General features: G+C 34.1%; 1 protein-coding gene across 1 annotated transcript; it reads left to right on the plus strand.

Moving 5' to 3' along the window:
- Positions 1-27796: 27796 nt before the first annotated feature.
- LOC147070089 (kinesin-like protein KIF19) lies at positions 27797-60729 on the plus strand. Its single transcript, XM_085949909.1, has 12 exons — positions 27797-27840; positions 28842-28998; positions 43467-43729; positions 45637-45828; positions 46687-46852; positions 47721-47836; positions 49453-49713; positions 51394-51550; positions 51712-51925; positions 54847-54976; positions 57309-57473; positions 60612-60729. Exons 1-12 carry the CDS (start codon positions 27797-27799, stop codon positions 60727-60729), a joined length of 1983 nt encoding a protein of 660 aa, XP_085806035.1.
- The last annotated feature ends 219 nt before the right edge of the window (positions 60730-60948 follow it).

The raw sequence follows: 60948 nt of genomic DNA on the forward strand, positions 1-60948 counted from the left end.
AATATATCAACACCCGAGGCAATTTGGTTGAACATAGTTATCGCCCTCCCAATTGGCATTACCAGTGGCAGGTTGGTTCTGCACCTTGGGAGAATAAACAACTGATGCTTTCTATTTCTTCTTCTCTCTTCTAATTTCGTATATACAATGCATTTTTTTCTAATAATTAAAACAATCTCTAATATATCATCATCATCAGCCGGGGTCGATCCACTGCTGGGTGAAGGTTTACCAATAGATTTCTCTACTCATCTCGGTCCTTAGTTCGATGCTAACACGTAGATACATCCAATTATGTTATAATATATCTAGTTTACAGAGCAACATGTCCGGCCCATTGCATTTTCATCTGCATATCGACCTCTATCACATCGAGTACTATTGTTTGCTTTATTATCCATTGGTTTCTTTTGTGGTATTTTTGCGTTATGCCCAACATGCACCTTTACATGCCACGTTGCGCTACTCGTAATCTTTGGACTTATCTTATATTTAAGAGTCCATGTTCCAGATCCATACGTGGGCGCTGGTAATACATATTGACTGAGGTAATATATAATTAGATGCTAAACTAACGATAAGTCCATAGTAGACACGTCATCGTCATATACGAGAATATTTTTGTTGCGCCCTAAATTTATGTTGCCCTTATGAAGAATTTTTTATAAAGCCCTCAACAAACCATTATTATGGTTAATAATTATTATTAATTATCAATTACTAAATTAGATAAACAAGCACGTAACTCGTCATACACATATCATTTGTAATATTCCAATTTAAAAAAATATTTCCATGAACGCTGAGAAACATAATTCGCAAAGATACAACAATCCAAACGGAAATAGAGATTTATCGAGCTAACTGTGGATATTGACTCCAAATTCAAAATGTTGACAACTCTAAGTTCAGAAAATGAGGCTTTGTGCACAGAATTGTTTTTCAATCCTATTGAATTTTCTTCTACTGTTATTGTCAAGTGTATACCATCGTATCTCGCAATAAGATAGATGGATCACTCGTATATGGAACATACTTATAATATAGAAGTTTTCTACTGTTTTGTCTACTTCTGACGAAATTCTAATTTTGTTTTAGAAAGCGTCTACGTATGGGCAGCAATTTCTGGTACACAAATCTCTCTTGTGATTCATAGAGTTCTTCTTTTGCTGCATATCTGGAACGTTTCACGACACACAGTTTGGCAGACAATGATCTAAATTCTAAGCAATAGTTTGGATCAAGAATTTATCGGTTTCGTTATATATTTCACTAATTCAATTTCACATCAAAAAATAGTTGTGACTTTATTTATCACGGAATTTCTTTACGGAAAAAGTTCTTGTTGACACACTTTGGGACACTGAAAATAGTACAATGGCAAAGATGCTACATTTGCAATCTCGATATTGTGTAGTTGTCAAAATGCCTTACCTACAGTGACGTCCCTAGATAAAATGCCGCCCCTACGCAGCGCCAAAAAGCTGCCTCATTTTTTATACAGTATTTTATCATCATTTCACAAGTTCAATATCTAAGAAATGTTTTGTATGGATACATTACTAACACAATATCAGACTAATTATTCGCAAATCCGCACGTGTTGTTTCTGGTCACCAAGGAGTCGTCGAAGGGCAACGGAAGCAAACTAGATATCGCGAACCCGATAAAACCAGTGAGCTGATTTTTTGAATGGAGAGATATTTTCGTTATTACTAAGTTTAGGTAGCTATTTCTATATATTCCAAATAATTCTCCTCGTTTTGCCGCCCTTCGAGTAACTGCCGCACCCCACGGGACGTCACTGCTTACCTACTTTTAATCCCAAAATAAATCAAACTAGGAAAATTCTCTATTTATTTTCTTGGTGTTCATTAAAGACGAAATCTTGTATAATAAATTATTCATTTAAAATATAATTAGTTTATAAAATAATTAAAAATTAAATGTATTGTGAAGTAATCAATATTATGTATTTCCTATTTTTTCAGGAACAAATTTATGAAGCAACAACCAGCGCGCTAGTTCGCGATGTCCTCGCAGGATACAATGGCGCTGTGTTCGCGTACGGAGCCACGGGTGCGGGAAAAACCCACACGATGGCAGGAGGAGGAAAAGAACCAGGGCTTATGGAGAGAGCACTGATGGGACTGTTCCAGGCCGTGGATGCGTCACCTAATGCTGAAGGATTCTCGGTAAGTCTTATCAATCCCGATTGATATATAATAGGTCTAGCTGCTTTTCCATTGTCCGTGATATAATGTAGTTTCTTATCTTTTCTATAATTATTTTGATTGATTCAAAACGAAGAAATTTCGTGTCCTGTTTTTTTCAAAAATAATACAGATCTTTATTGTACACATTTGTACTATAATCAGGATATTATTGTACAGCGATACTGGTTAGTTGGTAGCACTGCTATACAGAATATAACCCTCTTTTGTTTATTCTATCTTCTCTTTCTTGCTAGCTGATTGATACACTTACGTCATGTAACAAATTAATGGACCCTCGTCTAATAAAAACATAATATAATATCAGTAAAACTCAATAAATACGTGCATAATAATGTCAGATTGAATTAAAAAAATATTATGATACAGTATGAATGACAAAAAACGATTAACATATTCATCGCAAATATATAAAGGATTATCTATGGTAATTGTCTCAGTGTTGACATAACTTGATTGTAAGGTGGTCACATTTTTATTAAATTCTGACGTAATCAATATATAGACAAAGCGAGGTTAATATAGTATTAATAAAACAAGGTATGGGTTGACCACCCTCAATAATAATATACTTTATAGCTAGCAGGTATCATTTAAGATAGTAGGTAGGTATTCTTAATATTATAAAATATTACAAATTTAATGACGTAAAGCAACATTAATACAATATTTTTTATACTGTTCTAGAAATAACAATTTACCATAGACAAACAATCTAAGAAAATATTAGTCGTGAGAGACGTAATTTACCTACCTAAATAATATGTTCTGAATATTTGAACATGCCAGTTAGTAATATTTTGGCCAAAGTTCAACGAACCGTTTTTCTCTGTGTTTTTTTTCCACGATTTTTCCTTCGATAAAATAATAAATAATGTTTACATCGTGTTGTTTTAATATTAAAAATGGCTATCGCGCCGTTAATATCTTATTTGAGATATAATTTGTCTTATCTGATTAATGACGGTTGATGTATTTGAAGGGCAGACGGTTGCATTAAAGTACCCACCTAACTGTTTTTCGGTATATAAATAAAAGTAAAGGGTTTGCTGATTTTTTCAGTAATTGCTGATAAGGGAAGCATACTATTATGATTACCTTGAAAACAATAGAAATCACATTTAAACTGAATAATGTCAACGCTCTATTATGGTACCTACCTACCTATTTTATTATAATTGATGGATAATGGACTTTAAGCCGCGTTGACACGATCCGAGGACACTCGGACCGAGCGCACTCGTACGAGATAGCTTCATACAAATTACTCCTATACGAGCTACTCGGACCGCGTCCTACTCTTCCACGCTAGCTCGTATAGGAGTAATTAGTATGAAGCTGTCTAGAACGAGTGTGCTCCGGTGTGCTCGGTCCGTGTGTACTTGGATCGTGTCAACTAATATAAAGCATAACACGTGTACTTACAAATAGTAGGTACTGACATCCTCCTAGTTAGCTCATATTTCTACACTATCATTTTGAGATAGACTTTAAAATGCAGAATAATTAGGCAATATCTAATTTTGACCATTCATTGTTATTTCCGAGTTTTTTTTTTAAATCCTATCCTATTTGGATACTAAATCGTTTGATTGTGTGAACTGAAATCAACTTTTGAAAGTTTTGAAGGATATGTGAGTACCAGTGCATCTCATACTTTTAACCAAGGTGTTGGATTATGAGAGTTCAACTGTGGTTAGATTTGATGATCAAATTTCCGATGACTTTGGGATTCACCATTCTCAGGAACAAGGCAATGAATATAAAGAGACTTAAAATATTTTATACTTTGTATATGTATATCAATACGTTAGAGGATAAACCACGGAAGTCACGTTTAGGCTTTTGTTCAGGAGAGTGATTTTAGTGTAGATTAAATGTTTGAACTTGAATAACTTTTTTAATAATTATAATAATTAGGGTCTGTAAACGGTATCATTCATAATTAAATTTATTTTTGACCATAGTATGGATAGAAAAACTAAATCATTTAGAATTAATAAATTAATGGACTTCCGTGTTTTATGTTCTAACACATAATGTAGAAGTACCACTAAGCAATACTTCACCTATAGATAATACACGGAAGTCCATATAGGTATAAATTATTTTTATTTCCTGTGCATCATTATTAATAATTATTTTATTATGAATACACAAAATATTTCAGTAAGTCTACATATGAAAAGGAATTATATTTTTTTTTTACATAAGTACAACATTATTTGAAATTTATTACTGATCTAGAAAAAAATTAACGCAATGAGAGTTATTCCTGGTCATTCTCTAGGACATCAGCTGATGAGGAATTATGTGGAATTCTACCATAAAATTCTTGAAATTCCCGAGATATCCATTGTTTCATAGTTTGCAGATCTTAACCGGACACGGTGGTTTTGCCTCCAAGATCTGTCAGCTTGGCCTAATAGAATTTCCGACTTGCTTATGTGCCGAATTGCAGGATGCCGATCACATCCTCTGGGAGTGTTCCCATACGTCGGTTGAAAGGAAAGAGTTTCTCAAGTCAGTTCAACCCTCAGTCGGACCGGTCGGCCATTGCGACTAGGTATCTACGAGGGAAAATTTGTCAGCTTTTAAAAAGTTTGCGGCATTTTACTGCGAGCGAGAAGGTCTTTTCTCATCGAGAATTGACCGCAATACATTATACCAAATAAGGCATCACGCACACTCTAGTGCACGCCAACGAAGGTCTTGGGAAGTTGCTCCTGGGACACTTTCCCTACAAACTGAGCCCAATCTCATGGAATAACAATTATCTACATACCGTTCAGCATCTTTTTTGACGTTCAGTTATAGAGTAGTCAGTGTCGATCTCCATGTGTGTATGGTGGCCTCGTAATAGGAATTTGTGATTTATGATTTTCAGCGTAGGAATGGTTTTCAGAAACCAGGTATATGAAAAAACAATCATGATATTCCTATTTTGGCCAGGGCAATTAATTTATCATACCAAATCTTCAGCTCTTCAATATTTGCTAAAACATTTCTATATGCCCATTTCATCAAGCGGCAGCCGATCTTATTGCCACCCCTTCCACTTTTTATTTCATCCACCTCAGTGTTGTGTCTCACCACTTGCATCATCGTAAATTGTAAAATTCAGAGTCCACAATTTTCTCAGTTGGAAACTATATGGAGTAGGTAAACACTTCTCCAAGTCAACCATTATTACTTTCATACTGGTAATTTTTCTTTTGCGAGAGTTTTATCAGTCTTATTTAATTGCAGTTGCTTCCTGCATGTGATCTTCTAAAAGGTGTCTTTGAATTTCTTTTTCTTCAACAGAAATATTAAAATCTTTAAGACTCATCTTAGGGTTATCGCAGGCGTCACAGGTATCATTGCTTGGTAAATGAAACCCGAATTAAATTTTTATTTTATTTAATCGAAAATCCATTTGAATAGGTATATGGCGATAGAGCAACGATTTTGGGTACATTCATATGGTTATATTCTTTGAAGAATAAATCAAACATTTTTGTAATACTTATTTATGTTGAACTAGCTGTATCACCCGGCGCTGCCCGGGAGTTACGTAGAGTGCAAAGGATTGGATTTAAAAAAGTAAAAAAATATATTTTAGATTTTTATTTTTTTTTACATTAAATTTATTGCATTAAATATCTTAAAAAGTAGTACAAATTCAATTTATTATTGTAAAACTGTCCCCGGGGTGCAACGGGTTAAAACTGAAATTCGAGACCCCGACCACTCACTCCGGCGCTGTTGCCTCCCCGAGGTGCAACGGGTTAAAACTGAAATTTGAGACCCCGACCACGCACTCCGGCTTTGATGCCACTACATACAATTATTGTCCGTGAGTGAAGTATTCCGATCTACGCGTAACACGTCATTTGCATTTAACTTTGCCATTTGACCTCCGATCAAGCTGAAATAAACGCCAATATTTTTTAAATGTGCACAATCTAGCGACATTTTCAATAAAACATGGGGGTTGCAGCATTAATTTCCGCGTTTCAAGGCCTTGTACGTGGTGACATTTTTTCCGCAAAAACCGTAAAACTGTCCCCGGGGTGCAGCGGGTTAAATCTGAAATTCGAGACCCCAACCACGCATTGCAGCTTGTCGGCCTCCGTCTACTGTCCAAATTTTGTGGAAATCCGATTCCGCGTGTGGATTTTCACAAAGAAAAACGAAAATTATAGTACAGATAATCATATGTACCTACCTAACGTTTGTTGGACTTCCGTGTTTATGGAATTATTATAATGGTTTATTACATTTTTATCAGAGCATAAACATTGTAAAAAGGACATCCGTTGTTTATCCACTAAAGTGAATTGGACTTCAGTGATTTTTTTAATTATTGGTTAATTTACTACTTATGGACTTCAGTGTTTCATACATTTGTGTAATGAAATAAAATAAAATTTTCTGCATATTTAACTCAAAAACGGTAAAAACTGGACTTCCGTGGTTAATCCTCTAACTTACAGAATTATATTTTGTTATAAGCACAATGTAGATATGAGGTGATGTGAAACTGCTCCCATTTATTTTCTCACTTAGGTACATATTATTATACCTATATAACTATCACCTTTTTAATTCTCAGTATGTCAATAATTATTCTAAATACGAATACTGACAAAGAATAATTACCAGTAAATAAAAATAATAATCTCATTATAGTCAATGATAATGCAATAACGTTAGTATTGTTGATGCGCCTAATAGTAATATGGCGTGCCGACTCGAAGGCATTATTACAATTTTGTATGCAAATGTATTGCCATTACATAAAATAAAACATGGCAGGAAAGCATTTTTTAATGCAGGATGTTTAATTAGCTTCGAAGATTGTGAATTGCTGTATTAGCTATGTAAATAAATTCATTACAATTTTAATAGCAGGCATTCTGCAATAATGACTTTATAGTATTTTTATTATCATCATCAATATTGAAATTAATGCCCCTACCAAATCAAACACTCTCCGCACCATTCCCGATTCTTAATCGGGCTTATCACGGGGCCCTACTAAAGGAAGAAGGAGTATAGTTATATAACTACTCGAATATAGGGAAATATTTGAAAATGTTTTCTCATTCCGTATTATAATTAATGTAACAATGATATTTGTTATAAACGGTTCATACAGATTTAGCTATCAAGTGTTTTAGTACAAGCGACCATTTTTTTGTCATAAAGTTAATTTAATTTAATCGAATAACGTATGATATTAGATTCCTCCCACCCTGTTGTTTTGCATCCTTAATAGTTTGGTGAGCTCCTGAATCCGACCTCTTTAGACTTTTATACCCCGGATAGACTTGCTTGCGCGTTATAGACTTTTACAGCGCTTTTCGGTTTGCGCGAGCTTCAGTTTTCCCGTCCATACACACGGGATTCCTGATACTAACCGATTTGTGCAGGTAAGCTTGTCGTAAAGCATGAGCGTCTAGCCGGTGCTTTAACCAAAGCTCTGAATACTTCGTATTATTTCTAATACGTAATATTATCTGGATCCGGCATTTGATTGGATCTTAGTAAACAGTTTGAACGTGGAAGAAATACATTATACTGCAAAAAAACTGGGTCTAGAAAAAATTCGGCGCCGGGACAACTGGGCGCCACTCAATCGAATGAAATTCGAAAATAAAGAGATGCTCGTGATTTATAGGTCGGTACTCTTAAAATACATATTTATTATTATTACTTATATTTAAATGATTATATTATTATTTAATAGAATTTGGTGAGAATTTAAATATGCAAACGTTAAGAATATGCACATATTCACAATTATTGTGCATAATATGTTTAAGTTGCAACGAAAAAAGAGTTCTTCTATTTTTATATAAAGCCTCAGGGATGATAATTCTCAATCTACAAAAAACATTATATTTAAGAGCAAAATTAATTAAAACTACTGAGTAGTAGATATAAGTTGATTAAGTCGTAACGAACGTCTATTTTTTCATTCAATAGTGCGGCACCCAATTGTCTTAGCGGCCAGTTATCCCATTCAAAAAAAAACGTATGAAGATACTCTATGTATTTTTAATGGAACCGACTTTATCAATTTATCATTCTCCAAAGGGTGTTAAACTTCGGTTGGAAAGTAATCGATATACGAGTAACAATGCAAAGTTTTCTCCGTAATCTGACACCATAATGGAAAGGCTCATGAATAGCTGTGAAAACTATATTTATCTCTAAAATAGTTTGCGGGAAAGAAAATAGGTTTCCCGAGGTAATTGTTTCATTAGTCGAAGGTTTTGTTAGAGTTTCCGCAAAGGTGTATGCACCGATATTGTCTGATAAGATAGTAATGCTTGGTTGATGGCGATATTTTGTGATTATTTATTTATATTAGAGAAATATGCTGAGTATTTTCAACCAAGAGTATTTTGTTAGACAATGTCAATACTGTTTACCTTGATGTTTAGAATGATATGGCAATGTGGATCAATTAGAACACTGCACAATTGTGTGTTTATGCAAAAGGCACAGCTATTAAGAATCGATACATTGATGTTAATCTCCATTCGTCCCACACTACACCCTGTCTTCATCTGGCTTCACAGGGGCCCTACGTTTGATATAAACCATTGGTATTTTTTATGATTGGAAATTTCTCAGGAGAAGTTACCCAAGACTTAGGTCGCCATGCAGACAAGTGTGTTTTGACTGAATTTACATGACTTAAAGCTAAAACTGCCCAACAGAAAGAAGGGCTCATAGAGGCAAAATTAAAATAAATGTGGTAGATAACAAAATGTAATACAAAACTACCGACCAGTCTAAGTAAATAAATCTTCACGTTGACTGTATGACGCCGCAAATTTTCTAAATGCAACAAACTTGGTCTTTGTGGTGACCAGGTCAGAAGGTCCGACGGGCTCAAGGTTTGCATCCTGTATTTCTCCGCCATATGAACATGTTAAACGGGTAACGAGCCCAAGCTCATAGAAGCTCATTAAATCAAGCCATGAAATAGTGAATAGTGTAGAGTAGTAGTAGAGATCACTATCATCAACTTCAGCCTGAATCTATCCACTGCTGGATGAAGGCCTCTTCAAGCTGCTTCCACTTCTCTCGGTCCTGTGAATTGCGTTGCCACGTACTTCCACAGAACTTTATCATTTCATCGATCCAGCGACCTCTAGGTCTACCTTGCGGATGTTTTGTACGTCTTGGATACCACTGGATGATTAGATTTGTCCAAAGATTGTCTCTTCTTCAAGCTATGTATCCAGCCCATCTCCATTTAAGGCTTTGTAAGCTATTACATCGCATATCCTTGTCTGCTTCCTTATCCACTCATTCCTCTTTTTGTCCTTTCGCGTTATGCCCAGCATGCACCTCTCCATACTACGTTGTGCTACTCTAAGTTTCTGGTTACTGATCTAAGTAACTGATTTAACAGTCTGACATAATATATTGCTTGAGGCTTTTACGGCAGGTTTTTTTATCGTAATAGATTTTTGGGTTTCCACCGTGTGTACTTCTTTCTTCTTTCCTCGACGTTTTGGGCTCGCTGCAGAGTCCATTATTATTATTATCCGGGCGAGTGCTCTTACCCTTTTAGCTACCAATCCGTCTATGATTCATGCGAATTAATTCTAATTATTACGTTACGCGAGATAGGTATTTTAATTTCCGCTGATGGAAGGCAACATGATTTATAATTAAATCAAGGTGATGGTATTAACATGATGATGCTAAAGTGTACCTTTGTTAAGGACCGATGACCATAACTTGAGATGTAGCAGTTTGTGGAACAATTGCGGATAAATCACGACTATAGCGCCTAGCTCGCGCCTCAAGTTATAGCTGTCGATACTGGAAAGTAAATTAATATTCATGTTACCGCCAATTTCACTTGTAATTCGACGGGTGTGATGTTTCATGATATTGTGTATCATGTGACTAACCTATTTTATTGCACCATAAAGGTTAATTTTTTTAACAATATAATTGTTTTTATTAATTTTAATATTTATATAAGAATTTAGTTTTTCTTTTTCTTTCTTGTTTGATATTGGTTGTTATTAATAATTAAGTCTTTTTATTCATTTCATGACTATTTAAAATTTCAGACTACTTATAACAGCTCTTCATTATATTATTTTATTAAGAGCGTACTTCAGTGAAACGGCAAATAATTTTCAACAGTAGATGCGACGAAATTTCTCACTCGTCGCCAATCAGAGACCGCACGCAGAGGTGTGCGCACGTCGATTTGTTTTTTCATGGCGTTGGATGAAAATATTCTTAAATCGTGTAAAGATGACTAAAAAACTTTACTATGTACTTAAAAAAGAAAACATGTCAATGAATATACTATTATTATTAGTAATATAACAATAAACATAACATTAAAAGACGCATGTTGGATTTTTGTGACAAATTATATTTCGTTCGGCACGCGTCATTTGCACAATCCGCGCATCGCCTAGCCACGATCTATTTAGACCATGCCTCAACTGAAGTATTATAACACATTGGCCAATAGCTGTATTGCCATAATACTCTTTTCAAATAAATAAATTACTCATCTATAGTCATGTGAGTTTGAATCCCTCCGGTGTAACCTTTTTAAAATAATATTTTCAAAAATAATTATGTATATTTCTGAGGTTTTTCAAAATTAGTATTAGTTTATTTATTTAAATTCAATAAACGAAAAAAACATATTGGTATCATAGAAATATGTGGAAAACTATGAAAAATTATAAGTACTTAGATATACTATTAAATTATTAAAAATTTGTTAGGGGTTGGAAATATACCCCAGGTTCTGCACTGGTAATTTATAGATCTACGAAAGAAAAACAATGTCCTTAAAGGTTAAGTATGTTTGTAGATTAAAGGCTTAATACTCTTTGTTTAATCAAATGATCAATTTTGTGTGAAAGCATTAAAATTTAAAAGTCGGCCTCAAATATAACTGCCTTCATAAAGCTTTCAACATGTAAAGCCAAATGAGCTTTTAATAGCTATTGATTGGAAATATCGTTTAGTTTCCATACAATATTTATACGGAGAGAGAAAATGAAATATTTTAGTCTTGTTTAACAACATATATGTTCAAAAATTTCAGATTGTACTAATAAAGGTAGGTACACCATTTTTTAATAATTTTACCATTAAATGCCAGAAGTTATTTGCATGGTGGTAGCCAACGGGCCGCGAATTTACATGAAAAAATTAAACCTTAGGCATAAAGCCCACCAAAAAAGCGCTCGGTGCGCTCACTACTGAGTAGACCCCCTCCCACCCGCGCATTACCCTTCACCTATGTAATAAGGGGCCCAAGAAGCACAAAATAATTATTATTATCAGCGTCTCTCATAACAAAGCAATAAAAATATTATATTATTTCGAGGCTTGTAATTAATATTCACGATGACATTATTCTACAAGCGAAATATCGGACACGCAATAAAATTAAACAATGAGTTCTCTGTTATTAAATAATGGTTTCTCGCCCGTCTATCGGCGACGCTTCCAGAGCGTGATTTTGCTCGCCGTGTTCAATGAATGGACTACGTTGTAAAAGCAAGCCTGCTTTAGTGGACTTTATGCCTTATAAACATATATTTTTGGCGGTAGATGAAGGTAGAGAAGATAGGATATCATGGTTGCTTGGTTGTTGAGATGAGAGTTTATTGATACAATAATATACTGGATACAATAAGAATGATGATAACGTGTGATTATAATCTCGGATAATGATGGACTGGTCACATTGGTATGATCAAGAGATTAATTCTATTAATGAACTGAGAAACTTAATTCGAGTGGAATAACGGATGTGCTATGTTGAGTGAAGAACTCGTGACAATAGTAGTACGTCTCGTGACGAACACGATGGGTTGAGTGAGGATTCATAGATTGTCCTTCTTATTTATACTAATGCAGTATATATATTACAAGAGACCCTACTGATTTAGTTATGATAGAGGAAACGCTGATAATTATTATTGCTCTATTGTTTTGTTTTAAAAACTACATATTAAAGTGTGTCACTTGTTTAATGCTGAGTGATATGATTGCAACATATTTTTTGAATCATATTAAAAGTATATCACGAAGACTTGTATTTGTAATATTTCACCATGATTTCAAGAGATGACAGTATATATACAATATATTAAATTATTAAAAATAATCGTACATGGCTAGTATTGTAAACCACAGCGTGTATACATGCTCATTTTCTATAGCCGGCCTTGTGGCATACGGAATTGGAGAGCGCGTAAAAGCACTTGTGGCATACATCCAACATGCAATCGTTCTGAATTGGAATTCAATTTACTAGATAATTTTATTACGATGCCTTTTCAATCACCAAATTTTTCAATTATTTAAAAACTAGCAAATATTACCAGGTAGCATTACCACCTCCCAATATTCTCATGTCTTCCCCCTGTCTACCCCTCTCTCATACGTTTACATCTTGTTATGTCTTTGTTCTAGTGTTTCCAACTCAATTATGTGTCTGTCAGCTACTTCAACAGTCTGGCGGAATCTTTGTATGATTTAATTAATGATTCTTTCTCATTGATAATGTTTCTATTTTTTTTTGATTGATTTTGTATGTATGTATGTTACGTAAGGTTACAGTAGGTTACAGCATCCTGTCCCTATTATAATTACCCTTAAATCTCTTGGATAACACACACATTTTTCGATATTCTAATCGCTCGCTCGAACTTTGTTTTCTCGCACGACCCGATTAAAATAAACGATTTTCGGATTTTTCAAATTTAGAGTATGCGTTCATACGTGTATGTTTAATTTATCTTCTCCCTGTCTTGTTCTTTGTTACACATTGTCATATAATTTCTCTCATGAGTTACATATTATGATTTAAAACTAATATGAAGCATATTGTACCTAGCAACTTTCATAAAAGGTTTTTATCTTTATTATGTTGTCTTTTTCGTCATCTTGCTTTCCCTTACCTAAACAGTATTCAGTCAATGACTTACATTTTTAATGTATGGTGGCATATGATTAATTTACCATTTCGCTATCGTTTATAGAGGCACCCATATGCACACGTATCATGCTTTGACCACTGTTAGCTTAGTCATACATGAATTAAACTACACACCGCTCCATACGAATGGGCTGTATTTAAGTATTAACATCACTCGGACATTATTATTATTATGTATGCAAGCGTAATAGTATGTTAAATGGCAACATAATCGCTCAAAATGAAAATTGTTATCGTACCAAGCAAACTTAGTGGTAATAAAACACATTTGTAATAATTTAAAACCAGTTTACAAACAAAACACGAAACAAATTCAATTACCTGTCAGAATAAACTATTTTCTGACCTTTTACGTATGTACCTACCTATATATTTTTATATCCAGGTACATTGTAAGTAATGGTGCTTGTTTATTTTTTCTTTCGATTTTAATTAAAGAGATACAATCACAATAATTAAAAACAATAGTACACAACAAGGCGTGTTGTAGAAGACATAGGTAGGAAATATCAAAAATGGCTGTCATCGGAGTGAAGTTGTTACGTAAAATCATTTAAAATCTATTCGAACGTTTCTTCTTGTTCTCACTATGTAAAAATAGGTAGTAACATATCCCTATAACCTGGGGGAAGACACGGGCCATCGAGAAGGTGATGCAGTAAGGAAATCAGTATTGCAAAGAACAGGCGTTAATTGTAGAAAAAGAGATAACAGTCAGCTTTAAAGGGTATAGAGTAACGGCGTTGAACGTTTTAAAGGAAGAACGATAAAATTAGTTTTTCTACTAAGTAAATAAAACCTAAGAAATCCGTTAAGAAAAACTCCTTCCCGAATATTGTCGTGATGGGTACAAGAGACAAAAGTTAATTTTATATTTGGATGTTCAGAGTGTAAATGTGATCTTACTGGGGTCAGTTAAAACGTCAAAGAGATTTGGCCACTTCCTATCGAATTTTCCTCTTTGGAGTAAGATTCTTGCTTCGGAGACCAAGTAAATTCTCTTTAAGGGATTTAAAACAAGCTTTAATTTTATCCATAAAGTTAATGTGCTACCCCCGCATCCTCCCTAAAGGGAATATGGATCAGCACTCAACAGGGATGGCAGGATTGGTAGGTTCATTTGCCTTTTTCGTGTTGAATTAGTGGACTTTGATGGCAAAAAATGTTGGATTCAGTATCTCTCAATTTCTTCAAGAACGTGTATTTCTCTTCTTGTGGTGCCTGATACTGCAGCTGTTCTTCAAACCGGCGACGATTTACAGTTTACACGAAGAATTCATTCGCGAGAGTAGGAAGCATGTATGAACTATTACATTACAAGATTACATCATTTTTATAGATGTTTGATCCTAATTTGCCACGAAATTATAAACTGACACGTTACAGCTCGGCGTCACGCGCAAGCTATAATCGATCCAAAATGTTCATTTTTATAAATTAGAATCACGAAATTATATAGAAAAATGTGTTACTTAAAACTACGTATAAAATTATATCTTCAGTGGCGGCAATTCATCGCCTCATGTAAGTGAGAGACATCGTGCGAAAGGAATGGAATACAGGACTTACATACTAACAGGCAAAATAAATTCACTGCAGTTATAATTCGACTGTGTTTAAGAAAAAGGGCATAACCCTCGATTTTTCGAAAAGTGCTTTTAATATTTTTTTTTTTTTTTTATTTTATTTATTAAGGAAAACAAACAGTTACATATTGATTACAGAAATTTATAATATAATAATAAAAAGTTAATGCAACCAGCAAAGTTTCCATATATACATTATAATATAGTTAAGCCTAACAAGATAGAGAGTAAAATAACATAAATATAAAGAAATTACATAAAAAGATTACATGAGAAAAATGAGAAAAATGAGGTAGAATAATGAATAATTAAATAATATACAAAAGATAAAAAAGAAAAATAAAAAATAAAAAATTAACATAAAAAATAAAAGAATTAATATATATGTATAAGTAAATACATTATATATCTATTTATACAAAATTTTTGAGATAGCATGTTTAAATGAAACAGGTGAATTATTAAAAGGGTCAACGGTGGAGAAATACATATTATAATTTAAACAAGAGCGCCGAATAAAGGAGTTTTGTGCATAATTAGAACCGCTACGACTGATATGGTACAAAGTTTGGTTTCGCGTAAATCTTGATGGACAATGGAAACCCACCCTTTCGAGTAGGTTTGGCGAGTCAACAAAACCATTGATAATTTTAAAAAGAAAATATTGATCAGATATAGAACGTCGACTTTCCAAAGATGGTACCATAAAAGTTGCAGCGGTCGAAGTAGAATTAGATAAATCATAACAGTAGGCTTTAAAATTAACATGCTTGCGAAATCGCTTTTGCACCGCTTCGAGCCGATTTATATAAGTAACGTACTGTGGATTCCATACGACAGAGGCATACTCAACTAAGGATCTAACATAAGAGAAGTAAAGAACCTTCAGAACATCAGGTGATCTGAATGGTTTAGAGATCCGAAGGATAAAACCTAGTAATTTTAATGCTTTATTGATGGTTTCATTGATATGAGCGTTAAAATTCATTTTATTATCCATTATAACACCCAGGTCACGTATTTTTGAGCTGCGTTTCAAGTGTTCGACTCCTAGTTTGTATGTTGTGATGACGGGGCTCATACTTCTGGAGAATGTTATTGACGAGCATTTGTTGACGTTTAGATAAAGGTGATTCAGTTGACAGTATCTATACAGTCTATCTAAGTCGGATTGTAACTCAATACAATCATCGACTGAAGAGATATTTTTATATATTTTTGTGTCATCTGCATAGATGGAAAATTGTGAGTTAAGAAAACAGGTGCTCATATCATTAATATATAAGATGAATAATAAGGGACCAAGGTGGGATCCCTGCGGTACTCCAGATGGAATGTGTATAAAACTGGAGACGAATCCTTTAATTGCAACAGCTTGCGACCGATTTGAGATGTATGAAGAAATCCAACGGAATAAATCCCCGTGAATCCCCAGGGCCCTGAGTTTTTTAAGTAAGATGCAGTGATTGATTTTGTCGAAAGCTTTACAAAAGTCCGTATATATAGCGTCCACTTGTGTTTTACTGCCCATTGAATTAAGTATGAAATCAGTGAATTCGAGTAGGTTAGTTTCTACGGAGCGTCTCCTAAAAAAACCATGTTGATTTGGTGTGATGAAGTTACGTAGAGCTGCAAAAATATGGTCGGAAATGATCTTTTCTAACAATTTTCCGAAAATAGGAAGTTTGGATATCGGCCTGTAATTAGTAATGACGCTTTTGTCCCCACTTTTAAATATTGGAGTAATTAATGCTTTCTTCCATACATCAGGAAAACATCCGCTTTTAACAGAAAAGTTAAATAAAATTGATAATGGGGAGGCCAATTCTTCTCCACAAGAAGCAATCAAAATGGGAGGAATACGATCAGAACCGGCGCCTTTATTTATGTCTATGTTTTTGATGTATGAAAGAACTGATGACGGAGTGAATATTATTGAATTAATTATCATAGTGCTAACATCTTGCAAAACAGGTGTTTGTAAGGATGACGGAATAAATACAGATTTAAAATAGTCGTTGAATAAATTACATATAGATTTGCCATCCGAAACAATTTTTTCATCAAGGAGCATTTCACCGGGAATATTGGACCCATTGGATTTGGATTTAACGAATGACCAAAAAGATTTTGAGTTTCGCTTAATGGATTTTTCTGCCCGTAAGATGAAGTCTTCATAACATTTTTTAGCAAGGCGTTTTTGCCTTTTTCTTAAAATGACAAATGTATCGTAATCTATGGGGCTACTGTACTTTTTCCATTTCTTATGATACTTTAGTTTTTCATTTATAACTTTTATTAGGGGTTTGGAAAACCAGGGAGGATAACGATGAATTGGAGTTATGCATTTTTTCGGTACGTTAGTATCAATTAACTCCCAAAGTTTAGCATAGAAACAAGCCGATGCCTCTTCCATATTCATGTTTGGTAACATAATAGTTTCCCAAGTTACTGCAGAGAGATCCTTTTTGAGTTTGGTATAATCGCAATTTTTAAATAAATATGTCTCACGAACAGCCGCTTGTAACGTTTTCTTTTTGGTTATACTAAAATTAATAATAAGGGATTTATGATGTGCGTCTTCTGGAGTAAGGGGTGTAATACACGAGGTAACCACGCAGTTACTAATGTCAGAAATTACAAGATCAAGAATACGATTATTAATATTACAATTAGAGTTAAATTGATGCATGTTCGTGAAGGATAAAAAATCAGTTAAACTGGTACAGAACGGATCAATGTTGTAATCAGGGTTGAGATAGTTGACGTCATCAGATGATGTCCAGTCTAAATTTGGAAGATTGTAATCTCCTACCATAATAAAAACTTCATCAGTATGAGAATGATATATGGTAGAGCTTTTTTCCAAGTGCGCGCTAAGATTGGTTTTAAAATCGGTTCCGCGTGGATGGTAGGAACAACATAGATTTATAATTTTAGCGAGACTTTCAGTCTTCAGGGTGACCCAAAGATCCTCAGCACTACTATTCCATTGAGGCTGAAGGGATGCACTGAATTCCAATTTCACTGCGATTAATACACCACCACCCATTTTTTTCCCAACTGATTTATAATCGCGATCTCGGCGAAAAATGTTATACCTAAAGTCAATTAGCTCGTGATCCCTAATTTTGTCCAAAAGCCAAGTTTCAGTAAGACAAATTATATCATAGTCGCAGTTAAGGACACTATTTAAAAAGTCGTGCGTCTTCGTGCGGACTCCACGTACGTTTTGATAATAAATTTGGATATCAGAGCCTGAGATAACTTAAGTAATAAATAGTTAAATAAAAATATATCGTTGCACCAATAAAGTTAATTACACAAAATAATATGATATTCCTCAGTATCTCAAGATTAATAAAAAGTGAAGTGCTCACGAAGGTGAGTTTCATTGTATAGTTTATTTCATTTTCCCTAATTCTTCTTCTTTTGCTATACAAATAGCCGGGGAGGTATCGTTTTTCCAGATTTTAGTAAGTTTCAGCAGTATTTTGTTTTGTTTAGTCAGATGTTCGTTAATGTACACTGGGAGTGATGATCCTGGAATGCCGATATCGGCAGAATGTAGCATTTTTCCACCGGATTTAGATTTTCGCGCTCCCGATATTATTTCAGCTTTCATATCTCTACGGCAAAGCCTTAATATAATTGGGTTGGGTCTGTTTGGAACGGGCGTGAATTGCTTAATTCTTGAGACATAATCGACATCGTTGGGAGGAATGGCTACTCCGATTTTGGCCCCTAGCATAGAGACAATTTTACGGAGGTCTTCGTCTTTTCTTTCTGGAATTCCAATTATCTCCACATTAAGGAGACGATCCCACTGAGCATTTTTGTTATTTTCTTCTTGAAGGTAATTTAATTTAATTTTGACCGCTTCTAAATGGGTTTCTAAATTGTTTATTTTGTTAATTTTGTTTTCAAGTTCTTTAAACTTCTTGTCGAAGGACAAGAATTTTTCGTCCATAAAATTTAAGTATTTTTTTATGTCTAAAATTTCTTTTTTTAGATCTTTAAATTCCAAGATATCAATTTGAATGCCCTTAACTACATTAAATATGTCAGTCAAACTGGGATTATCATGTGATTTCTGTGAACCGACGACAGATTTAGCAGGGGTATTAGTGGCGTCACACTTACTGCAGCTAGCGCACTTCCATTTTGATCGGGTGCTGGAGGTCATTTTTTTGAATGTTGAAGCAGGTAATCCGATACACTGATGATGGAAGGATAATTTGCAAGTACTGCATTCCAAGTCAGCTGCAGCTCCGGTCGTCAACGCGCAGTTTAAAATAGCACACGGCATCGCGAGTATTATTAATTATGGTAAAATATAGGTACTAACAATGTATATTAACAATGTATACACAATACACGTTATATAAAAAGGAAGTAAGCCGCAAATGCTGAATTATTATCTAAATTCAGGTTTTAATTGAGATTAATTATTTTTTTAATTTATGGAAAAAAGCATTTATCCTCAATTTTAATGATTTTTCTGCAATAACTTCTTTAATTATTATTAGATCGAAAATATCGAGGGTATACTGACTGAACGCATTATTTCAGTTTTTGCTGTTTTTCTGTTTTAAATGCCAAAATGTATAAAATTTTACGCTCTACGTCCTGGTAGAACGCACAAAGGCATAAGATATAATGGTGAGAAAATAGAAACATTATTAAATCATATTGTTATTTTTTTATTCTGATAGAAAGCACGATAATGACCTGATGCGTTCTGCTTATACAAAATACAGGACTTGTAACATGTTGTATATTGTGTTTGCCATAAAGGTTAGTTTTTATAATGTAGAAAAAATGTTTTTAAATCATAAAACAATCCATGTGAGAGAACGCTTTGAAAAAAAAATTAAAGTCCTTTTTGCGATTATCTCAGAACCTGTTTTAATGAGATAATGCTTTCTGTCAGTATACCCTCGATATATTACTCCAAATCATCAATCGTCATGCACCCAATGTCTATGCACCCAATGTCTATGCACCAAATATATTAAACTAAAATTTCTCAAAAAACGTTTTTTTGCCTCTCCTGTAAAATTTGTTCTGTGAGGGTTACGCCCTTTTTCCTAAACTCGGTCGAATATATTAGTGATTATATGCAAAGCATTAGTGATTTTACTAGGTCTTATTTTATAATGTCGAAAGGTCATTTAAGCCGCGTCGCACATACAAACTCCACGAACTACAACACGTCAAATTTGTCGTCAATCAAAAACACACACGTATTGTAATTTACTATCGCACTCTCTCTCTCTGACATTCTTGGTAGTACTGACGAGCGTCTTTGCTAGTAAGTTATCTTAGAGCATCCGTTGTTTATATATAGGTGCAGAACTAACCTGTCATTAGTAATTCCAATTTAGTAGGCAATAAATAATCAATTAAATCGCTTCGGATATTGATATGTTCCACTTACGTGAGGTGAGTTTAGTTGGACGTTGTTTTATATGTTTTTAAGACACGGTCTATTTACCTAGTTTACTCGGTGTGCTTCCGTGTACTTTTATTTTTATTATTTACTCAAATTATTTTAAGTTCAATGTTTTAACATATTTTTTATCTCATGTGGTGAATGCTTTGTATTTATAATTTGTCATGTTCATTATAAAATAAATAATTTGAATCTGATTTGAAATAGCACCGCATTTTGAATAGCAAAATTTTGCATCGGCGCATACGAAAATACTGCTCTTTGCCGCGTATCGTCACTGTTCCGGCATAGTGCTGCCTGTGTGCGCAGAATAATATAGTTAAAAATTATCGGCCGTTTTGATTTATCTTCGCGTCGTAGTCGAACTGACTTTATATGTGCGATAGGGCTAAAGGTTTAAGAGAGGTTCAACTTATAGTATGGGGGATGGCAAGTTATGAACATATCAGTGGGTAAATAAAAAAATATTATCTAGATTATGGCGCGCGATGTAGATTTTAAAGATTTCTTATTGTAAAGAAAATATAATAAAACATATTTTTTTCATTTTATTTCGCTTCGTCACTTTGTTTCCATGGGTACTTTATTTTGGCATCGCGTGCGCAACCCCCGAAGCACCAAGGACCGGAAAAATAAATTTCCGAAAAAAAATACTTCGCAAGTCATTACGTATTATCTTTCGATGAAAGATTTTAAAATTGATAAAACGCTTAATAAAGATTTTTTTAGTTGCGATAATTTAAGTTTTCCGCTGATATTTTTATGCTACGGATTGAAAAAGAAATATTGCTTTAAAAATACACCCAAGGGCAGTGAATGTCAAATAAGCTCTCTTTATTGATTCTAAAAAAGATTAAGCAACTAAAACGTCGTATCTATTCGGATAATACAGTTTATTTATACAATGAAGTAAAAATAGTTCACCCCAATCAAAATAAAATAGTTGCGAGTATTCTTATACAGAGATGATGAAAGAAAAACCTAAGTCTAAGAGCGCAATGCACAACTATCTGGATTAATTAAGTCGCACTTGGCAATAAACAGAATTTAGGGTTGCTAATTTATTTTGCTCAGCTTAGTTACAATTTTCAATTTTCAATTTCAATTTATTTTTTAACATATTGTGGACACTACAAATTATAAGTTTAGGACGTTCACAACATGACATATAGAAACAAAGAAGTATACTTAAAACAGTAAGTGTTACATAAAAAAGAGATAGATAGTATCTTATTAAACAGTAGAAATATGTACATACAAAAATATTAATTAGATAGGTACAAGGAAGTACACCGGATGAGTTAAGCAGACGCTATTTTAAGAATTTATAAAACAACGTCCACCTATACTCATCCTCGCGTAGGTGGAATATATCAACACCCGAAGCAATTTCGTTGAACATAGTTATCGCCCTCCCAATTGGCATTACCAGTGGCAGGTTGGTTCTGCACCTTGGGAGAATAAACAACTGATGTTCTCTATTTCTAGGATAGTTATCAGGAACACACAGGTCAATACTACCCAGAATGGTAGAGTTCTCATTTATACCTCGTAAAGTCGAAAAAATTACGTAGCCAAATAAAGATTTCTTCTAAATTGCAAACTGCAGTATGTAAGCATGCCTAAGAGAGTTGGATAAAGCCATGGATAGTCTATAAGGAGTCTCAAAAATTTCTTCTGAACCCTCTCCACCATAAGGCTATACTTCAACTGATGCGGTGCCCAAACAATAGACCCACTCTCAAGTCTGCTTCGAACTAAATAATTAAATAAAAGTTTTAATACCGTAACATCCGAAAAGACCCGGAAAGTACGCATGACGAAGCCCAACATTTTAAGAGCTTTGTTACAAATGGTAACTATATGGCTAATAAATGTCAGTTTACTCTCAAACGTAATGCCAAGATCCCTTACAGATGATATTCGTGACAGAACTCTGCCATGCATCGAGTATTGGAAAAACAACACTTTTGAGGCTCTGGTAAACGACAAAATATTGCATTTATCAATATTGAATTCTAGTTTGTTACGCCTGCCCCAATCTAATATATTATCTATATCAAGTTGAAGCTGACGACAATCGTCTAAGGTGACAACCTCCAAAAAGAGTTTCAAGTCATCAGCGAACAACAAAAACATAGCATTTCTTATTACCAATGCTATGTCATTTATAAAAATCGTGAACAGCAACGGCCCTAAGTTTGAGCCCTGAGGGACACCAGAAAATGTGTAAAAGGTCTGTGACTGATAAAGACCGTACGACACGTATTGTTGACGGTTCCTAAAATAACTCCCGAATAGCTTCAAAAATCGATCAGACAATCCAATAAGTTGGAGTTTTTCCATCAGGACATCATGATCGACTTTGTCAAATGCTTTCGAGAAGTCATTGTAAGAACAGTCAACCTGGTAGCCTCTATCCAGTGCCGATGACACATAATTGGTAAATACCATCAGGTTAGTTTCCGTTGATCGGCCTGCTCTAAATCAATGCTGTTCATTTATTATAAATGACTCAATTTTTGGAGAAATCATGTTGTGCATGATCATCTCAAGAACTTTTGCTGGTGCAGAGAGAACAGCTACCGGCCTGTAATTCTCCACTGATGACTCTGTACCACTCTTATGAATTGGAGTAACCTTCGACATCTTCCACGTTTCCGGAAAGATACCTGTCTCCATTGTAAGATTATATATATATATATATGCAAGTGGGCCTTTGACAAAATCAACACACCCCTTTAAAAAAAATGTAGGGACGTTATCAGGTCCCAAAGAGTGAGTATTTTTTAGTTTTTTAATAAATTTTAACACATCCCTCTCATCAACTGAAAAAATATCAATGGAATGGGCACCGCATGATGGCTGTCTCGACGTGGAGGCAACATCCAAATAAGGAATACTACTTGCGTAGACAGACCTGAAGTGACCAGCAAATGCTTCTGCCACTCCATGTCCGGTCACCTCTTCGCCTTTCCAACTCATCGAATCGGCATATCCGCCATCCCTTCTTAATGATTTAATATAATCCCAAAACGATTTGGGATTTTCACGAATGCAATCTTCTACCGATTCCATATATGTTCGATAGGGCATTCGAACAGCTTACCTCACTCTCAAGCGATAAAAGCTAAACATTTCATAGTCGCGTTGACCATGCTCAGCCTTCCAAGCTTTGTGATTGCAATGCTTGATCTGAATGTCTCCAATAATCTCTCGAGAAAACCACCTCGGGTATCGCCTTCCACCACGACATGGCGAGCTCCTTGAAAAACATTCATCAAACACATTATATACAGTATTATAAAAGAATTGTACCGCCTCATTTAAATCACAAATCCCGAGCATCTCACTCCAATCCACTTCACTCATTAATGAGTAAAGTAGCTTGAAGTTTCCACCTTCAAACTTCCATCCCCTGCACCGATCGGTTTCATGTGAGGGTATTTCAGTTCGTAGCTGGCGAGTCGACCAAAACCTGAGCACAAAAACCAAAGTCGGATGATAGTCATCCTCCCGTACAAGAGGGAACATGCATCGGGAAACTGACAAATTGATGTTGCTAAATACCCTATCCAGAAGCCCATTACTAGAGTTAGAAATATCATTGTACTGAGAAAATCCAAAAACAGCGCACATAAATTCCAGGTCACTGTTGACCCTTTCACTGTTGCGCGCTGAAGTTAGATTAAAGTCTCCCATCACAATAATACTTCTGTCTCCAATCAAGATGACACTAGATAGCATATTCTCAACAAAAAATTTATACACCTCCACGTCACTGACTGGAGGAAAATATACAACACAAACGTAAATAGTGACTCCATCACAGGTTAGTTTCACACAAAGGTCCCCATTTGGAGTTTCTAAAGCATGGACACGTTCGGCCTTTAACCCCTCCATGCTTCTAGCCCCTGTGGCCTGCGCCGGAATCTCGATCCCTCCTAAACGCGCATCTTGACCATTTTACAACGTTTTCCTTAGGTCGTATTCTTATTTGTCCGGTGGTTGTTTGTCCGGTACAAATTTTGTAATCGATTTTTAACTAACTTCCCGACTAGCTAGACATTTGAAACTTTTAGAATATATCAGAACACGATGCCAATATATTTTTTAAATATTTTTAGCCATCTTTAAGTAGAATTGAATTCATTTTTAGTTAATTCTGTTTTGTATGAAAAGTTATTTCGATACCATTATTGGTTGCTAGGGGGTCTTAGTAACTAAATTATTATAAATAATATATACGTGCGTTACTATGGAAATCAATATGAAATGACATTTTATTATTAAGTATTTCTATCAAGTACATTTTTTTTGATCGTTTAAGCTAGTCAAGTCAAGTTTATATGATTCAACAGAAAATTTAAAAACGTTGTACATAAAAAGGTATTTTTATCTTGTAATTATTTTAAATGGTTTCATTCTGGGCCAACGGTCCTTTTTGTTCCTGAATATTTTTCGTTAATAAAATATGTATACTAGGTTTTATCAAATTGAAAAATGTTGATTGCTACTGTTTTAAAAACATTCCACTTTCAACTTTCATCTATATGAGTCGTGTCAGTACTTACCCCCATGAATAACAACGAATATGGTTGTGTGTAAAAAGTGCAATATGAAAACAATTCATTACTTTACATAAAACTGTGAAAAGTCATGAATTTTGTGAAGTTTGATTTAATGTTATTTTCAATTTTATTTTAACTGCTTGAATCAATACCCCAGAGAGATCTGGTGCCAAGTTCTTAGAAGCGAGTTATTCTCGATGTAAAAAAACAGTGTGTATAAATCACATCTGCGGGTCTATTCTATACACAAGGCGACTATCGACCGCTAAAGTGACAAAGTGATAGTATTTATTACATATTTGTATTGAGGTATTATAATTGTTACAATAAGTTAGCCGTCTAAACAGTCAAAACTGTCTATCTCGCTCTAAATTTTATCACAGCTAAGAGAGGTGCTGTTATTGCAACAGTTACAACCAACTTATTGTAATTGTTACAATAAGTGCTAATACTTTGATACAAACCTACCCTAGTTAGCCGTTGTATTTATCACTTTAACAGTCGATAAGTATAAAATAGACCCACTGGGCGAAATATTTTTCTATTACGAGATACTACTTCTGAATGACATCTAGTCATTCGTGCAGCATCATCAGTATTTACACCAATACAACCATTACTTTTTAATCCCATTTCCACAAGAAATTTTTGTATGTATGATTTCATCAATATTTATTTTAACCATTTTCCTCCCTAAATTTGTATAATTTGACTAGGCAACTCGCGGACCACCAGTTGCAGAACACTGGTATGGAAGACTTTATTAATATCGATGATATGAGAGTGTTGAGTCTTCGGCGTGAACAGACGTGTTTTCAATAAATTTATGTCGCCGTCTAATTACAAATAATTGCTTTGCTTAATTAGTTATTTCGCTCATAAACGATCATTATAAATCGTTAAATTAGTGTTAAGCTAGTAATTATATTTGGTGTTTCATAAAAATTTGTTAACGTTGTACAAATTGTTTCGATTTAGTTCATCTTATATTTATAATAATTATTAATAATAACGATTTTGTAGTTAATAAATAAACGGGATAGTTTAATATTGTAATTTTGTAATTTCTTATTATTATTATGGATTAAGGCAACAATTTAATATCGCACTTTGTGTTTAGTTATAATGACCTACACTCCGGTAAAACTAAGTGATCTTGCAAAATCCTAAGGTAGCAACCGTTCAGACATTTAAATCATATTGGCAGCAAAGGCATAGTAATATGCCGCTCAAACGGACCCCTCCTCGTGGGGAATCGCTACCGGACATTCCAGGCCCTGCAAAAACTGCTTCAGGAATTGGAACACGCGTACGCGAGCGGTCAAAAAAGGAACGCTCGCCGAAGAGCCCCAAATCACAACAAGATAAGGCCTCTACTGCTGAAGATGGAGAAAGAGAGCCAAAGCAAAAGAAAACCAAACAAAGAAGCCACCAGCCTGCACCCCCGAGTACGTCGGATGTCGAAAGCGACAGCAACGTCGTTATAGATTCAGCAGTATCGGACACCACAACCGAGCCTGAAAATAATGTCATCTATGATGACATACAAACGTGCTTACATGAAGTGCACTCCTCCCTTAGGGCTGACTCTAAAGATAAGCTACATAATGCCCTACTAAGCCTTTCCGAGGCTGTTGGAAGGCAGAATTTGTGCATGGCCAAGCTGGAGATAAAAGTCGTAGCGCAGGAATGCGAGATTAAGGGCCTGCAGATTCAACTTCGTGATAGGCAATTAAGCATTGAAAATCAAAACCTGGTCATTGCTGATTTAAGAGAGCAGACGAAAACTCTCAAAACTGCCACATTACAAATCAACAAGGAACCTACCATCACTGCCCCCCCTATTGATACCACCTGGGCTACTGCGTTAGGAAGGCGGCAGCGTCCGGCAGCGGCGCCATTCACGGCACCTGCTGTCACCGGGTCAGCATTTCCTTCGCTGTTGCCGCTAGCACCAAGGCCTGGAGTCCTCTTTTTCCCTACGGGAGAAGGAGAAAAACGATCGGAAACGACAAGAGAGCTCATCAAGAAGTCCCTTAACCCCAGGGATATTGGGGTACAAATAACGGAAATTAGAAACGTCAGAAACGGAGGTGTTATCGTACACCCCCGCTCTGAGGACGAGGCCAAGCGTCTCGTCAGCGCTCTGGAGACCTCAGAGACTGCTCTGAGTGTTAAACTTGCAGGAAAAAAGCAGCCTCGCATTATTATTTTTAATATGCCGGCTTCCACTACAGAACCCCAGCTTCGGGAGGCAATTTACAACTCTACAAGAGAGCAAACGGGTCTATCTGAGGAGGCCTACCAGGCCGTACGCCTCAGCCACAAGGCGGGTCCCAGGACTGACAGATGCCATTATATCACGTATGTACCTGCCGCGGTGTGGTCTGCTCTCATTGCAGATGACAGACTGTACATGGGGTGGGACTCTTTCCCACTCCAGAACTATCTAGGGGTAACCAAGTGCAATAAATGCCACTTATATGGGCACATGGCCAAATCATGCTCGGCAAAAGACGTCACCTGTTCTTACTGTGCAGAACCAGGCCACGACCGTGCGGACTGCCCCGTGAAGGAAGCTTCACCAAAATGCGTTGCCTGCCGCCGTCACAAGCGGCCATATGACCACCCGACCCATAGTGCAACATGTCCGGCTCGCCTGTATGCGGAGCAGAGGGAGCGATCAATGACGGACTACTCAATTGAAATCCCTCACCCATCTTCAGCATGACTCGCTTATAATAAGCATCATTCAAATACTTCCGCACCTCGGTCATGCGAGATTTATTATCAAAATGTAAGAGGCCTAAAAACTAAAGTAAATACATTTAAAGAGGGTATATTGTGTGCCCAACCATCGATAATTGCTCTAAGCGAAACATGGCTCGACGACACCATATCGGCCAATGAGCTGTTCGGAAGTGAATATTCTGTGCATAGAACAGACCGTCGAAATGGTAGACGAGGTGGGGGCGTTTTGCTGGCAATTAGAAATGGGGTAGCATTATCCACACAAACTTTATATCCAACCAGATCAAATTTAACTGAATATGATTTTGATTTTAATTTGTGTAAAGTTAATTTTAACTTTTGTTCACTGTACTTGGCCGCTGTATACTTCCCTCCCGGCAGCTCAGCGACTACATACAGTGACTTTTTTCACATAATAGAAAATTTGGTACTGCCCAACAAAAAACTAATTATTTTGGGAGATTTTAATTTGTATTCCGCTGGTATAATTGAATCTGATTATACCAGCTTTAATAATTTATTTATTTTAAAACAATTTTCTTCTGTGAAAAATAGTCTCGGTCGGACGCTTGATTTGGTGCTATCTAACGTTGGTTGCACGGTGGTCAGCGCGTGTGATGAGCCTCTCGTTCCTGAAGATGTCTATCATCCCTCTACTTGCACAATTTTATCTTTTAAGCATGTATCGCACAGAAATGATTCGTCGATTCCTCCACTGAATAGGCATAATCCGCAATGGAATTTTTCAAATGGAAATTTTTTAGCGCTGTATAATTCTTTGAGTACTACAGATTGGACCTCTTTATATGAACAAATTGATGTAAACACGGCATTAACTATTTTTTATAATAAATTTTATAATAGTCTGGACTCCCGTTTCCCTCGCCGGCTCGTTCATCTACCGAAGTACTCATATCCTAAGTGGTTTACGCCAGAAATTATTTATAATCTAAGGTCAAAGGCATATTATCATGCACTGTGGAAAAAACATAGACGGACTGCAGATTATAGTAAATTTTCCTGTCTTAGAAACTCATTGAAGTGTGACATCTCTTCGGCTCACAAATCATATCTAACATCGATTGGTCGAAATATTGTTTCAGATCCTAATTGTTTTTGGAAATATATTCATTCGCTTAGTTCCAGTAGTACTACAAAAGACAATGCCATGATGACGTTGAATAATGATCCTATAGAGAGCCATGTTATATCTGATGCATTTGCTAAGCATTTTGAATCACTTTATAGCTCAATAGAACCGCTACTTGACCCCGATTCTGCTGGTCCTTCGTCTGCAACGCAAGATATTCAAATCTCAGCTTTTGACAAGAAAGATATGGAATATGGGTTTTCAAATTTGTCTCCCAAAAGTTCATTTGGTCCAGATGGCTTGCCACCTTATGTGGTTAAGGGCTATTACGAACATATATCCTTTCCGCTTAAACATATATTTAATTTAATCATAGCATCCAGCACTTTTCCTGATGCATGGAAAATAACCCGCCTAAGGCCGCTTCATAAAAAGGGATCTAGATCAGAGATCTCTAACTATAGGCCAATAGCAGTTCTTTCGGCTCCATGTAAATTATTTGAATCGATATTACATATAAACATCAACCGTCAAATAGACTCTCGCCTCTCCGATTCGCAGCATGGTTTTCGACTTAGGCGGTCCACAGTAACAAATCTTATAGTGTATAATAATTTTATTTCAAATTCTATGGATAAGTCAATTCAAGTTGATTCTGTGTACACAGATATTTCCAAGGCATTTGATCGTGTTGATCACGATATTTTATTACAAAAGCTTTGTACATTTGGCGCGTCATATAGTATAATATGTTTTTTTGCTTCTTATTTGAAAAATCGCCGTCAATTTGTTGATTACCATGGGAATGAATCGCGGATTTTTAGAACAAACTCTGGTGTTCCTCAAGGTTCAAATCTTGGCCCAATTTTGTTTTTAATATTTTTTGATGATATTGTCAAAGTTATAACCAATTCTTCTTGTTTGCTATTCGCAGATGATCTTAAACTTTTTCGAACTATTGAAACCCCATTATGCTGTGCGATGTTGCAGTCTGACCTAGATGCTATCTCGCAATGGTCTATCTTAAATAAACTTGAATTTGTTACCTCCAAATGTAATATTATTTCATTCAATCGTTCAAGGCACACCTTATTGTTCCCATACACATTGTCTGGTATAATATTGAGTAGGGTAACGGAGATAAAAGATTTGGGAGTATTGTATGATACAAAGTTCACTTTCAATCAGCATATTCTTAACATCAGTACTAGATCTAGCAAAATGCTTGGTTTTGTTATGAGGGTTTCAAAATCATTCGAAAACGTCCGAGTGCTACGTACTCGTACATTATACGTATCATTTGTGTTGAGTATTCTTGAATATGCCAGCATTATTTGGAGTCCTAATAGGTTCATGCACACAATTAAGCTGGATCGAGTCCACAATAGATTTCTTAGATTTCTCTACTTAAGAACATACGGGTTCTTTCCTTATGATAATGACAATAAAATGAATTTCCCGACTCGTTTTCTTCTGGGTATGCTATCAATGCAATCCCTGTCTACCCGAAGAGTGATTGTTCTTTTAAAGCATTTCTTTTTACTTCTTCGTGGGTTCATTTACAATCCGCATATACTGGCAAATATTAATTTTCATGTTCCCACCAATATCACTCGCAGCTCCACGGTCTTCAAGATACCTCGTCGCAGGACAGATGTTATGTTTCATGATGCTGTGTATCGTGCAATTAGCTTATTTGATGGCACCATAAAGGTTGATTTGTTTTTTATTAATTATATAATGTTTGTAGACGTTTTAAATAGGATAAATTTATAATTGTATATATTATCATATTTCTTTAATATTTACACATGCCGTCTTTTCCACTTTCTTGTCATATTAGTTGTTATTTGTAATTAAAATATTTTTATATATTTGTATGTATTATGTATTATGGCGCATTGGCCAAAAGCTGTAATGCCGTAATACTCTTTTTTATAAATAAATAAATAAATAAATAAATAAATAAATAAATAAATAAATAAATAAATAAATAAATAAATAAATAAATAAATAAATAAATAAATAAATAAATAAATAAATCCGGCCTATTTTTATCGCATATGAAAGATGGTCGAACAGGTTGTCTAATGCTTTCTTATGCTTTCTTCTTGCTTCCGTCATCCCATTATGTATATTAAATGCTCCCTAATCGATTGTGAGGCTACTAATGCTCCTCAGGATCATTTCAACGTTACTGGGGGTAGTATCGTTTACTTTCGGAAACACTGATATAGACTATATATGTTGATGTATAGCCGTCTAATATAACAACATAATTAAATATTATAAGTAATAATATAAGAATAAAATAAATACGTGTTTAACTATGGCACTGGCTACGCGCCAATGCTAAATACTAATTAATACTAATTACTGTCGTAATGTTTCAGCTGTGTGAACGGCGTGATATTAGTAAGTACTCGAAGGTCTGTTGTAACGGTCGCATAACAAAATGTAATCTGTTATATTAACTCTGTATATTATTATTCATGAAGTTGATATTAAATAAAGTTAATCATTGGGTCTATTCTATACTTATCGACCGCTAAAGTGATAAAGTGATAAATATTATCAAACTTAGGGTAGGTTTGTATCAAAATATTAGCACTTATTGTAACAATTACACGAAGTTGGTTTTTATTGTTGCAATAAGTGCTATATTTTAACAGCACATATCTTGCTGCTGTTAAAATATCGCACTTATTGCAACAATAAAAACCAACTTCGTGTAATTATTAAAATAAGTGCTAATATTTTGATACAAACCTACCCTAAGTTTGATACTATTTATCACTTTAGTGTTCGATAAGTATAGAATAGACCCACTGATATATAAAACTATGTTGATAAACGATCCACTATTCCCAACAATATATTATTAAATAAACATCAAGGTAGGCACTCTTAGGTACCGATTAAAAATGATTTTTGATCACAGTCAATATTTTTCTCAGTTTACCATTTTAGTTAACGACCCCATAGAATATATATTGAAACCCTCATGAGAGGTCGCGACCCACGAATTAACAACCAATATAATATATATTGATAATTTAACAAATCGTTTCTTCCTTCGGATCAAACAATTACGTTTGAAAATCTATGATATCTCTTGATAATTATTATAGATGTTAAAAAGTATAAACCTTAAACCTCTATATATTTAATGTTTTTTTCGTAGTTTATAATGCTTAAAAATATCGTAGGTAATATTGAATTTTCTACTAACATGCGCAAGTCGCTTAGTATATTTCATCAAAAAGTACAGCGTAAATTACTATTATTACCCAGTGCGCAGTTACTTGAACCGAAAGTCATAAAGTCTCAAGGGAAATCAACAATCAAAGGGGAGTGGTCGATAACACTCTCACCGCTATATTAAATTCACTCAACTTTCAACCCCCAATAATCAATTTTCTCCAATTTTGTTTATTCCAAACAATACTTAAGTCAGAATATTCAAGTGGATTTGTGTCAGCAGTATTTTGGATAAACGAAAATATATTATTTAGAATTAAATGAACATTGTCAAATACATAAAGAATTATTTATGTTATTTTATCAAGGACTATTAAATTTAAATGTGTTGGCCTCATAGTTAACGATTGATAAACGAATTATAATGTTTATTTACTACTATGGCAAAAAGGAAGGTACTTATAAACAAATTTAGATTTTGAATTAGATGAGTAGTCAAATGGAATGTCATTGTTTTAAATATTTCCTTGAAATTAAATGTATACGTTAAATAAGTGTAAAGTGTTTATTTAAACCATTTAAGTCATATTATACTGATGACCTTAATGTGAATATAATAATGAAATATGAATATATACATGCAATAGATTTGAATAAATTAATAATTGTATATAGACAATTTTAATATGTATTAAGTAGTTTTTAAATACAATATCATCTACAAGTTAATATTCCATAGATCTTAAAGCAATTTCAATGTTCATATTCATGGAATATTATATTTTAATAATTTTCTTTAATGGGTGGATTTGTCTAGACTTTGAGTTGGGGAATATTTGCATATATATAAAAAAATCTTTCAGCACAATAGAGACAAGTGCGTATCCTTATGATTTGAGTATCAAGCAAGTAATTCCTAGCATTAGTTTATACTCCGCGATATACATTTTTATATTACAACATGCAAACAGGCGCAATTACAGTAGATAGTGAAACACCTCACAGGAACCCCCGATTTATGAAGCCAGGGTCTTGCACTTTACACTAAGGGGTCTGCTAGGGACAGTTAAGTACCTCGGTCATTCATAGACAAGAGAGAATTATCCAGCGCACTATCTAAGACAAAATCAACGGTATACCTACTTAGCTGAATTTCGTAGGACAAGAACCTTTGTAATTGGTACGAGTACAGCTTCACCAAACTGTTCCGGATCAGAGACGATACATATAATATCCCCCGATTGACCTTCGACAGGGAACGTATACACCTCTAAGTGTACTTAGATACCTCGTTGATAATTTTAATATTTTAGATTAATTTGTACCTAACCTTAGAAGTTACGAATATAACTATTAATAATAGAGGAAAAAATAGCAATCTATTTTTTTATAATATTATTAGAAAGGTCAATTCTGTAAAACTTTCAATTGCATATTTAATTTTAAAGTATCAGTCCCATGTGTTTGGATCCATTGTCACCTAAATTTAAATTCGAACAAAGTTTGAAAACCTATACTGCATTTGTTTTCATAACCGGGACAGCAACTTTGAGTATATTAGGACAATATATATAGGTATATCAATACTTGACCATCGCAAAATTTAAATTCGTAAAGTGGTAATTTTAAGTTAAAGTTAAGGTCATGGGAAGCAGGGTCATGCCTTATGCACGGCGCTGTAATTCCGGTTAGTTCATTAATCATTCGTCTCGGCGGTGTTCAATTGGCGCTATTCAGGAAACAAAAGCACGTTAACGGAAAAGCATAGACCTACGGATTACAGATATGTCTCGCTTTTTAAATATAAATATTATGCGGGTGTCAAGAAATTCATTATTTTGCGATAAATCTTCTCTCTTCTCGGTAGTTCCCTCATGGGTGAGGATTGTGAAATGTCTGAAATGCAGTAATCTTTTGAACGACTAAAACTCTCCACCCCTCATGGTCCTGTAAGGGCAGTTTATTTAAATGCCAGATCCGGGAATAAATATTAATTAATTTAATAATTAAACTTTTAATAGGAGAACTCCGCCATATAATAATGTTTGTTAATTCAACAATATTTGAGCTATTTTTGATAGGTGTTTCAGATTGTAAATACCGTCATACATTTCAGTTATATGAAACGCATTTAACACGACCATCATACACGGTGGCGTAGGAAGGTTTCATTTAATATGTTAATATACATAATATTATATAATACTTAATAACTTTAATTTTATAAATGATAATATAACATATATTAAATTCTATAGAATGTTTTTTTTAAATCAAGACTAGTCTTGACAATGATGTTTCAACCGACGAATGCTGACTCAATTAATAGGTTTAGTTTTAGTTATATTTATTTGAATTTCACTGACTATGGGTGTATATCCCCAAATAAATGTTGGTTTTAATAACTCGAAATATCGTAGAATTATCAAAAACTTTGTTTTCAAAACCATAATAAGATATTTCAATGTATGCCAATCAAACAACTTAGTATTTTGAACCACTCGATTTAAGGTTTCAGCACTTCCGTATAATCAATCAAATAAAATATGTACTTATGTATTATTTGATGCCCTTAAAAGATAGTCTATATTTATTTAATTTAATTATTTATTACCTGTAACATCTGGTATGTTTAAAAGTAATTATAATTATATATACCTATCGGATGTTTTTGAAATGAAAATTTTACATTTGATTTATTAGTGTTTTAATAATCTTATTTTTTATGGTTTTATTGTAAAGTATTGTATTATTGCAAACAAACAAACTATTACATTACACTGAGAAAAGAATTAAAAAGTTATGTAGAGAAACAATAATACTAATAACAGAGTAAAACAAAACAAGTGACAACAGGTGTAAACTTAAACGATATAAAGTACGTATATATTATTAACCAATAAATAATAATTATAAAACAATTGATATACTAGGTTTCCCCAAGTATATAAAATACCTCCTCCAGACCCGGACTCCAGACTGGATACCCCAGGAATACCTAAAACAGTGGCTGCATTTCCTATTTGATTATTCGCTGTCTCAGGTGTTTTCAAAATTATGTTTGTTCATTTTTTTATAATTTAGTATGTCTTTTTTGTTAAAACTGTTAATAAAAATACTTAGAACACTTTTAAATAATACTGATTTTATCGATCACTTGAGGTAAATCTTTAATAAATAATTTTCCACGGACTCGCTACGTGAGAGCTTTAAGTTCGTGTAACCTTCTTTCCCGCCAGATCCGGTGCGTGACGTATTTCCGCCGGAACTAGCCGTTTGAGGGTCACAATTTAGTTCGATTTCACAGACGTGTAAACCCGTTCATGAGCTTCACTAATTTATTCTGATTGTCAGTACATTTTCATCTACCATGCTGTCAATATAGGCAAGGGTAAAACAAAAATACGCCGAAATAGATATTCGTGGTGATTTAATTCGCTTTAGTATAAATAGAAAACTCCATGAACTTATTCAATCGAACAATATTGTACGATAATTACCCATAATTAAATAGGTATTCACTACCCACAATGGTTAATTTGATAACGTCCTTCGATGGGTCTATTCTATACACAAGGCGGCTATCTGCGGTTGGCGAGGGAAGTTTATCACATTTGTGTATTAAGGTATTATAATTGTTACAATAAGTTAGCCGCCTAAACTGTTAAAACTATCTCTCGCTCTAAAAGTTAACACAGCCAAGAGAGAAGCTGTTAAAACATATCACTTTTGTCACAGTTTAAACGGTTAACTTATTCTAACAATTAACCGCCTCAATATATAAATATGATAAACTACCGTCAATAGCCGTCGATAGCCGCTATCTGTATAGAATAGACTCACATACAAGCTAATTAAGGGAATAAAGATAGGAATGGATAATATTATTCTTACCCTTAAAATTTTCAATGAAATCATATTAATTACAACCGAATGTATACGTTTTTTTATATTTTCACGTTTTCAAGTTCAATCAACAATAATTGGTTACATGTAAATTGTACCTAAAACATTTCACCGTAGCACAGTTCACTGTGAGCTTTCTTATCGGAAAGAGATGACCGTCTACTATACGGACGCCAATTTTATTAGATTCAATATTAACATTAATTCAATTTTCATAGCTGATTTTGGCAAAATTCATGAATTCAAAAATGAAAACTTAACCTATTCTAACAAATAATCCAGTATATTGGCTATTTTCAAAAATTGTTTGCTGCTGGCTTCCTGTAAAGTGTAATCAGAAAAGAATCGTGTTTTATTTAGACATGAATTTTATGTCAGTACTATACGACCCAACGAGGTTGGACGGTCTTTAATATACGGCCATATATTTCCGATACAACATTTCACGGTGAAGTGTGATACGGCGAACTGCATACGTACAAGTTTCCGGACAAGACAATAATTATAAGAAGAATAGGTTTAGAAGAAATTTACGTTACAAGTAACACACCCACGATGGCCGCGCGGCTTAAGCGTTGGCCTTTGGCGTCGTGGGTCCCAGGTACGAATCCTGGGTCTGGCAAGTACACATATTGTTTTTCAATTTGTGTATAAGCCAGAGTATGGACCTAATAGGTTGAGCAAGTGGCTGACATCAATTTCTCGTAAAAAACAAAAATCTGTTAATACAAAACCTTCACTCCGTGGAGGCCCATATGATCCTACTAGGATCGGACATGGTAAAAAAAATACTTACATAATATGTTAATTCAGTGCGTCATACACGTGCGTCTTCTGGTGTTATTAAATTTTCTCTCACTACCTACTCTCGAACTAACAAAAATATAATGAAAATTTCATGATAAATGCAAAACTATCGATAATAGATACGATTGATTTCAGAAATACACGTCGTATTGTGTACACAATAATATTTCAAATAATGACTTTTCGACTAAAAGCACAATAAAAGTTAATATTCGTATCGCGTTTTCTGATCGAAATATTTTTTGTTATCGGAACGAGTGATCTCCAAAATCAATCGCCATATTGAAATACTATGTCCACATTATCCTTCCACAAAACACAATTTTGTAGTGTTGCTACTAGGCTCAATATACGAGAATATTCCTATAACAATCAATATTGCTATCAGACGAAATGACCAATCGTTATTTTATGAACACTAATTTAAAGCTGTTATTCATACAAAAAACATCCTGTCAGCCATATTTGAAACGTCTTATTATATATAGATGTTCGTAAATACGTTTACCGGCATTGTGTTCAATATATTGGTAGTGCGGATTTTATAGGATCATAAAAAATATTTATTATCTTGTTATGTATATGAGAAATCACGATATATACTGATTATTAAGGGCTGGTGTGTCGTGTAAAGGTCAAATCAGTCTATCAACTTTGTAGGAAATTATTATTATTCCCATTAAATTCCCAAAAAAATCAACATTTCATAATCATATAAAACAGGCTCCATACCAGTGGCGAAGGGTGACTTTTTGAAAGAGGTAGGCTGTGGGAGTAACAATGCTTGTCAGATATATTTGAGGGAAATAAGAAGATACCCAATATTACTACTGATGAATAGGTACGCTAAAACGAAGAAATTTCAAAAGCTTAATTGGTTTGTTATAATTAGTTCATAAAAATAAGCAATAAGTTTGAATTACTTATGTATTTTCCTAAACATTTATAAACGTAACATACGCTCAAAATATATTGCCTATCATCTATGAAAATATCCGTTGTTGTATATATATTATGTTCAATAACAATTTATAATTTAACCCGTAAAACTAGACATTTTAAAATACTTCTATATTTAAAACACAGACTTAGGTAGGTACAATATCAGATATCTAAATTGTCTAATGAGTGAACTAATAAAGAAATAAAAATCGCGAGATAAATAATTTTATATTTTTAACAACAATTAATTTTATTATGACAATTATACGATAGATGTCTTTGTGCATATTGAATATATTATTATTTGTGATTATATTAATACGTCAACATGAAAATAAAAATTATTTTTCTTAAGAAGGTAGGCTTTAAATAATCGCCTAGTATGGAGTCTTCGCCACTGCTGCATACTCTGACTCATACACAAATTGAAAAACAATATGTATACTTGCCAGACCCAGGATTCGAACCTGGGACCCACGAGTCTATAGGCCGACGTTTGAGCCGTGCGGCTATCGTGGGTGCATTATGATAAAATAATATGTGTTACCCATCGTAAATAAGTAATCGACATAGAAGAAAGCTGTTTCTTGAATTCTTGAGCGTATCAGAATTTAAAAAAATATCAAACTTCATATTGAATTAGGTTGACACTGACGCAAAATGTAAAGTACAATAAAATAGCCATCGTCATATATCATGTGATTAACCAAATTTGATTAAACTGTGTATAAGGAAATTTGACAAAAAATGCGTAAACAGTTTAAATACAGATACCTATATTAATGATATAAACCCCAAGTAATTAACGGAAAAATTAAATCAAAGTGTTGATTATAACAGTATAATCACTATAATGTAATGAGTTATCTTTTATAAGACTTATGTTTAGTATATTTAGATGAGAGTTCCTCACCCAAATGCATGCCATTCATAGCGTGCAACTTATGGACGCTCATAAAATGTTTTAACTATCTCCTAATCTGCTTCCACTTATACGTTGCTATTTTTTGTCTTGGCGATGATTGTGCAGCGATTTTTTTGTGCTGGTGATTGACATAGTTTTTCGCAAGTGGATTGTAATTTTAAAGATGATGTGGATTCCGGGTCTAGGGGTAAGGGCGATTTAACAGAATGCCAGACACTGACCTTTATGATGATTTATGATGGCTCCGTGGTCTGGTTGCACTGTCACTCGCGCGGTATTATTTGTTTGGGTTAACCGGTGCGTTGCACTTGACGGTACACTGTTTATAGATGGTATGACGTGAGGTAGATGAATGATGATGATAGGTTGTATTATTTATGGACGCTATGTTCACTCAAGCCGTAACAGACTTAGTGCAACGAAGGTCGAACATATATGTTCTGAGTTAACTTTTGAATCACGCTGTATAACAACTGTAACAACTTACCCACGTCCGCTTGATGCATATCACTTGAGCTAACTCTTGAATCACTCTGTATCTAACACGGCCTCGTTCGTATCGTATCAGATATAGCTCGACAGCTTTAGCAAGCCCCGGCGCTCGTTGGTTTTAGAGTAACTAAACGTTATTTTACTCACGATCTATCATGACTCGTGACTCCCGGTCACTTGTTCTTGTAACAATAGTGGGATTTGAAGGAGATGGGAAGTGAGGATTACGGCCACCACAATTTGGCGCAACCAGCAGTCTATACCTAATTTAAAAATTTCGCTTTATTTCATTGTATCATAATCACTCCGAAAACTCTCTATTATTTTATTTTTCTATATAAAGGTTACCAAGTTCATTTAAAAAAAAAAAGGTTAAAAAAATTGTCAGAATTTACAACGTAGAATAAAAAATACTCCAATAAATTTGACTTGACTTATTGTTCCTAAAATAACTACATGGCATAGTCTACACATTTTTTATTTACATAAAACTATTATTAGACCTAAAATAACAGCGGTTGTTCGTTAAAGTAGTTAATGGCCAACCGTTTCCATTAAGCGCTACGGGGGTCTACGGGCGCTACGGCGATATATTGTAGAAGAATTCTATGCCAAAAATATTCTGCACTTTTTTTTGAATTGAAGATTTGAATTTTACGCGTCATTAAAATGTATTATTTGATTTCAGACACGCGCTCAAATTACTAAAGTGGAAAGGAAATCAATTCGAGAAACTTAAAAATAAACTATAAAAGAAATAATATTTATAACACCTTTAATTGTGTTTTATCACTTGGAACCTCTATTTCGAAATTGCTTAGCCAAAATAATGTATCAGAGATTTAGGCAGAAATCAGTTATTTTTTAGAATGTCAAATGTGGAACAGTTATCATTTATTCTGTGATAAGAACAGAATTCGTTTTAAAGGGTAGTTAGTGAAAAATAATTACAAGATAAAAAGAAATTTTTATATACCACGTTTTTAAATTTTCTGTTGAATCATATAAAATTGACAATTCCATGTATTAATAATTTACGACAAATAAGGCAATTGTCAACAAATCATTTTTTTGCTATTTTGCAACAAGTAAACAAACATAGAATACTGAAATGTCATTTTGATTTCCATAGTAACTCACGTATATATTAATAATTTAGTTGCTAAGACCACCCCCTTAGCAACCAATAATAGTAGATTGGATTACGGATTTCTTTCGAAATAACTTTTCATACAAAACAGAATTAACTGAAAATGAATTCAAATCTACTTAAAGATGGCTAAAAGTATTAAAAAAATGCATTGGCATCGTGTTATGATATATTCTGAAAGTTTTAAATGTCTAGCTAGTCGGGAAGTTAGTTAAAAGTTCGATTGCAACATTTGTACTGGATAAACAACCACCGGACAAACAAGAATACGAGCTAAGAAAAACGTGGTAATATATTTGACGAAACCAATAAAAAAATGGTTTAAATAATACTTTTGTGATGTTGCAAATTAATTGCTAATTACGTCTTTTTACTCATAAAACAATAGATTTGAAATAATAATATAGGTACAACATCAATATTTAAATAAACAATACAGTATATTATATCATTAAAACGAGTCTTTATGTGTATGTATATATATACATATATCAGTGGAAATGACTCCATGTTAGGATATTTGTTAAAGCCTACCTTCGTAAGAAAAAAATATTTTAAATTGCCTAATAACGTATTTACACCACATCTATATGTAGGTATCTATTATGAATTGATTACCAGCTGCTAACCAAACCGACACGTACATAGCACTAAAACGTTATCAGACATGGTACTAAGCGATTAATTTAACCAAAAAAACTGCAAGTTATTTTAAACACTTCACGCATACAACATATACATACGTATTGTAAATAACACACATAATGTCAAAACCAGTATCATACTATCACGTGACCCGAGGCTGTAGGTTTTAAAGTCTAACGGGCATTCCAGTGCTTAGAGCGTTTCGTAAATATTCTATAAATTCATTTAGGAGCGCTGGTCATTATGAATTTAGGTGTCAAATGGTTTCACAGTCAAAACTCTCAACTATGTGAATTCTCTAGACAAAGTTCGAACGTGGTTGGGTATGCCTTTCGTGTAATATATATTATAAAAATGTGAACTATATTAATTTTTTGTTTAGTAAAATACTAAAGATGACATACAAAAATGTTTACTTACAGAGAATCGATATACTTACTATTATATAACTAGGTAGGTAGGTACTTAATTGGTGTTTGTAATGTTTTATGGTTGACGTACAAGTGTATATAATTTAAAAAATAGCACTAAAACTCTAAGAAATCTAAATTAGAAAGTTTTGTTTATACTATATTGAAATTTGAATTCAATTGAACAAATGATCCGAAAAATTATTTGGATATGGATTGTTGAAGGTTAATTACATTGAAACAAACATTACAAAAATATGGGGATAATTACAATGAATTACCTTGATATCTGGATTTTTTTTTTTAAATAGTACTTACCTATATAATTACGATTGTTTAAAAACTTAATATTAATGAATCGTAAAGCTATTTACCTGACAATGATACGGGTATAGCTGAAATATTTATTTATTGATCAAAACATACAAATAACATGAAAATGAATTTTAACGATTTGATAGCATTTTAGTTTAAATTTATTAAAATCACAACAGCGTAATTGTTTGTGCTCCCACAGCCGGCGTAGTTGGTTGAGTATTCGTCTGTGAAGCCGTGGGACACGGGCAGGATTCGACATCTGGCAAAGAATCCGTGTTACTCGTATTTAAAAAAAATATACTTGATTCAAAGTAAACAAACGGTATTTCGAGCGAATTACCAACGACTATTTCTCGTACGAAAGGTTTGATAATGTAAACACTCTGTAGATACTCACGTGATTCGCTCAGAAACGAATTTTATAATTCGCTTTTAATATCAGTGATGTTTTATGATCACGTTCATGGCCCCCACATCCTGAAGCGGGCCCCCAGGCCAGGATCTTGACCTGACGCTCTACAGTGGCGTTTTCTAAATGGTGTTGGAGGTCAATAAAATTCAGTGTACATATTTTTAGCGATTTTTAACACATCTAATAATTATGGAGTTGTCGAGTATCATCACACAATAACCAAAAATTGCATCGCACAACCATAATTAATCCTATTTTAAAATGGTAATAACTTCGAAGTAAATTTTTTTTGAAGTAAGGTTTTTACTATAAGAGTAAATTTACGATGTGTGTTTATCTCAATTATGTGGTCGAACTGTCACGCCGGGCCCTTCCTGAACCCGGGCCCCTAGGATAGAGCCCTGTCAGCCCCCCTTTATAGGGGCCATGATCACGTCTATCTCATTTTGTCCATTGCAGGGCATATTCTAATGGATACTATGTTCACCCCTACTGGTTCAGCGTTACTGTCGTCCATGTCAGCCAATCCCCCAGAACAAACAAGTATCATTCAAATATCTTATTGGAGGTTGTCCTTATAGTCTTTTGGTGATTTGTGATATATATCCATTAGTAGTTTTGCAGTAGTTTTGACAACGTAGGTTTAGATGTTGTAAGCTACCCCCTGACGTATTCCAAAACCCTTAGTATTATTTAAAATGTCATGTATTTAACATATTTAGGAATTTCCGAATTAACATACAATCATTATTCATTACTGACAATATTATATGCTGCACAAATATTATCATTACATAGTGATGTAGAGAATCTTATTTCACATTTTCTAATTGTTTATGTAACTTTACTACTATTAAAATAAAATACAACTGAAACCAATGTATGCATTTACTTTAATTTCAGGTGATTTAAATATATTGATTTTACAGTTTAGAGCCATACGTTGGAAGCTCGATAAAACATGAAATATAATATATAATTTTATTAGAATATCGACTGTGTTTAGGAAAAAGTGCGTAACCTTCGATTTTTCGAAAAGTGCTTTTATTAGATATTAACAACGTATACAACTAAATACACATTTTATTAAAAGGAACTAAGCCGCGAATGCCGAATTATTATCTAAATTCAGGTTTTAATTGAGATTAAATATTTTTTAATTTATGGAAAAACCATTTATCTTCAATTTTAATGATTTTTCTGTAATAACTTCTTGAATTATTATAAGATCGAAAATATATTACACCAAATCATCAATCATCATGCACCCAATGTCTGTGCCTATTTTTTAAAAAATATTAAACTAAAAACTCTCAAAAAACGTTTTTTGCTCAGTGATGGTTACGTCCTTTTTCCTAAACACGGTCGATATATTTATCCCTAATATGAAGATGAAACCTTTTTTGGCGTCCTGTTATTTTTTTTACTCTACTGATTGTAAATCTGGGTAGCATACTTTTATTCATTAAAAAATTGTCTGGTATTCTCGCTATGAATGCTAGTCTTCTTCGTTTCAACTTAATTGACAAAAAACCCGAAATAAATTTAATAGTATTCAATAATAAATTCTTCCAGGTATCCATGTCCTATCTCGAAATCTACAACGAAATCATCAGAGATCTACTAAACCCGGCGACCTTGAGTAATGTGGGAAGCATTGGCAGTGGTCTGGAGCTGCGAGAAGACGCCGGTGGAAGGGCTAGCGTGGCCGGACTTAGTTCTGTGCGCGTCAAATCCTCGGCAGAGGCCCTGCCGCTTCTGCAGAGAGGCGCCAAGATGCGGGTTGTCGAACCCACAGCCGCCAATAAGACATCATCCAGGAGTCATGCGTTGCTTAGGTGTGATAGCATATATCAAGTTCATATCTAAGAAGTAACTATTCAAAAATAGTAATAATATAAATGAATAGTTATATAACTATATTCAATACAGTAATATTTGAATTATGTCTATTGAATGTATGCAAATGAATAAAAATAAAACAATAACAAAACACGCTTAAACATTGATCTATGTAGTATAAATTAAGTAAATAATAACACCAAATAACATCACCTGCCTAAAATCCACCTGTGTGACTCATTCATACACTCCAACCGTTTTATTAAGAGAATTCATGAATGAAACAAAACATCGCAATGTTTTGACACACTTATTTTCATAACAAACAGCTTACAAATAAAAAAATATGAATCATTCGAAAGATGTATAAAGCAATAATCGCCTAGTTTTTTTTGACCGTGTCCAATCCTAAGTAGATCATATTGGTATCCACGAAGTATAGATTTGTATTAATATATATTTTTTGCTTTATTGAGAAATGGATGTTAGCCACTTGCTCAACCTATTAGGTACATACTATGACTCCAAACACATATTGGAAAACAATATATGTGTATTTGGCAGACCTAAAATTCAAACCTACCCACAGCATTATAAGTCGACGCGTTAGCAGTGAGTTTTTATATCTACTATATTGTATCAATATTTAACCATTCAAATAAATATTTTATTTTTGAATCACTTTGAAATTACATCGTTAAAATATTATTGCATTAGTCTGGTACTATTTAAAATTGTGTATAGAATCAGAATCAAACAAGCCCCTACCGGCTTTCGGCCTTTCCAGCTGTAAAGGCCGGTTCGGACCGGCCGAGTGATTTAGTAGAGTGGCGAGAAATTTAGTGAATTAGTAACTGAAAAGTGTCCGAACATAGTGCATTAGTGATGGTTTGTCGCATTAAAGTATAATAATTATAAGTTATATTATTTCAAGTAGTATCTTCGTTCCAACGCTGTGCCATTCCTGCGGCAGTCAGCGACTAATAAACTCGCCTGTTCTGACTTGTTTCGTGGCTTGTTTAGTATATAGTGAGAGGTGGTGGGGGTCGCTACTCGGCCGAAATAATAGAATAAAATGGATTGGCTTGACTGACCATTTTACTAAACTACTCGACTAAATTTGTCTGTTCAGACACGTTTATTTACCAAATCACTCGCTACTCGACTAATTCACTGAAACAGTCCGAACAAAGCTTAATGTGAAAGGAAACGAGGATAGGCGTCGGTATAGATCTGCAGCAAACATGTTGATGCGTTTAATTTATTGCATTTGTAGTAATATAATAAAATTACAAAACATGTCTGAAAAAGTTTATATTGGCATTCGAAACAATACCATTCTTAGGAATATTGGAATATAATAATGAATGAAATGAAAATAATGGAAAAATATCGATAATTACACTAAAATTGAGATTTAAGAAATCGTATTATACCTATATTATGTATATCGTGCATATTAACACAGATAGCTGATAATGTAGTCATTGCGAAGGAATTCCGATGAATTCGCGACTATTGTAAAGTCATACATTTAATATTATTTATGGTAAAACAGTATCAATATACATTTATTTTGTTTTTGAATGTCATAGTGATTATTAATTTTCTTTAACATCGCATTGATAAAGCAAAAGATTTTTAACTAAACTGTGGATATGTCTGTAGGTACATGCAATTGTTCGGGCACGTTAATCAATAGATAACTTAGCCAATATTATTGGGGCGTATCCAAGGAACCATCAAATTAAGCGATCCCCCATTTAAATGATTCTTAAGATGTGTCATGTCCATGACGAAATAGGGGTGGTTCGGTATGCACTAAGCATGCGTTAGGATTAAAACTATTATAAATTAAAATTGCGAATATGAATGTAGTCAAATAATAATGTTATCGTTTCAGTGTTACGGTAACATCGTGTTCTGTAGGCTCACGCCCTGCAGCTAGCGGTCGTTTGTTTCTGGTGGATCTGGCTGGAAGCGAAAGGGCGCACGTGGCCAGGAGTCGCGGAAGACGACTGCAAGAAGGGGCTCACATCAACAGATCATTATTGGCGCTTGCCAACTGCATCACAGCACTATCCGGAGGGGCAAGGTGAGAGAGAAAGGCAGTGAACCTTTTTATGGTTATTTTTTCTTTTGATCATGTGTGATCCTAATTGGATCATATCGATCATAGTGGAGGTTTGTACAGATTCTTGTATTTTACAGGAAATGGATGTTATTCACTTGCTCAATCTATTAGGTCCATACTCTGACTTAAAACACGAATTGAAAACCAACAGGATTCGAACCTGGGATCCACGACATTATAAACCGACGCGTAAGCCGCTCGGCCATCATGGACAGTTTCATGATTAGGTGGCAAAAAATAATAATGAATGATATGTCAAGAAGTATATTTGAAACTACGTTTGGTATTTTCAGTTTCGACAGATTGCTGAAGACATTTTTTCATTCAGAATCTCGGCTAAGAGATTTTTTAGTTCTTTTCCCCCCCAGAAATTTAGCTTTATTACCCTAAAACTTTTGTACCTTTGATGTCATAATAAAATAAAATAAAATTTCTGTTTTTAAAACCGCGAGTTTTTTTTAGTTTTCCTTTCGAAAATATCTGATATTTCACCAAAAATAAACATGGATTCAAAATCCAAGTCGATCTCCTACTTTAAACCTTTAAAGACGATGCTCGTTACATTTATGGGATGTTTTGCGTCGTCCCGGTTGAGGTTCTATAATTCTTTTGCGGGTCACCGATATTCCGCATGTGCCAAACATGGCACGCTTTCCATAGGTTCATCACAGCTGTTATAAAAACTCGGATCACTACTACTATATAATATCATAAAATTTGTTAAAATATTGGCCCTAATTATAGAGTTTCTCTAAGGTTTTAGTGTCAAATATAGGAAGAGCGATTCGTCAGGTTATTTAATAAATTTTTATTTTTCAGGTATGTTAACTACAGAGATTCAAAGCTGACGAGATTACTGAAGGAAGCCCTCAGCGGAAACTGTCGAACTGTCATGGTGGCCCATGTCTCTCCAGCAATGGAGCACAGAGAAGAAAGTAGAAATACTCTGCTATACGCAGACAGGGCTAATCATATCACTAATAAAGTGAGTTTTATAACGGTGTTACCCCAATATATAAAATCTTATAAATAGGTCGACATATCCCCAAGATTTGATTGAATACAACAATTTTGGAATATATTGTATTGATCTGTGGTGAAGAGTACTTGTTGGAGGAAAGTAGGCTGTGTGTTAACCGCAAAAAAAGTGGTAAGACAGTCGTACTTAAGAGCATACTTCAGTGAAACGGCAAATAATTTTCAACTATAGGTGCGAGGAAATTTCGGACTCCCTGCCAATCGGAGAGCGAAAGTCGAGCTGTGAACACGTCAATTTGTTTTGTGATGGCGTCGGGCGAATTAATTCTTAAATCGTCTGAAGATGACTAAAAACGTTACCCATTTACTTGAAAACGAAAACATGTCAATGAATATATTATTATTATTATTAATTATTATTATTACTAATAGAACAATATACATAATATTAAATGGACGCATGTTGAATTTTTATGACCAATTATGTTTTGTTCTGCACGTGTCGTTTGCACAATCCTCGCATCGCGTAGTCACGATCGTTTTAGAACGTGCCTCAGCTGAAGTATAGCCTTAAGAGGTTACGATTTTCAACAGCCATGGGCACATACACAAAGAAGTACTCAACTGTGTTTTATATGCCTACCCAATTATGTTACACAGCCATTTTTCCTTTTGCTAAATTCTTTTATTAATATATACAGAAACTATTTCAACTTTGCCTAGCAATCTATATAGCCAGTAACTATCGCAGTATAAAATAATATACCGATACACCGAGAGATCATCTCAGGGATTTCATATCATTTCGAGCCCTGAAAAATCTAATTGGCTTAAAGATTCATCGATCTATTATTATGTTTTATTTACTCTTTTAGGTGAAAAGAAATGTTTTGGACACGGATTATCACGTGACTCAGTACAGGACTGTTATAAACGAGCTGAAGAATGAAATATCTCGCCTGAGGACGAAAATGACGGAAGACAGACCACGGTAATTGACATGTCATATATTATTACTACTAATATACGACTTTCACGATTATAGAAGATCGCATTCACTATTCTATTATAATTATTTTAACACAATGGACGTGATGTGATCATTGATATTTTTCCATAACAACACTTTTCTGTGTATGTGATTTAATGGTAAATTAACATTAGCGAACACATCATAATCATTCCGTGAAATTTTGTAAAAAGGAATCAACTATCGAACTATTGGATATTTAATAAACCCATTGAATTTTCCGAATTATGATAATTTTCAAAAAGTGATAATCATAGTCCGTGGGTATACTGCGAATAAGCATTAAGTCAAAAATACTAGTTTTGAGATAATCTAGTTTGAAAGTTTGGACGGTCTTAACTTATTTTATATATATAAAAGGCAAATTCCTATCTGCGATATTGCTTTGCGTATGACTTAGTGCAGTTTCGCACGCAGAATTTTGTGAATATAGCCTGAGAATGAGAGAAGCAAATGCACTAAGTCCATTTAGTGAATTTTCTCTGAATAGATGTATGTCTTTTTGACTTATAACATAAATTATCTTCGCCAGTTTTATATATATGACTATGTGTGTTTTTGTAGACTATAGAGCGTACTCTTAATAATATTACCTCATCATTAAGTCAAAACAGTAAAATTTTGACTTAGTGCTTTTTCGCAGAATACCCACGAACATTGTTTGGTTATTTTTTTATTAAGGTTTCTAAAAATACATTTAAAAACAGAGTTGGTTCCCTTTTGCAATAAGTTGACCTACATATCTATATACCTACACAGCATATTATTATTGATTTTTCATAACATTTCATGTCACTTTGTAATATGATTCAGTGGCGTAGCTAGACATATTGGGCTTCAAAATCAGGCCCCATAATTGAAAATATAAACCATTACGTTCAAATATTTTCTATTAATTACTTACCTATTCAAACTTTTCATGCCGTAAATTATGAATTTTTAAAAAAGAAAAACAAAACATTGTGAACATAACAGAATTCAGGACATCCACAACTTGAGATTTACTTATAATTCTTTACGTTAGATTGTTATGTACTTAGTGTAATAAGAATATAAGAGCTTTGGTTGTTGAATAAATATTTTTGTTCAAAATGATGTATTTTTGTTTTATGAAGAATCAATTCACGTATTTAGCGACAGAATAGAAAATAAATATTTATATATAAAATAGTATATTATGCTTAATGGTAGTCAAATATTGTATTTGATAATATACTTACGATATATTCACTTTTAAAATATAATATTTGACAGTATCCGAATTATAAAAACTGCCTAAAAAATAATACACACTTATATTTTAAATATTGACAAAAATCCAAAATATTACCATCATAAAAGAAAAGAGTTTATATCCATAGTATTACGCAGATATTTGTTTTAATTAGCAACGTGTAGGTAATATGTATTTGTTATTAGATTGCAATACTGCTTTTAGAAATATTGTCTGATTTTGAGATATTTAATTACTTTGTGTAATTGTGTTATCAAGCCCCAATTTATTTTGGTCCTCATCTTTACGAACTGCGTCGGTTACAATAACTACGCCACTGATATAATATTATAATGCATCACAGATCCGGCATAGCTGCCGAGTCCAGCACCAACAACAATCCACAAAAAGGCAGCGAGCTGAAAGTGCTCCGCCAGGCCATCGTCGGCACTTTCCAGGAGCAGATGCGGCTCAGGAAGAGGCTAATGGAGCTCGACAGCCACCTGCTGGGTCTGGCAATGGACGCCGAGAGGCAGCACCTCGTCATCAGTCACTGGGAATCCAGGAACAACAGGCTATATAATGCGCCAAACACTTCGAGAATTTCTACTCAGTCCAGTTACAGGTAATGATTAGGTTTATTTTCGAGTTTATGTTATCTAGTTATGATACACATTCTTGGTGAACTGAGCGTCGCAGCCTGCCTAATCTAGTATTGCAATTATGCATTGACATCATACAGACTACAGCAGTGACGTCCCGTGGAGGTAGGCAGATTGAGCGTCGCTTGGGGGCGGCAGTTACTTGAAGGGCGGCAAATCGAGGAGAATTATTAGATATATAGATATAGGTACCAAAACATAGTAAAAATGAAAATATTTTTCCATAAAAAAAATCAGTTCACTGGTTGGATATCAAATGTATTAATTAACATAAAAGGTTTAACATGGCTGTAATTTTTTGTCGGGTTCGCGATGTCTAGTTGACTTCCATTGTTCTTGGACGTCACGTCCTTGATGACCAGCAATGACACGTGCAGGTTTGCGAATTATAGGTAGATACGTAAGTACTCAAGTACCTAATTAATTTATCCAAATATTCTTAGCAGTCATTCGTGAGTTTTGAATGTTGTTATGTGTATTATTAAATATACCCGAAACCGTGGACTCGCAATATTGTCTATTGAAGTAGGATGGTATTTAAATTAGATTTAGTGGTATATATTTTGTTAGTAATGTATCCATATAACACATTTCTTAGATATTGGAGTCATGAAAGGATGATAAAAATACTGTATAAAAATTGAGCCGTATTTTGGCGCTGCCTATGGGCGGCATTTTGTCTAGGGACGTCACCTGACTACAGAGTCTTCAGAAGATGGCGAAGACGTGGTCTATGTATTGGAATTCTCTATGGTGTAGATTAACTGTAAGACAGTCAGGGACCCGTTGTTCCATAGATGCTATGTCGTCGTTTTATAGAGGTAATTGTTATCTGAGGCTGATGACTGTAGTGTTCTGAGTCACAGTCAGAAGGGGGAGTTGTTTTATGTTGCTACAGTTGACTCGGAGGCAGCTGATTACCCGTTAACCTTTACCTGAAACTAGGGATTGCAACACCGGTATTAAATTATTTATTGATATCGAAATACCGGTTTCAATAATCCAAAATAACGGTATTTTCGGTATTAAAGAAAATACATACGTTTATGTTTTTCGAAAATGAATTTAATATTATTTTTCATTACTTTTTAATACTACATTGTATATTAAATTTAGTGAATAAGTTTTATGCTGCCAAAACGTAAATATATTGACTTAAACCAACAAAAGTTAAATAATATTGAAACAAAATCCCTCGAATATACTTATAGAATAGCCGCGATAAATTAGTGTATTTCGAAAAAGAAAATAATCGTGGCAAATATTTCCAATTATTCTATAACTATTGATTCGACGCTGGTATTACATCTAACAAACGCTGATTTTTAGAGAAATTTTCCTGTACCCGGACTTTATTTATAAAAATTAGCAGTTCTATAATATTATGATCTATATAATATATTTATAAAGGTCAAAATAATATATGTACGTATGTACTTTCAGTTGCTAAACAATAGTGTTTTAAATAGATGTTAATAGTTATATTTATTGACAGGCACTGCTTTGTTTAATATTTCGGTATTTTTATCAAATTCCGGTATTGATATATTCATTCGGTATTGCAATCCCTATCTGAAACTCACTGGAAGAAAAACCTTTATTGTGTGTATAATAACAACATTATTAATTTGTTTATATTGAAGGCGGACTGCTACATCGGACGAAGGTAACGTGGCTGTCGAGCAAGCTTGGGCAGAGCTTGCGACTCTTGAACAAGAGCAAGAGAAGGCTAGGGCGGAAAAGGCAGATGTTGAGAAAGAACTTGAAACAGTCAGGCAGCGAGGGGCTGCTCTAGAAGATGTAAGTTTTAATTATTCTTTTATCATTGATTTCAGTCAATTGTAAGAAGTTTTAATAAACTTATAAATTAAGCTATTGGGTCTTTCTTTAATTACAGTAACGTGTGCTGATAGAACTTTATTATTTAGTTAAACAACTTATAATATTCGTCTGATTTATAGGAGCTGCCTTCTCGCACGAGTAGTGAAGAAGAGCGAGAACTCTTGGCTCTGGCCTGCAGAGTCCATGAGCTTCAAGCGGATAAGCTGGCACTGCAGGGAGAGAGAGCTAGCAGGGCCGCAGACCTCAGGAGACGAGATCTTCAATTGCTGCGGTACGATCGGCAACGGCAACTCAGTGACGAAATCATAACAAGGCAGCGGCAAATAATGGATGGTAATTATTGAAAAATATACTTACTTATTATGAGCTGAAATTTTGCACATATTTTGAATAGGTACTTTAGTATTCCAATTACAAACTTACATTATAATATGCACCTAAGCTGGCCTAGTTAGTAGAGTAACCATTTGAAACCACGGCTGGCCACAGGGCAAGTTGATTTTTTTCATTTTTTATTTGATCAAGATAGCCCAAGGACCTAATGAGAAGTGTTGGGAAATGAAATTGATTTATTTATTTAATTATTGTCCATATTTATAATAATATCTGCAATAGTTAATTTTACTTTCAAATTTTGTAACCATAAATGTAATAATACCTGTAATATATTTATTTTTTTATTTTATTTATTAAGGAAACAAACAGTTACATATTGATTACAAAAAATTAAAATATAATAATGACAAGTTATTGCAACCAGCAAAGTTTCCATGTATATATTATAATATAGTCAAGCCTAACAAGATAGAGAATAAGAATAACATACATATAAAGAAATTACATGAGAAAAATGAGGAAGAATAATGAATAATTAAATTATATACAAAAAAGAGTAACATAAAAATATATAAGTATACTAGCTGACTCGGCAAACGTTGTTCTGCCATATAAATTATTTCTAGTGAATATTTTGGTTGTTAAATAAAAAATAACAAATGTATCGTAAGTGTGTGGGGATGGGATCTATGACAGAAAGAGGAATAGACCGCTGTAGACGATGACCGCCGATAAAAACAAAAAAACATCAACTATTCATTTTCTCAATTCAAAATGACTAATGATGTTCATAATGAATGAATTACCTGTGACAGGATCTCGTTGTTTAATGTTTATGCAATATCCGTCTTGTCCCTTCCAGAAAATTAGCGGATATTGTAGAGCGTCGTATGAACGGTGTGTGTCAGCGATGAACTCCAGATTATTGTTTCTTCTTCGAATCACGATTTTTCGCATCGATGTGCGGTCGCCAACCATGATTCCAGCAATGTCAATGCATGCATCGAATCGACGCACGTGCTCTCCAGCTGGTGTTTTATCAGGATTGATGACAATAGCGTGATTGTCACTTTAGAATTCGTGCATGTGTGCTTTGAAGAATTCCAATAATTCATTGTGCTCATTCAACAGGGCGTCCAGTTCGCCGACGATGCGCCTGGAAATAAGCGAATTGAGGCCATTGTAGCCGCAACGTGCATCCACATGATTGATGTCCTCACCGCCCATGAAGTAGATTTGTAAAAATTTATGTGGTTCGTTTGGCATTGGCAGCAATGAACCTACTTTGTGGTATACTTGGCCTTTGATTTTGAACGTAGAATGGAATTGTTGACCATTTGCCGCAGTATTGTGAACTATTTCTGTTGCTCCGTACGAAGTCATTTGGAAGCATGAATTGAATGTGCGAATGGACTTCAGGAACAGGTTTGAATCTGGAACCGTGCCGATGAGCAAGCCGTTCAATGGTTCTGGTGGTATCTCAATTTCTGGTAGTTGCACTTTTCCTGATGCGAAACACATCCCTGCTGACTCATGTTTGAATGTGAACGCATGACAATGGGGACAATCTTTGTCCATAGCACCAATCAGCACTTTCGGATGAGCGGAATATTCAATATCTGGCTCGTACTCGAATGCGAGACGAAGGAACGAAGCGGATGCAAATGTTCGATGTACTTGTTGGCGTTGTCGGTCATTTGCTCTGCGTGTGTTAACTACGAACCGGCGCGCTTGGCTCCGTTCCAATTGTCGTTGTTGATTTCGTTCAGCTAGTGCCTCTTATGATTGAGATACACGCAATTGCGACATGCTTACACGCAAGTTTTTGTTCTCTTGTTGGATTTGTTCGTCTGTTCTTTCTGCTCTACTATTTCGCATGTTTGTTGCTTTATTCGTTCGACGGCCTAAATGGCCCCCCTTGCATCTTGCTGACATTGTGCACTGTAATACACGCACATAAAAATAGATAAATTAAAATAAATCGTACAAAATTTTGCACGCACTGCGTTGTGATATGCCGAATGAAATGTCAAAATGACGCGACGCTTCTCTTGAATTCTTCTCGGACGTAGCGCCATCTGTCATTCAACAACATAAATAATTTCGTTCTGTTTGAAATACAAACGACGGTTAAATTTGTTCATACAAAAATAATAAAATCGCGATTAAAAAATGAGAAGGTGGGGGTAGGAGGGTTAAAATTTGGGGTTATAGGTATTTTTTGATGCAAAATAATAAAAAAAATACAAAAAAAAATAATTTTTTTTTTTCTGGATAGAGATACCCTAATCACATAGCGGTATGAAATATACTTGTTGACCTATTCTCATACCTAACAAATATACATAAAAAAAAATATAAAAATCGGTTGAGCCATTTCGGAGGTGTTCGACCACAAACATCGTGACACGAGATTTTTATATATATAGAGATATATATCTATTTATACAAAATTTTGGAGATAGCGCGTTTAAATGAAACAGGTGAATTATTAAAAGGATCAACGGTGGAGAACTACATATTATAATTTTGTATATGTAATATTATTGTATATTTTGTATGGATTGACAATGTTTCATTGAACCAAACGATTCTGGTCGTGATTATTATGAAATTATATGGAATAATTAATACTATAATCCACCAAGAATTTACAGTTAGCATCGTTAAAGAAAAGAATGATTTATGTTTTGCGATCAAATTTTGAAGTGAATAAAAGGATCCTTTAGGGCCCCGCGCGTACATTCCCATTATACATATCTATCTTTCGAAAGAATTATTCATAATATTTTGTTTATAGATAGGTGTCTATAGGTGTATTTTACTCATGTGTTTTTAATAATAAAAGAAGAAACAGTGATAATTAGTGTTATAACATCTATTTATACTGTGCATAATATTATAATATTTTTTTGCAGAGGGTGGAGTGAAGCTTCCTCCAGATCTTCAAGAGCTATATACCTTGTACCAACAAGAAATACATGCTGCCACATACACCGATAGTGCTATGGTCTTCAATTCATATACCTTACCTCCTATAAGTTCAAAGTAAGTTCAAATCATATTATACTTAAGGGCCCGCTGAAGAGCCCGCCGTTCAAATATAATTCAGTATAAAAAGGACCTCGGCGTCGTAACTACGTCAATTTAAATCGATCTTTTCGCAAAAATCACTAATCATCGGAGATTTTATTTCAAGAAATATTATTATTATTACTGATAATTTCTGCCGCGCGGAGAATTATTATTATTATATGAACACCTGTGAGATGAAGCCGATCAGAAAACAGGGCTGTCAAAATAATATTAAGCATTCATATTTTTTAAATGTTAATTTCATCATGGTTTTTAATCAAACCTGTGCAAGTACGTACTGATAACTTGGGTGGATTTTGTAGCAAACATACTATTGATATATATACGGGTATATTATTATTATAACCCAATTCAAATTGAACACAGGTTGATACTCAAATACTATTATAGTATGTTTATGATTTCGAGAAAATAATACGATGGTATAATTAATCCATATCAATTATTTGAAAACATTACATTCGCACTTTGCACAAAATTACAAACACATTCGAAGTTTGCCGCACACGTACAGACCACGTGATATTTGTTTACGCAAAATCGTCGCTTTTCAAAATGGCGAATTTGAATAACCAGATTTTACTGCGATGAATCAGTATGTTCCTTTTTGTTTTTTTTTATTCGTAGGTTTGTTTACTATGTACACCGAGAAATTTCCATTTATAAACTCGGAAACGATTTTTACAGAAGAGTTTTGGAATATAATGCAACCAAAACTGGAAAAAATTCTATCATGGGTGTTGACTTCCTGAATTAGCTAACCCCAGGATGCCACTACGTGAACCACAGTGGATATTAAGCCATTTCCACACTGGCAACAAGTTGCTGGCAACCTCATTAAATTTTACGATACTTACCATAATTGCTTAATACTTTGGACGCGGAAGACGCACACGGTGCGTAATGACCAGGCGGCCGATCGATGTAATTAACGTGCATTTTAAAGGGGGCAATTAAAATCTCATTATCTAATCAGCAGCGAAAGCGTTAAGAAATTTTACAATAATTATCGTAAAATCTAACGAGGTTGCCAGCAAATTAACTTGTTGTCAGTGTGGACCCGGCATTAGATGCACAAAACTTAAATAATATATATTATAAATAAAAATTTAAAATTATAAATATATATTATGATTTATGTCTTCGACAGCCCTGATGAAATAAATGTGAAATATGAGTCGGATCTGTCACAGAGCAAATTTATTAACACAAACAACTTTGACACGACCTTTTTATATTAACTAGTAGACCAGATATTATGGACCACATGTTAAAAAATCATATTTTCAATTCTCAAGGCCAATTCTGTAGAACGTCCTCTTAAGTAGAAAAATTCTCAGTTATAAACGAATATGAAAGAAATGAAAGAAAATTTACAATAAACCAATAAATATTTAACTATTTATATATAAAAGTCATGGGTTACATGCCTAGATTAATCTGAAGAAAATTATCCTACGAGTATTTTAATATCTATTTTAAAAGCAGGAGCCATCATAGACCAGTGCGTAAGGCGCTGGTATTTTATCCAAGGGCTCCGAGTGAGATGCTCGGTTAAGTCACAATATATTTATGTGATTTTCTTAAAATCTAGTGTGATTATTTATCTTCTATTAATAAATATACTACACTGTTTTACCACACTATTGTCATTGAGTCTCATGTGTGTTAAAAAGAATATATATATATATTATAAAATATATCACCAAGGATGTTTAATTTGACATGAAGTTTCCATTAAAATAATAAATATAATATGAACTGACATTAATCCAAAAAGTTATACTGCGTAAATGGAAGTTTTCAAGCAGAAATACATGATACATGTATCAATAACAGCTAATGGTGCTAAAGAAAACCTTATTTTATAGAGACGGAGCACAAACACGATCTAGAAAAAAGGTTGAAATAAAACCCTCTTAATGTCAATGAATGAAGTCATTGTAGATTCATTTGTAGCAAACTTTACACTTGTTTTATAAGATTTATTCTTCAGGGCAACACTGATAAGAATGATTTCCTTTTACATAATATCTAAACGAAGTATGTTTTTTATATAAGACAGAATATCGCGTAAAATCGCAAATTACAGTAGGTACGTGAATAACCAAAGCAAGAGTGTTAACAGCAGGCTACAATTTGCATTTTATTTATAAACAATATAGGTATACTAAAAAGGTTATTGAATCGCTATTAAATATTGCAATGTAAAGCGTCCGCTAGTCTCATTCTGTTTTAGTCTTAAAACTTTCGTTGTAGCCTTAATTATTCATATTTGATGCAGCATGGTTGAGTCGGTACAGTGGTCCAGTGGCAGCTCTGGATCTGGCCGAGGTTCGAGCTCTGGTGGAGATAGCGAGTGGCTGCCCACCAGCCCAGCTAGACGACTGCTCGGAGCCAGTGTTCCCCCACCTTTGAGACTACCCACCCTGCATGGATCAGCTGCATCGTAAGGCTGCTATTATTCACTCTTTGCTTGGTACCACACAACATCCCTAGTTATTGTTTTATTGAGGCTAAGAAATTTTAATAATTGAACAAGTATTGTTTAAACATATTTGTCGATTTATCATCATGGTGAACTTATAGAATTAAATTGATAATCACCAAAGCGTGCCTCTAGTACAAGTAGAGTCACAATTAATATATTATGTAAGTATTCTGCCAACTTTTCGCAGGAATATTAATAATAATAATCGATATCAGACATGTCCAACGCGTCGATTGCACAATGTAAAAAGTGTGTACATTAAAAATTGTTTTATAATATGATTTCATTGAGATTTTGAAAGGTAAGGATTAACCATACATATTTTAATTTTCTTAACCAGCTTATGTGAAATTACATTTGGAGAAAGCCCGCGTGACCTCGGCGTATCATATGATTTTTATTGAATCACTCACGGTCAGTCGAATATGTGAGAGTAAGGAAAGATGTGAAACTCAGTGTAATATATTAAAACATAGGTTTTCTTTACCTTCACGCAGTAAGCTCTTTGCACAGTAAATGAATAGTTCGATGATGAGTCCAAAGATATATCACAATAACCGGCGAATAAGTATTTCTTTGTTATTTGAAAGAGGGAATGGGACGATTTGGCACCGCGAACTGGCCTCCGCCGATTGGCCTCCGGTAATTGGCCGCCAGTACAATCGGACGCCGGCCCAATTGGCCTCCGGGAGATTGGACGCCGCACAGTTGAATTAAATGCGCAAAGGAATAGACGTACGTTACGATTTGTAGGAGTAAATAAGAAAGTCAGTTTAATATGCTTCTATCTTCTTAGTAGTCGTACCTTATACATTTCGCGCTTGACACATTTTTAATATAGATTGAGAATAATTATTATGCCTTATGATGTTTATTAAAAGAAAATAATTCTTCCCTCGCTAAAACTTAAAGATATGCATAATCAATTAATTTATTGTCTATACATGTGTACCTATTTATATTTAAAACAAATATTAAAAATAATGTTAGATGTTAGAATGAAAATTACATTATATTTCAGCGTTTTATCGACTTAATATTATAATAAAGCTTAAACATGTATATTATTATGCATAAATGCGTATTTTAAGATAGTATGAAATTACAAACAAAATATTAAGGCCATGCATTAGTTGAGGCACGGTCTAAAAAGATCGTTGCTAGGCGATGTGTGGATTGCGGGTCGCGGGTGCAAAAGACGCCTGTCAAACGAAATATTATTTCTCATATAAATCCAACATACGTCCATTTTATGTTCTGTTTATTATTCTATTAGTAACAATAATTATATAGTCATTGACATGTTTTCTTTTTAAAGTAAATGGGTAACGTTTTTAGTCATCTTTACACGATTTTAGAATTAATTGGCCCGTCGCCATCACGCAGCAAAGTGACGTATGTCTGACTCGACGTTCTCTCAATGAATGCGAAGCGAGTACAAAATTTCGTGGCGCGTACAGTTGAAAATTATTTGGCGTTTCACTGATGCGTCACCTTAAGTAAGTTATCTGCTAAGTATAAATGTTTCAGTAGTTTGATTGATAAACTACTTAGGTACTGGGTGCCGGACGAAATCTCGAAGGCCGAAATCCCGAATGCTGAAATCCCGAAAAATAAAAAAATACAAACATCAATAATTGCGCAATTTTTGCAAGAGAGACAAGAACCCATTTTTTGTGGAAATATAAAAAATGTAAAATACAAACATCAATAATTGCGCAATCGTGAGCGCAATTTTTGTAAGAGAGACAAATCCCATTTTTGCGGAAAATGGGTTTTTCCGATTGCGCATTTTTTTTCAGGAGCGACCATTTTGTAGAACGAATGGATTTTGTGTCAATTCGCGGTGCCAAATCGTCCTAGACCCTTGAAAAATTAGTGTTGTTTAATTGTCATTAGTCAAATACGATACGTTTGTTTGAAGAATCATAAAAGAAAAGTCTGATAGATCACTGCCAGTTTTGATACTGCATAGTAGATCACAGCCTATTTAAAGTTGGACAAACCTGATCTAGAGACCGGTACTAGCAAGTGCGAGGCCCGATTGAACATTGTGCGCGACGTCCCTATACAGATTATTTATATTCCATTATTTTACAAATATAATCGCCTCTTTTTTCGCCTAACAATATTGTTTTGAAGTGCATTTTCCGCTATGCCAATAAGTTTTTTAAAAATATGATTTTCTTATTCCTGAATACGTCGAAAATGTTCTTGAATAGTTTTTCAAATCAAATTTTATATAACTTTATCATTGCCAGCCAATTTTTACTAAGTGGACACTCGTAGGCTAGCTATTTTTGAAATAAAATAAATCCATTATAAATTATGAAATAGGAACAAAATGATAAAATAAATACTTGTGAAAACTTACCAAATCAATCTATTTCTAGAGTTTATCGTAAATATTTTCACATTAAAATGATAAATGTTGTTTATAAAATATACAGAAATAGTTTATTCAGAAGTTATGGCGTTTATAAAAACTCACTCAAACCGACAAAGGTACATGCTTTGACGAGTTAACTTAGGTCTGGCGGTGATCAAGTTAAAACAAAAATGAAATCACTAATACAAGTTAAATATCTAATTAAATTTAAAAAAAAATTCTTTCGTTGTCTCATTATTTTTTGGTTTCTTCTTGCGATAGTCAAAGTGGCCTAAGGTGCGAGACCCAATCGGTCCAATTAGGTAGGTACCTACCACAGAACAGATAATAAATAGAATACCGATAGGCTATATTCAATACGCCGCATGGTGAAGCAGGCTTATGAATGTGTGAGTTACCTACGAAAATGAAGCACGCATTATGCACGTGCAATAGTGTGTGTAATACACCAACATTAAATGAACGTAAATGCATAAACCGAGAGCAGTTTTCAGTATTCGACGTAAAATGTATTCTAGACACGTGTGTAAGTTTAACCCGGATTCTTCCTTACTCAAGTCGGTTACCTGCTATCGCCTTACCCGTTGTGTATTTCAGTTCCCATTATTTCTGAGTTCCCTGTTACCTACCTACGATTGGACCTATTGATCTATCTATATTATTATGTATGGCGTAATTTGACATATTATTTTATTTGTTGATTTCAGCCGAATAAGCAGGATTATAAAGAGATCGTCAAGTGACGACAGCATCATTGCCACGCATCCTGAGCTAGACGAAAAATCTGCCCAACATGACATCGACACTCCAATTGATGTCAAATGACTACCGGATGATGTTGTGTACGATTAAAACAACCATTAATTAATCTACATATGATTACAAGATGGCAATTCAACGATTACATGCGAATGCTTACACATTATCAACAAATTGAAAACAATGCTTATTTGTCTAGTAAATTTTTCAGTTCTACTAAAGAACTAAAAGTTAGGTACAAAAACTATTGGCAACCTTGTAATATGCATACATCATAGTATTTCC

Source organism: Rhyacophila brunnea, unplaced genomic scaffold (assembly GCF_057557595.1).
Source record: "Rhyacophila brunnea isolate RB1 unplaced genomic scaffold, BYU_Rbru_1.0 scaffold_22, whole genome shotgun sequence".
Classification (NCBI taxonomy): domain Eukaryota; kingdom Metazoa; phylum Arthropoda; class Insecta; order Trichoptera; family Rhyacophilidae; genus Rhyacophila; species Rhyacophila brunnea.

What these genes read in the sequence shown, in the direction of transcription:
- LOC147070089 (XM_085949909.1), top strand. Translation starts at nt 27,797, where the DNA reads ATGGTAGACGAGGTGGGGGCGTTTTGCTGGCAATTAGAAATGGG. An exon ending in AGGAGTCATGCGTTGCTTAG is followed by an intron (nt 43,730 to 45,636) that starts GTGTGATAGCAT and finishes TTATCGTTTCAG; the next exon opens with TGTTACGGTAACATCGTGTT. An exon ending in GCAGCGGCAAATAATGGATG is followed by an intron (nt 51,926 to 54,846) that starts GTAATTATTGAA and finishes ATTTTTTTGCAG; the next exon opens with AGGGTGGAGTGAAGCTTCCT.